Here is a 56,924-nt window from a genome sequence, read left to right as displayed (position 1 = left end):
TGGAAGTAAGGCTACTTGAGCAATTTACCATGCCCCCAGGCTGGATTCAAAACCTACAAATGAAAAGGGCCTGCTCTTGAAAGTTAATCATCCAGAATTCTACAGCTTTATCTCCTTAGTTGTGCCACAAGCAATTAGTGCAGCTTATGCAGTGCTTCTGCTACAAACCTGAAGTAGGCAACATTTTTATTTAAAAATGTTTTATTTTTGGCAGGGCTGGGTCTTCATTGCTATGTGGGCTTTTATCTAGTTGCAGTGAGCCAGGGCATTTCTATTTTTAAAATGAGTCAAAACTGGCTCAGAGATCAAAGGTCATGCCTAAAGACAAATAACTGTGAAAAGGGAGTGCCAATACATTATTAGTGTTAGCCAAGAAAGGGCTAGTTAGTAACGCTTTACCATTAACAGCGCTAACCGTGTATTAACCACTTCCACAAATCTGGACACCTGTCATCCATACCAGCCCGAGGGCTAAAAGTGTCTGTAAACTTGACTTACCTGTGTGTGTTTCAAAAGCACCTAGTATTTGACAGAGATGTTTTGCAGCTGATATGGGGTGATCAAGAGCCCCAAACCAGCCCCAAAACAGATGAAACCTGGTGGTGTCCAAAGCTACCTTTTCTTCAGCACCTTGCCAAGATCCCTGCCCAAGGGGGGCTATCTATACACTACTAGGCACAATTCCTGCTGTGTGCAAAGAAGCATGGAAGACTCATGCCCAGGCTGCCCCCCAAAATCTCTGCCCCTTTCCTAGCCTGACCTGTCTGCCTCCTATCTTTTGAATTCCCTTACTCCCCTCCTTGCAGGGAGGTGTCTTTAGAGCACGTGCTCTCTCTTCTCCATTCCTTCATCAGTGAATAAAGTTTCTGCTCTGCTATACCAAACTTGATTTCTACTGGCATTTGCAACTTCAAGCAAAGGATCCATTGAGGAGTTACCAACCTGCTGGGGACCAATAACACACCCATTGATTGGCTCCTTAAAGCTTCATAACAGCCATACCAGAAAGATGTTGTAATTCCTTACACATTGACGAAGACCTGAGGTTCAGAGAAGGTTCAGAATTGCCCTAAGTGAAACTAGGATTCAAGCTCTGGACAGCTGATCCAAAGTCTGTATTCTCAGCTGCTACCAATGTAGTGCACTCCACCTTTTCTAAATACTGTCTAAACCACAATGTCCAAGTTACTTCTTTTAATCAAACGGACCCATAGGAGCAATTTTCCAATGGGCAGTGTAACCCAAATGACATACAGACACCTGTAACAATACAAACTTCAGCTGACAACTTTTGAGAGAGAAAAAAATGTTTCATAAAGGCCCTTTTTATCCTGCTTATCATCTGGTACTGAATACAGCAAGACACCAACCCACCCATTATGAAGCTTCAGTCCAAGGCCCCTCACCAGAATCTGCCTCCTGCCTGAATACCTAGTCCACATAAGAACCACAGAGACCAGCCACACTACAGAGCAGCCTTAGTCCAGGCTGCTCTTGGGTCTCAGGCCTTAGCCTTTGCAGACGTTCTTCAGTAAACTGAACTGTGCTAAATGCCAGAGGCCCGACTCGTTACTGGCATGAAGTCTCCTTAACATCATCTTTAAGGAACTCTATAGGAAGGGAAAGGACGCTCTAGGAGAGCAGAGGGAAAGAAGTACATTTTGCAGTTAAGAATCACCAGGAAGTCTCCACAATAAATCTTTCAACCATGAAATCATTATATGCTTTTATTTATAGACTCTGGGAGCCAGGACCCAAGCACAGCCTGGTGCTCTTGGATAGAGAATAAAGCAGCTATTGTCCAGACTCTGAGGTTACTGAGGTACCCTCCCCCACTGGTCTGGAATGATCTACACTGCTCAGAAAAGCAACAGGAGGAATGGCGGATTGGCCAGCCAAAGGAGGAGGCAGGAAAAGAAAGTCCCCTTAAGTCCTGAGGGCAATGGCATCAGATGAGAGGGGGGTCCTGGGCAGGTCTCCCCGACTCCTATGCAACAGCTCTGTCTCTGTACCCCTGTGTCCCTGCTGCTGGGCCTCTACCATCACACCCCTTCCCACTAGCCGCTTAAGTGCCCCTCCTGGCGTGCATGAGCAAGTCCCGCTGCAGCCCGGCCTCCAGGCTCGCAGTCAGTCGGGCTGTGGGCGGGTCGGTCAGCAGAGTCAATTTGTTGAAAACACCTCGGCCAAAGTAGTCAGCAATCACAGAGAAGCTGTCGTTGGAGCACTTGAGCTGAGGAAAGAGAAAAGGTCGGAGTCAGAACTCAGAGGCGGAGGAAAAAAAAAAAAACAGTAGCCCTCCAGCACTCCCCGCCTCCCAGTGGGTGGGGCAGTCATGTGGCCACGCCTCCCTCCCCACCTGATGCTGAAACTGATCGTGGAGATCTCGCTTCTGTTCCTGGGCCCGGATCATATCCATGACCTTGCGGTTTTCAGGGAGGCAGGTGGGGCAGTCAGCGTCACTTTCCGAGTAACTCTCAAAGCAGTGTTGGTGGAAGGAGTGGCCGCAGAGAAAGTGGACTGAGGGCAGCTCCAAGGCACTGTTACAGATGCTGCACTTGGTCTTCTGGAAAATCTTTGGACTACAGGCAAGGGAGACCAGAAGAGTGGCAAAGAATGAGGGCAGGGCCAGGAGCCATGTGGAAAGAGGAGACAGCTCGACGAAACAAGAAGAGAGACGTCTCCATTAAGGAACGACAAGGACTCCCTTGAAGGTCCAGTGGTTAAGAATCTGCTTGCTAATGCAGGGGATACGGGTTCAATCCATAGTCTGGGGCAACTTACCCTGTGCCCTCCAATTACTGAGCCCATGCTCTAGAGCCCACAAGCCGCCAACTACAGAAGCCCACACACCCTAAAGTCCATTCTCATCAACAAGAGATGCCACCACAATGAGAGGCTCAAGCACTGCAACTGGAATAGCCCCTGCTCACCACAACTAGAGAAAGTCTGTGTGCAGCAACAAAGACCCAGAGCAGCCATGAATGAATGATGAATAGGAACTATGAGGCCCTGTTCTTCCTACCACCTAAAGGAGGTCACAGGAGGACCCCATGCTGGGCCTTCAGGGAGTCTCAGCATGCTCCCAGCATGTCCATCCAATCCATGAGGGGACTGCTATCTCTCTTTCAATTTCCCCTACTGCCACTAAATTGTCTTTCAGGTCTTAATCGCATGTGACCCTTTCCCTTTCAATGAGACCTTTCCTGGCCACTTTATCAATTACAACACACCTAAACCCCTCACCCTATTCCTCTTCCTCAATTTTCTCCTTAGAACTTAGCACCATGGAACACACTACAATAGTTTGCTTATTTAACACGTTTACTGTCTGTCTCTACCTCCACAACATAAGCTCTGTGAAGGCAGGGATTTTTCTATGTGTTAAGAATGGGGCTTAAGACAAAACGGACTCAGTAAATATTGATGGAATGAAGAAACTGGACAGGACTTAGTGACTAAAGAACAATAACAAATATTTTATAAAGCTAATGGCAAAGTTAAGGGTTAATATCTACTATAAATACTTGTAAACTATCCACTTTTTTGTCAACGTTTTTTACTTCCAAGGGCTTCCCACCACAACTTAGACGTGTGTTTAGGAAAGGTAAAATACAGGCATATCTAGAGAGAAAAGTACCTGCTACAAGATAACAAAACCCAATAAATCATCTTCTATGTAATAAATCATTCTTTGGAATTCCCCCATTAAAACAGATCTTCAAGAATGAAATGTTGAAACTCACTCCATATAACCTTTGTGTGTAAAAAATGACACCCTGTGAAGAACAAGCTTATCCCTGGATACCTCTACACTCCTGGATGCCAAGTACCTTGCCTTCAGCTCCTGGATCTCCTGGCGGATGCGGGTGGTCTCCTCTCGGTAGCGCCGCACTCGGAGCTCATCCTGGGCGATCTGCTGGCTCTGTTTCTGCAGTTTTTGGACCAGGTAGTCCCGGATGACAGACAGGGTGGCCGTGGAGTTATGGGCCAGGGTCTGCACCACTGAGGTGGGAGGAAGCAAAACCATGAAGCATGCAGCTTTCTGGACAGAGCTGAAGAACCCCTGCCCCAGAGCCCGACCGCCAGCAGCCTGCACCCACCTAGCCACCCAGCCCACCCCGCAGAGTACCTAGAAGGGGCGGCATGAGGTTCTTGCTCTCGATGTGCTTGAGCACAGCCGCCACGTACTCCTTGCAGTCCTCCTCCTTGCGGGCAAAGTAGCTGAGCGCCTGCTCCCACAGGGAGGTCTCCTGCTCCCCGTGGCGCTCGCACACGGCCACCACCTGCCGGTACTGCTCGTGCTGCATGTGGTAGTGCATGATCTGCTGGAACCTGCGCCAGGCGGGGTGTGCGTCAGCAGCCGGCCCTCCCTCGGGCGAGTGGCTCAGCTCTGCCCCCTCCCCTGAGGACCCCCTGACTCTTACAGTTTGCCCTGCTCATAGAGGTAAAGGACTCCATCCTGGAAGTCGTGCATCTGGCAGAGGACCAGGGCCTTGTCAAAGACATCACAGAAGCGGCCACTCTTCAGTAGGGAGATGGCCTCTGCGTGAAGCTTCTCTTTGACCTAGAAGAGGAGGGTGGAGCTGCCGGACTTTAGGGGAAAAGTGACCCCTCAGCAAGTCAACTACTCTTCCCCTCACTCCAATTTCCTCTTTTTTCTCTCCAGTATTTATTTAGGCTGTGCTGGCTCTTAGTTGCCAGGGAAGGCATGTGGGATCTAGTTCCCTGACTAGGGTTTGAACCCAGGCCCCCCACATTGGGAGTGAAGAGTCTTAGCCTGCCTAAAACTCTGGTTTTAGACCAGCAGTGAAAGTCACTCAGTGGTGTCTGACTCCTTGCAAGAAAGTCTTCAATTTCCTTTTCATGGGGAACCATTTAGCCCCTCAGGGTGAGGTGTTATTGATCTAAAGCGAGCAGCAAGTGGCAACCAGGGAAGAAATGGAAGTGCTGTCTTTTTCTCAACACCTCTGGTGGCTCTGCCAGGCCTCACCTGCGGATCCTCCTCGTGGGCCCAGTTCTGGAGTCGCAGCTCAAGCAGCGTGTCATAGATGCCCTGCGGGGAGTCAGGCTGCACCTCACTCATGTGCTCTAGGAACGCTTTCAGCTCTCGAGGGTTGTTGGCAAAGATGGGGATGAACTCCTCCGAGTTGGCCTACGATGGCAAGGGATGAGAGAGGAGGCCAAGTGAGTGGGCCTACCCATGCCCCTGAGATGACCCCCATATGTTCAAAAGCCATTCTCCCCGAGGCCTCACCCTGCAGCCTGGAGCCTCCCTATCACCTCGGCCTTCAAGGCTAGGCCGATAGTCGGTACAGAGTCCCTTCAGCAGCTGGGTCGTCTGCTCTGGTATATGGTGCATGAGGATCTTGCCATAGCGTTTCATGTTGCTCTCAGCCTGCTCAAAAGGCAGCTTGCCAATATACCGGAGGGCTTCCTGATAATTCTGTGGGGACAGAAAGGGCAGCAGAATTGCATGCTCCTGCCTCACCCATCAAAACACACTTTATTTTTATTACTATTTTCTTTTTGGGGCTCCCTGCGTGGATTCTCCACTTGTGGTGCATGTGAGCTCAGTGGCCCCACAGCATGTGGGATCTTAGTTCCCTGACCAAGGACTGAACCCATGTTCACTGCATTGGAAGGCACACTCTTTAACCACTGGACCCCCAGGGAAGTCCCAGGAGACACTTTCACCATCCCAGGGATATACCAGAAAAAGAACACGACCTGCCTGAGTCAGGAAGCTCACCTACCTTGATGTCCTCTAGCTGGATCTTCAAGTACCACTCATGATGAGCATGGTTCTCAGCCAAATAGAGGGCGTGAGAGTAGTAGCCAGCCTGCCGGAGGACCTTGATGGCTGTCTCCACATCAAAGTGGACTTCACTCTCACTCTTTGTCTGTCAGGAAGACACAAGACAAAACCATTCACAGAGAGGTTGTGGCTGGAAAGGAAATATGCATCTCATTCTAAGACCAGATTCTTAAGGTAATAGTAAGGTGGATTTTTTTTTTTTTTTTTTGGCCACACCAAGTAGCATGTGGAAACTTAGTTGTCCCACACCAGGGAGCGAACCCATGCCGCCTGCAGTGGAAGCAAAGTCTTAATCACTGGACTGCCAGGGAAGTCCCCAAAATGATGCTTTTAAAACATAGTTATCCTGCCTCTCCGTAAGTGTTCCTCTGCCTCTACTGTTAGAGGGATGCCTCTGGGGACACTGGGCTTCCTGGGGCTTAGATACCAAGAGAAGTTCTGGCATCAAGAAACAAAAGTGGGGGAATTCCCTGGAGGTCTGGTGGTTAGGACTCTACGCCTTCACTGTTGGGGGCCCAGGTTCAATCCCTGGTGGGGGAATGAAGATCCCACAAGCCGTACAGTACAGCAAAAAAAAAAAAAAAAAGAGGAGAGACAGGACAGAACTCACAGAAAAGACTATTTCTCTTCCTTGCCTACAGACCAGAGGACCAGAGGATTCTGGTCCCTAAATACAGGCAGCTCTTCCCTCTCCCTGCAGTCCTGGTGAAGCCCCTCAAGGAACCCTCTGCCAGCACCACCCTGCACCTTGATGAATTCCTCCAGCTTGGAGCTGTCCTTGAGCTTGGTGTAGCAGTTGAGCAGCAGGGTGGTGTGGTCGGCGTTAGCCAAGGACTGCCGATGTAGGGTCTGCAGGTAGGCTGTCAGGTTATGGATGCGCTGGGCATCGAGGAACTTGCGGATCACGTACGATGGCTCCAACTTTCCAATGGTTCTAGGGAGACACAGGTGTCAAACAGCATCAGGATCATCATACTTCTCAAACTTTCACGTGCGTAGGAATCACTTGCAGGTCTCAAAATGCAAATTCTGTTTCAGCAGGTCTGGGGTGAGGCATGAGACCCTGCAATTCTCACAAAATCCCAGGTAGTATCGATGCTACTAGACTGGGGACCACATGAGCAGCAAAGCTCCAGAACACTGGTTTTTAGACTTGACTGAAAACAGGAATTGTAGAGAGGTTGGCAAAGAACCTAGACAGGGTCTTAGAACTCTTCACTAGGTCAAAAAACTAATTAGTACCAAGGAAAAAAACTGTGGAAACAAGAGATGAATACCCTTTCCCCTTTAAAGAATTTGATCAAAATGAGTATTAACAAAGGCCAAGCTAACATTTAAAATAACAGGTACTTTTCAGCTCAACTTCCTTGAGAGCTTTCCTGATAGCTCAGACAGTAAAGAATCCACCTGCAATGCAGGAGATCTGGTTTCAGTCTCTGGGTCGCAAGGACCTCCTGGAGAAGGCTACCCACTTCAGTATTCTTGCCTGAAGAATTCCACGGACAGAGGAGCCTGGTGGGCTCCAGTCCATGGGGTCGAAAAGAATCAAACACAATTAGTGACTAGCACTTACACGTATCATCAGCTCAACTGCACACTGGTCATGTAGCATCTGACCCTAAATACTCCCTTTCCAATAAGGTATACTGTCTCCTCATTTGAGGCATCGCAATTTATGTAGGAAAAAGGACAATTCATGATGGAGTCCACCGCCCACCCCAGTCTCCAAGTGCAGGTTTCAGTCTAGCTGGCTCTCTGTTCCCGCATCCACAGGTATATCCTAAAGCGCCTCCAGACTGACCGGATATACTGCTGGACAGCACCATCATGGTTGCCCTTGCTGTAGAGATGGTCCCCATACTGCATGAAGATCTGGGCCAACCCATCGCTGTCCAGATGCTGGCTCTTGGCCAGGTTAATTGCCATCTCAAACAGGTTCTTCTTAAACAGCATCTGGAAAGGAATAGAGATTAGAAAACTGGAAGAAGCAGGCCTGAGAAGACACCTTCCCAGAATGCATCCACAACACACAAGCCAGACGGTTATGAAGTTCCAATCAGCCTAGATCTTAGGGTGAGACCCCCAGACACCCCCAAGACTAACATCAGCTCACCTCACTAAGTTCTCTGCAGTCAGGCAGAGTGGACCCCCACCCACTGCTTCCCTCTAAGGCCACATCCCAGGCCAATGACCATGGAATCTTACCCTAAAGAGGCTAAGTAAGGCTATGACCCAAAGGGAAGGAAACACCCTGGCCAAGGCGACTTGGGGAGTCTGTTCCTAGAGCCGTGTCTGGGTGCCCATAGCCAGCTCTGGGAACCTGGTGGCCTTGCCTCCAGTTTGGTCTGTGTGTCCTTCTCCTGCAGTGCGTGGACCCGCCCATCCCGCGTCAGCACGTACAGGGAGCCCCACTCAGCAAGCACATCCACTACATCCTCAAAGACAGCGCTATAGGCTATGAACTTGTTGCACAGGTCATAGATGTTGAGAATCTGTTTGTCAGAGCTCTGGGAGTCCCGGCTGGTAAACTCTGACCTGTGTGGGAAAGAAAAAGCACCAGATATTTATCTGTACCACCTCAGTCTCAGCTCCCCTCTATTTCCTTTCCCCTGACAACTCTGGTGCTACCTATTCCTCCCAGAACAAGTCACTGCTAGCAGCTCATCCTGCGATACGCAGCATGGTGCTGGCAGTTGTGGGAAGAGTATGTGTAGACCTGGAGTCACCTTTAAGGATCCTATAATTAATACAGGCAACAGACTGAAAACTGAAGTACATTCCAACACCTAAGATTTAACAAATAATTAGTGCCTGGTATATGTAGTCCACTAGGCTTAGTACTGAATGAAAACTAATATCTGACAAGGATCACCTGCATCACGCTGAAGATTCTGTCCCACTTTCTGATGACTCAGAAAAAAAAAAAAAACACCCCGTGTTGCATCTCCCAGCACTTTCCAATCTCTCCACTACTCAATCCCTTATTCCTCTACCCAATTCAATTCGCCCAAGTAATTAAAAAACCCAATGCCAGGTCCCAAATTCCCTGGAGCATTCTAGTGCAAAAGGACTGCTCAGCAAATGTCTGCAGCAAAAGCACACTTTTCAGCCGAAAAAAAAAATGTTATAACCGAGTCTAGGTGTAAACACGTCTACAAAAAGTACAAAGTAGGAAGTTGACAGGATGTAGGCATTAGGAATTTGAAATCAGGTTAATTCTAAGGAACAAGCCCAGCCCACTCCCTTTTGCTTCTCCATAGAATCCTTACTTGGGAGAAACCTTCCGGTCACGGGAGACAATGACAAGATAGCCTCTAAACCAGTGAGCGATGAGTTTATGGCCTTCAAAGGCAAAGCAGGGCCCACGTTCATCAGGCTGGTACAGATAGACACATTCATCCCCTGCCACTATGAACTGCAGGTCCTGAGAAGGGTCGCTGAGGGCTGAGCAGCGCAGGCCACAGCCATGGGTGTCCAATTCCACACGAGGATAGTCCTTTCCAGAAACTATGTAGGACTGTGAGAAGTAAGACAGGGGTTAACCGGCTCCCTCTGAGGAGGTGGCATCTAAATGTTCCCAAAGGTATCCCCACCTCCATACTGGCTCTCTTAATTCTTAGCACCTTAAGACTTTACCTGGATGCTTGCCTTCTCCATTAAATGGGCCATTACCATCAGCCATCTACTAAATATATAAGCAGAACCCACATTTTCTTCCTCTGTATACACTATCACTACTTACTACAGATATTCGGCAAGTAAGAGAATTTTACTGCTTTATCAGAAAACTCTGGCTGAAAAGAAAACAAAACTATTGGTGTGAGTAAACTGTTATCTTAGAAGCACAAGAACCAAAGAAGTAACTTGTCCAGTGTCACTTAACAAGCCTATTAGAAGAAAAACTTATGTCTTCTGCTACAAGCCCAAGAGTTCTCTTCCTAGCTCTAACTCTTCCCAGTCTCCTAAGTAAAGAAATAAAATATTAAGTTAGGCAAATGACTCAAGGCTGTATGATTAAAAATATAAGAACCTCTTTTGTCAGTTCCTTACCCTAGCCCCCTGAGCAATAAAAGAGCCTTTCCTACTTGCCCCAACAGTCATACCAGGAGGCGCTGGTCATACCTGAACATTCTCAGTTGTCACAACAAACAAGTGAGTGGTCTTTCCCGCTTGGCGAAAGGCCAGTCCAGTAACAGGATAGCTGCCCTTGTGCAAAATCTGGGTCTTGCTATGTCGGTCCCGAGTGATGTCCCCTTTGTTCAGTGTAACACTGCCATCTGTGAAACCTGCAGGAGAGCAGGGAACAGTATTTTATTGAGGCTGAAAAGGCACGGAAGCAGAAAAAGACCTTCAGAGGCACTTTTTAGAAGTGACCATCTTTCTCCTCATACCCAACTTCTCCAGTGGTTACCATGAGGATTAGGACTCACGGACTCATTTTCAAAGAGCAAAACTAAATGCTATCCCATCCCAAACTTTAAAATCTCAAAAGGCCTCACTTCAGTACAAAACGGTCTCCTGAAAATGAGCTGTAGAAGCAACTCTGAAGAAAATCTATAAAGAATCATCGGGTGTTAGCTTTGCCTTCTTTCTTCTTACCAATGGCCATAAAGTTGAGATTTTCATGGACAGTCAAACAAGATACAACAGTCGGTTCTGTCCCCGGGATGGCAGGGAAGATTCGAGTGCAGAGTGGATTACCACCATCTCTCTTCTCCAGGTTCCAGATCTTTACCTGGGGACAGATCTCAGATGTGTGAATGATAGTCACTCTCCAGCAAATACTCATTCCCAGGCCTGTGGGTCTTTCCTGTTTCTTTTCTAGGACTCACCAGGGGGTTGATGCCCTCTTCGTCCTCACCAACAGAGGCCAGAATATTGTGCTGCTTCAGCTGGTACAGGTGTGTCACCCGTAGTTTGTAGGCCTGGAAACCCGTAAGCTGTAGGGAGCGGGGCAAGAACCAGATCTGGCCTTCCATATGTGCAGAGCAGTCAAGGAGCCTCCTTTCCAAGGGGAGATTCTTACATTTAGGCCAGAATGCAAATAACTACCCCCAGGGCTTCCCTGGTGGCTCAGATGGTGAAGAATCCACCTGCAATTCGGGAGACCTGGGTTCGATCTCTGGGTTGGGAAGATCCCCTGGAGGAGGGCATGGCAACCCACTCCAGCATACTTGCCTGGAGAATCCCCATGGACAGAGGAGCCTGGCGGGCTACAGTAAATGGGGTCCCAAAGAGTCGGACATGACTAAGCACAGCACAGCACCCCAGTGGCTCAGCTAGTAAACAACCCACCTGCCAATGCAGGAGACACAAGAGATAGGGGTTTAAACCCTGGGTCAGGAAGGTGCCCTGGAGAAGGAAATGGCAACCCGCTCCAGTATTCTTGCCTGGGAAATTCCATGGACAGAGAAGCCTGCACTGGCTACAGCTCATGGAGTTGCAAAGAACTGGGCATGACTAAGCACACATGCACAATAAAAAACAAAATCTATACAAGTGTTTAAATTTTTCAAGGGTTTTTCCATATATCATCTCTGGAAACTCCCCATTTTAAAAACAGTAGAAAGGCCAGAGTTCAGGGGCAGCACCCACAATATGGGCTGGGGAGATAATGACACCTTACATATTCATCTTTTAAAATCAACTTGCATCTGTTCTTTTGATCGACCTTAAAAACAAAAACCTTGCCCAACTGTTATTTTACGCCCCTTTTGCAGATAAGGAAATTGAAGTCCAGAGAGGTTAAACGACTTGCCCAGGATATTCGCTCATTTGGCAACAAGTTAAAGAGAACGGATTTCCTCCTTTCTTCCCTCAGACCACAGAAGGAACACCGAGCGCCCATCTAAAGGAAACTGGCCCGTAACACGAACCCTTCTGACGGACAGATTTCATCTCAGCTGGATCTCTTCAGGGATTCGAGGAGGGAAGGAACAGCTCCAGAAGAAGGATATCTCCAAAGACTAGGCTCCCTCGGCCTGAGTCGCAGACTGTGATGCCAGGAGGGAGGCAAAGGAACTTGGAAGCAGCGGGTCCAGAGGCAGGCGCGGCCCCGGGAGCAGCCCCATCATTGCCCTGTGGCTCCTTCACCAGCTCCTTGTCGAAGAAAACGAAGCGCCGCCACTGCAGATAGGTCGCCATCTTGGCCGAAGGTCCCCTCCTCCGGGGAAGAGGTCACATGACAGGAGCCGGCGTATCACATGACCCGTTGACGTCCTGGAGTCTGGTGCACCTGCGCTCTCCTCTCGAAGTGACGGTTTCCCGCTGCTTGGACAGTAGGCGCGGCCGCTTGAGGCAGGGTTCACCACCCGCAGCTCACTCCGCAGTTTTCGGTTTTGCCGGCTCTGTAAGTGCCTTGACTGAAATGCTTCTTAAGAGCTAGACCTTCACCTCTCTGGGCATCAGTTTCCTCTTTAATTAAATTGGCTGGCAGTGGGGGATCAAGATGAGGGATGACACGCGGTTTGTGAATTGTAACCCCCTGTGCCTAGCTAGGTGAATTACCTTCTGCATCACAGGACTGTTTTGAGGCCTAAGTGAGTGGGTGTATATGAAACTGGTTTTTCGGCTGTAGGAAAGGAGAAGTAACATTAGAGGTTTGTGTCTGCCACCAGGTACAGATTGTAACTATAGTCAGTGTGTTTTTGTGTCCCTCTGTCAGAGGCATGGCGTTTATTGGGCACCTAAAACATGTCTCTTAAGGAGGCTGGGAAATATTTCTGGGGCACAAATTCCAAGAACCTGGCCTTTCTCTCCTTGCCATAATGACAGGGTGTAAGCAGAGTATAGCAAAGAGCCTTGAAGTCGTGGCACTGACCGCTGTGTGATATTACAGGTGACAAGGGTCAAAGACACTTCATGGTACCTACGGGTCCCAACTTGGGCTAAACCAGCTGTCTGTGTGGAAAACTGCAAGTGTACTTACTGTTTTTGCGCCACTAGAAGCTACAAATGGGAGTGACACAGTCATTTGAGACAGTATGCAATATGAAAAAGTGGCCATATGATTAGTATTTGTGGAGTTTATTTTTGCATTCCTGTCCCCCACAGCCTATTTTCAGAACATGTTAGGCTTTATTCCCTCCCCGGATTCTCAGCAAGCAGGGCCTGTGTGTTGCTTACCAAGAACCAGGTCTAACAGCCTAGTAGATGCTCCAAGTGGATTGAAGCAATGGATGCAGATGCTTTTCCTCTTACCCTCTCCTTGATCTAGTTGATGGAAAAAGTTATGTCTATTTGTCTAAAGAAATAAATGAGGGTAGGGCACACAGATTTCCTGATTTATAGCCCAGATTTCTTTCTTCTTTGTCACGCAGGTATTAGTACCATTTTGAATCTCAGTCTCTGAGCAGAAGCACAAATAGGGTCTAGATGGGACCCGATTTCACCTTTGAGTTATGTCCTATGTCCGATTTCACCTATGAGTTATTAAGGCTATGGATAATACTTGTTAAAGGAAGCAAAGTGAACGCAAAGAGAGATGTGAGCAGCAGAATGACATCTTTGTTGTTGATGCGTTTGCTCCCCCTACTGTCCAGTGGTAGAGGCTCTGATGTCGAAGCCACTGGATCTTCTGTTGGTGAGGGTACATAAGCAGAGACAGGCCCTCCAGAGGACCCATGCACCTCTTCAGACTTGCTGCCTTCCTTCCTTCCCTCTTTTTGACAAATATGTCTTTAGTATTCCTGAAATTGTACTAAATGCCCAGCATATATACATGAAATAGACATGGTGCCTGCTCTTCAGGGAGCTTGACCACCATGATAGGAAACAGACATAAAAAGGCCTGACAGTAATGAGCTTTTAATTTCTTTTTTCTTAAATTGAAGTAAGTTCATTTAAAAATAAATAAATACATTGAAGTAAGTTGACTTACATTGTTTCAGGTGTACATCAAGGTGATTCAGTCACACATATATATACACATATATATATATATATATACACACACATACACACACATATAAATATTCTTTTTCAGATTATTTTCCATTATAGGTTATTACAAGGTATTGAGTATGGTTCCCTGTGCTATACAGTAGGTTCTTGCTGTTTATCTATTTTATATAGTAGTGTGTATCTGTTAACTCCAAATTCCCAATTTATCCCTCCCTTCCTTTGCTGTTTGGTACAATCCCAAAGAAAGGCAATGCCAAAGAATGCTCAAACTACCGCACAATTGCATTCATCTCACACGCTAGTAAAGTAATGCTCAAAATTCTCCAAGCCAGGCTTCAGCAATATGTGAACCGTGAACTTCCTGATGTTCAAGCTGGTTTTAGAAAAGGCAGAGGAACCAGAGATCAAATTGCCAACATCCACTGTATCATAGAAAAAGCAAGAGAGTTCCAGAAAAACATCTATTTCTGCTTTATTGACTATGCCAAAGCCTTTGACTGTGTGGATCACAATAAACTGTGGAAAATTCTGAAAGAGATGGGAATACCAGACCACCTGATCTGCCTCTTGAGAAATCTGTATGCAGGTCAGGAAGCAACAGTTAGAACTGGACATGGAACAACAGACTGGTTCCAAATAGGAAAAGGAGTATGTCAAGGCTGTATATTGTCACCCTGTTGATTTAACTTATATGCAGAGTACATCATGAGAAACGCTGGACTGGAAGAAGCACAAGCTGGAATCAAGATTGCCTGGAGAAATATCAATAACCTCAGATATGCAGATGACACCACCCTTATGGCGGAAAGTGAAGAGGAACTCAAAAGCCTCTTGATGAAAGTGAAAGTGGAGAGTGAAAAAGTTGGCTTAAAGCTCAGCATTCAGAAAATGAAGATTATGGCATCCAGTCCCACCACTTCATGGGAAATAGATGGGGAAGCAGTGAAAGCAGTGTCCGACTTTATTTTTCTGGGCTCCAAAATCACTACAGATGGTGACTACAGCCATGAAATTAAAAGACGCTTACTCCTCGGAAGGAAAGTTATGACCAACCTAGATAGCATATTCAAAAGCAGAGACATTACTTTGCCAACAAAGGTTCGTCTAGTAAAGCCTATAGTTTTTCCTGTGGTCATGTATGGATATGAGAGTTGGACTGTGAAGAAGGCTGAGCACTGAAGAATTGATGTTTTTGAACTGTGGTGTTGGAGAAGACTCTTGAGAGTCCCTTGGACTGCAAGGAGATGCAACCAGTCCATTCTGAAGGACATCAGCCCTGGGATTTCTTTGGAAGGAATGATGCTGAAGCTGAAACTCCAGTACTTTGGCCACCTCGTGCGAAGAGTTGACTCATTGGAAAAGACTCTGATGCTGGGAGGGATTGGGGGCAGGAGGAGAAGGGGACGGCAGAGGATGAGATGGCTGGATGGCATCACTGACTCGATGGACCTGAGTCTCAGTGAACTCCGGGAGTTGGTGATGGACAGGGAGGCCTGGCGTGCTGCAATTCATGGAGTCGCAAAGAGTCGGACACGACTGAGCGACTGATCTGATCTCTGATCTGAACCATAAGTTTGTTTTCTATGTCTGTAGTCTATTCCTGCTTTCTAAATAAGTTCATTTGTTTGTACTTTTTGAGATTTCACATATGTGACGTCATATGATACTTATCTTTAACTTACTTCATTTATCATGATAATCTCTACATCCATCCATGTTTCTGCAAAGGGCATTATTTCATTCTTTTTATTAATTTATTAATTTATATTATTAATATATATTAATATTAATTAATTAATGTGATATATTAATATGTATATCACATCTTTTTATACCACATCTTTATCCATTCATCTGTCAATGGACATTTAGGTTGCTTCCATGTCTTGCTATTGTGAATTGTACTGCTATGAATATTGGGGTACATGTGTCTTTTCAAATTAGAGTTTTCATCTTTTCCAGATACCAGCCCTCAATTTCATGTAGTGAATTATACCTAATGAGGTGCTTTCACTCTTCATTGACTCTTTGTAGCAACCACCTGCAGGAGTATCATTATCTCTGATGAGAAACAGAGTCTCAAAGAGGTTCAGGTGATTCTCCCTGAGCAAAAACATCAAAGTCGTTTGGAAATAAATTCTTCAGTTCCCTAACCCTTAATTAAATAACTTGCTGGGGGTGTGAAGCTAGGCTACACTTGTCAGAACATACACCAGGATTTGTCTTTTAGGTATGCTTGTCTGAATCCAGGCACTTCAGTGTAGTGAGGATGTAAGAAGGCAGACTACACAGAAAGTGATTGTGTGTACAAAGTCACTTCCAGTTCTGAAAAACTCTGAGAACTGGAGTTCTGAAGGGACTAAAGGTAAAGAAGCAACTTGAGTCTTTAGCTTGAAATTAAAGAGATCATGACTCAGAATCAAGAATTACCTAGCAATGCCCTCTCTTTTGCCCTTCAGCAAACTGCTGCCTATCATGTACAACAGTCATATCCTCTACAGCAAAATAGGAAAACTTATTGTTTCAGCTGCAAATTTTTATTTTCTATCATTCCCCCCCCCACCCCGCCCCCACATCTGGCTCTCTGGGTAGAAACTATTTTCTTAACTACTGTAAAGTCTGTTTTTTTTCCTCTTAGCCCCTATAAAGGCTAGCAGCAGTTTCCACTTTAGGAACAAAAAGGTCAACCTAATAAAACTCAGAGGTCTTACAGTATAAGAGAGCGCAGGGCTTTAAGGCAACCATAAAACAGGAGAAAGGAGCAATTAGCTGATTATTGATTGTGAAAATCTGGCCTGCAAGAGGAACCTTCGTCATGAATTTGGTAAAGCACTTAACCAAGCTTTTAGCACTGCAATACTGCATATCTTTTAGTTTTATTTCTCTAGACTGAAAAGAAAAAAAGCTAACTAATGTATATTTAGTGCTTAGGATTCCCTAGCACTGTGTGAAGCACTTTACCCCCTTCTTTAATTTTGACACCAACCCTGTGATGCCGAAAGTTCAGCTTCTCTGTACACAGGTGCTGAATCAAATCTCAGAGTTTGAGTGAAGTGGAAAAGGATAGCTTTATTAGTTTGCCAAGCAAAGGGGGCCACAGTGGGCTAATACCCTCAAAGTTGTATGTCTCCACTTGGACAGTGAGTTTTATAGTAATTGTTCAAAGAGGGCGTGATCAGCTTGTTGACATTCTTCTGATGGGTTCATGGTGATGCAGAGAGAAATTAGCATAATTAACCTTCAGGTCAACTAATCTGAGGTCTACAAGCTTGTGGGCAGTATACCATCATTAACCATGTCAACTTCTGTCACCTGGAAGGGGTTTCAGTATCTGCAAAAATAACTCAAAGATATTGTTGTGTGTATCCATTGATGGGGAAACAGGACCTTGCCCCAAGACTGCTCTTGACTTGTTTGTTTCTCCCTGGTCTCACATCCCATCCCTTCCCTAGTTAACAACTGCTTGAATCTGCCTACTGGAACTCAGGGGAAGTGATGGAGGCTGAATGAAGGCTGTTTCCTACAATCAAAGAAATGGGGACACAAAGCCCTTGTACCCAGGAGCCCCACAGGCACTTTTTGATATGACCTGTGAGGCATGTACCTGCATGCCTCTTTGAAAGATGTTGAAACTGAGGGCTAGGAGAGCTACACAACAGACACTTCTTCTGTAGTTCTAAAAATATTGCTATAAAAGTAGGAAAAAAAACTTACCCTGGTGCTTCTCCTGCCTAAAGTTACAGTAAATAAACCATCTAGTCTTTTGTGTGACACATACAAAATAATTTCTGAAATTATTATTGAAGTGTAACATGCAAACAGATTAAATGTACATACTACAATCCACTCAATTTTCACAAAGCCATTGCAACTACCATCCCCAAAGCCAGCCTTATGCCCTCTCCTTACTGTGAAAGGGTAAGTACCATCCCAACTTCTATGACTAGAATTTAATTTTGCCTGTTTTTAAACTTTATCCAAGTGAAGTCATAAACTGTGTGCTCTCTGGTTTCTGTCTGCTTTCACTGAATACTGTGTGGGATTTATTTAAGCAGTTGAATGTAAGAGACCAGTTGCTCTATAGAATTCCATTGTGTGAATCTACCACTATTTATTTGATCCAACTTTTTTTTTTTTAACAACTTCACATGGCACTCAGGATCTTAGTTCCCCCAAGGGATCGAACTTGTGGCCCCACCAGTGACAGCACCAAGGCCTAACCACTGGACTGCCAGGGAATTCCCTATCTATACAGTTATTGCTGGGCATTGGAGCAGTATTCCATTTTAGTGCATTTTGAATTAAGCTATTACAAAGTCTCAGTGAACAAAGTCTCCTCATGAATATGTTCAAATAGATATATACCTAAGAATGGGGTAACTGGGTGACAACACATTTTAAATTCTGGACCAGGATGTTCACCATAATTGACATTGGCCTCGGCCCGTGACATGGTTATATAATGTATGCATGGTTTATAATGTATGCATGTGCTCTGACTTAGGTGTTCATTTTACTCATGTTCTGTGAGATGGCAACTTTCTCCCTTGGGCTTCTGCATAGTGTAGGGGAGGGGAGGTAGTCCTCAAACGTTATTACAGGTTGTTCTGGAGCAGAACTAGTAGATTCAGCTGTCTTGTGCTGTGCTGTGCTTAATCAGTCAGTCGTACCCGACTCTTTGCGACCCAATGGACTGTAGCCCGCCAGGCTCCTCTGTCCATGGGGATTCTCCAGGCAAGAATACTGGAGTGGGTTGCCATGCCCTCCTCCAGGGGATCTTCCCAACTCAGGGATCGAACCTAGGTCTCCTGCATTGCAGGTGGATGCTTTATGGTCTGAGCCACCAGGGAAGCAGCTGTCCTGTTTCATCTAAGTCAGATGTTCTACATTAAAATTTTCCTACTGTTTTACACCTTGCTCTTGTGAAACTTCAATCTGGTCAGAGAACAAAACAGGTGACTCCCCAGAGCAATTGCACCTGCTGCCCCTCCCGGGGGGGGGGGACAGACACCCAGGTTGAGAAGCACAGCTGCTGCAGACTGTGCTCCCACCAAGGATATTCTGGGAGTGGGAGCTCACATAAGGAGCAGGGCAGACTTTCTTACTCTCCCAGTAAAGCCATCCAGTGATCACAAAAGTCTGTGGAAAATTCTTAAACAGATGGGAATACCAGACCACCTTACCTGCCTTCTGAGAAATCTGTATGCAGGTTAAGAAGCAACAGTTAGAACCAGATATGGAACAATGGATTGGTTCCAAATTGGGAAAGGAGTACGTCAAGGCTGTATATTGTCACTTTGCTTGTTTAACTTATATGCAGAGCACATCATGCGAAATGCTGGGCTGGATGAAGCACAAGATGGAATCAAGGTTGTTGGGAGAAAGAAGTAAAGTGAAAGTTGCTCAGTCATGTCGGACTCTTTGCAACCCCATGATCTACATAGTCCATGGAATTCTCCAGGCTAGAATACTGAAGTGGGCAGCTTTTCCCTTCTCCAGGGTATCTTCCCAACCCAGGGATCGAACCTAGGTCTCCTGCATTGTAGGTCGATTCTTTACCAGCTGAGCTACAAGGGAAGCCCACCCAGAGAGATATCAATAAACTCAGATATGCAGATGACACCACCCTTATGGCAGAAAGCAAAGAACTAAAGAGCCTCTTTATGAGGGTGAAAAAACTGGCTTAAAACTCAGCATTCAAAAAACTTAAGATCATGGCATCGGGTCTCATTACTTCATGGCAAATAGATGGGGAAACAGTGATAAGACTTTATTTTGGGGGGCTCCAAAATCACTGCAGATGGTGACTGCAGCCATGAAATTAAAAGACGCTTACTCCTTGGAAGGAAAGTTATGGCCAACCTAGATAGCATACTAAAAAACAGAGACATTACTCTGCCAACAAAGGTCCGTCTAGTCAAAGCTACGGTTCTTCTGATAGATATGAGAGTTGGACTATAAAAGAAAGCTGACCGCTGAAGAATTGATGCTTTTGAACTGTGGTGTTGGAGAAGACTCTTGAGAGTCCCTTGGACTGCAAAGAGATCCAACCAGTCAATCCTATGGGAAGTTTGTTCTGAATATTCACTGGAAAGACTGATGCTCCAGCTGAAGCTCCAACACTTTGGCCACATGATGCGAAGAACTGACTCATTGGAAAAGACCCTGATGCTGGGAAACTTTGAAGACAGGAGAAGGGGACAACAGAGGATGAGATGGATGGCATCACCGACTCAATGGACATGAGTTTGAGCAAGCTCCGGGAATTGGTGATGGACAGAGAAGCCTGGCGTGCTGCAGTCCATGGGATTGCAAAGAGTTGGACACGACTGAGCAACTGAACTGAAAATCATTTAATAGGTTTTTAACAAGTGTGCAAAACTGTAAACATACTTGTTTCCCAACAGATTGACCTTTGAAGGAAACGTCATCCCCATCTCTGGAATCCCAACACCTAGCACAATGCTTGCATGCAGCATAGGGCCAATAAATGTTAAAGTGCATATTCTGTTTGAAAGAATCTACCCTACTGAATTGGAGAAGGAAATGGCAGCCCATTCCAGTACTGTTGCCTGGAAAATCCCATGGACGGAGGAGCCTGGTAGGCTGCAGTCCATGGGGTCACAAAGAGTCAGACACAACTGAGCGACTTCACTTTCACCCCACTGAATAGGTGGTCAAAAGTAGAGTCAGTTATTGAGAAACAAAATCTTGGGGACTTTGCTGGTGGCCCAGTGGTTAGGAATCTGCCTTCCAGTGCAGGGGACACAGGTTCAGTCCCTGGTTGGGGAACTAAATCCCACGTGCCACTGGGCAACTAAGCCTGCGCACCACAATGGGCTTAGAAAATAAGCAAAATCTTTCTCTGTGGCATTGAAATGACAACTTCTATGTTCATCAGTATGATTAAACAACTCCCATGCTATGGAATGTTCAATAGCAGTAAACAAGGTGAATCTGTACGCTGGTATGGAAAATACACCATGATTTATTTTAACCCAAGGAAAAAAAAAAGCAAGTTGCAAACAAGCTAATTGTATAACATTTTACCATTTAAAAAAGACAGCAGCTACATGTTTCAAGATGCATACATGTATGTAAATAGAGGAAAAGGCCTAGAATGTTACACATCTAATAACAGCAGATAACTCTAGAGATTGTGGATATTATCAAAGAGATTTAACTTTATCTGGCATATTAGAACTTTTTACAAGATTACATTTGTATATTATTTGTGTAATTAAACTGTGTTAGTTTCAAGCGAATTTCTATTTCTACCAATTTCTCTACTACCTGAAGACTGAACTATTCTTAAAAGGAAGGAAAACAGACCTCTCCTTGATACTGCCAGTAGGTTGATCTTCTAAGCATAGACACCAGACTCAAATCTGAACCCAGCTGGATCTGTTTACTTTAACCTTTGCGTTTCGTCACTTAGTCACTAAAAGGATGCTGTCTACAACTGTACAAATATATAATGACCTGGCTAGGGGAACCTGCCCCCCTGCCTGAATGTTAAAGTGCCTTTATTCAGTTCCTACTGATACATCTGACCCTGCCCACCTGTGAATGGTTACAGGAAAGAAAAAATTAACACATCCCTTCCCTGATGCCTATTTTGCAGGATTTATGGCCTTTTTACTTTACTTCCACACCACCTCCTCCTCTCTGTTCTATAAAAGAAACTGACATTCAGACCCCAATCAGATGGTACTCTAGGATGCAAGCCTGCCATCTTCTTGGTAGCCAGGTTTTCCGAATAAAGCCTAGTGTTTGCCTGAATCAGTTTGTCGTCCAACTATTGGCTAGTAGACAAAGCTTGGATTCTGTAACAGCCCTAAGCATTATAAAAAACTGTAGGGAAAGGACCAGATAAGATTTCCTGGGCTATCATAGCCAGGGCCTTCACAAGAACCTTCTGTAAAGGGAGGCTAGGCAACGATTTCATGAGAGGAAGCAGTGATACCATATTTAAGAAAAGTGCGCTGATGTCAGTAAAACTGGAAAAAGAAAGTGTGCTCTCACGACCATGCAGATTTCTATGGGCTTGTGAAGTACAGAGAGGGGAGTTAAGAGCACCAGAAACCTTTCCGAGGTGCTTTAATTCAGAAAGTAAACAGGCATAATGGAAGAGAAACAGGAGGTGGTGCATCTGTGCTTAACCAATTAGAGCCTCACAAAAGCGGCTTTTGTGTCAGGGATTTGCAGTTCGGCATGTTCTTTCTCAAACTGGAGTAAAGAGTCCAGGCCAACTTCTGCCACTAATACAAGCGTTATCTCCGACTCATCAGCGAACATCTCTCTTGGTGGCTTTAGTTTCCGCAAAGAAAGAAAGCGGGGGTTGAGGTGGACTAAGAAGTCATTCTCTGATTTCCAGCCAAAGCCTAGGGCAGTTCAATACCGACCAGCAAGCTAGCACCTCTTCCGCGTGGCTGCCTCGGGGATGCGAGGATGCCTGCTCCTCGGACGGGGATCCCAGATGACCAGAAGAGGCCCGAGTGCTGGGCCGCCCGTTTGCCGACTCGCTCCAGGCACCGAATCAGACCTTCAGCGCCGCGGCCGGAAAGGTCCCGTGAGCGCACCGGGATGGACGCTGGGCCGCGCGTGACGTGGACCAATCGGAGGCGGGCATCGGCGGTTTTCCTCCAACTGATGGACTGGCCTCTCCTTCGCCTTCGCGGCGGCGGCCGGAGACGGAGGAGGGGGTGGGCTTAGAACGTGGCCCAATGGGGACGCGCGCCGCGGCGGTGGGGGGCGGGGCCAGGCCCGCGGCGCAGGGCCGGGCAGCGGAGGCTCCAATGAGCGCACGCCGCGTCCGGGGCCGGCTGGTGCGCGAGACGCCGCGGAGAGGTTGGTGGCTAATGTAACAGTTTGCAAGCAGAGGGGAGTTGTGGAGGGCGCGGATTTGGGGGGCGCGCTGCTGGCCTCGTGGGTTTGTTCGGAGCTGCGTTTGTCCCAGAGCTGGGGCCACGGGAGCGGAGGCAAGAGGTAGCAGGGGTGGGGATGGTGATGGGAACCGGCCACCCCTAAGAGGAGGCAACGTGCTAGCTCCGGGGGCGGGTCAGTAGCGGGAGTGAGGGCCGCGCGGACGCCGGTACGCTTGGCCCCGCAGCTCGGTCCCTGGGGTGCTCTCATGCCTTAGAGGTGGGCTGGGACCCGTTTCCGGGAGTAGGAGCCGCCGCCTTTGGCCGGTAAGGCTTAGGTGAATTCGGAATACTGGCTGCCTTCTCGGCGCGGAACCTTATCGTTCCAGGCACAGTGGCTGTGTGTAGAGAGCGGGGCCGGGATGGGATGGAGAAGGGGAGCGGGCGGGACAACCCGAAGGGATGCTGAGGACGAGACGTGCCCTTCTTCCATCCCTGCCTCCTCCAGCGTCACCCTCTCTCGGTTCCCGTTCAGGCCCGGCCAGGCTTTCCCCGCCAGTGGGGGAGCTCCAGGTGTAGGGAGGTAGTCTAGTCCTGAGCGGGGATCCCTGGTGGCACCCCAGGTGTGTGACAGCAGGGACAGTGCTGGGGTGCGCCCGTCGAGCTGCCTGTACAGTGGGCGGAAGGCCTTGGTCTCCTTCCTCCTGGCCTGTTACCATCACTGTTTCGGGATGTGGTGGCCAAAGGCTTGGATCCCCGGTGGTTCACCTGGGCCTTCCCATGGTCACTTCTGAAGATGGTGAGAGTGCTTGGTTCTCATTAGAAGGGAAGGGGGGGGATGTACCCTGTCCTGCCGTGGATGAGGATGGAGTAGGTATGAATTTTAAAGCTTCTGTGTTCTGGATGAGGTTCTGCCTCCTTCACTCAGGGCATCCAGTTACAAGTGTTGTTTTTCTCCTCTCCTAGGGACACAATGGCAGCCACAGTCAGAAGGCAGAGGCCGAGGAGGCTAGCCTGTTGGGCCTTGATGACTGTGCTCTTGGCAGACCTGTTGGCACTGAGTGGTATGTACCCCAGCAGAGGCGTCAAAAGAAATGAGTGAATGATGGATGATATGTGGCGGGCAGGGGTAATGAGACTGGTGAATGGGAAACCTTTCCGCTCTTAGGTTGCCAGACCCAGAAGTTTTTGTTTTGTCTGCTGCTGTCTTACCTTCTCCATGGAAAGCGGTAGAAGGTGGGGAAAGAGGGGCTAATTGACAGATCTGTTTCCCCTTCAGACACACTGGCAGTGATGTCTGTGGACCTGGGCAGCGAGTCTATGAAGGTGGCCATCGTCAAACCTGGAGTACCCATGGAGATTGTCTTGAACAAGTGAGGGCGGCCCCAGGGTCGGGTGGGGAAAAGAGGGTCCGCACCCCAGGCCCAAGTGTGTTCTTGGTAGTGGCCTCAACACACTTTGTGTCTGCATGATTGTGGGGTGTTGTATGTACGTGGGGGTGTTAAGGCTCCTGAGAACACGCCGTGCCATAGGCACATGGCCCCAGTGTGTCTTTTCCTCAGGGAGTCCCGGAGGAAAACCCCAGTGACTGTGACCCTGAAAGAAAATGAACGATTCTTTGGCGACAGTGCAGCCAGCATGGTGAGCTCACAGCCCACCCCTTCCCAAAGCAGTGGGCAGAGGAGAGGCGATGGCAGACTCCAGAGTCTGCTCCCTGATCGATCTCCAAGGTAGGTAGGTGAAGGCAGGTTTGGGAGTCTTAACACTCTGCTCTTTCTTTACCTCTTCTCAGGCCATCAAGAACCCAAAGGCAACGCTGCGTTACTTCCAGCACCTCCTGGGGAAGCAGGAGAATAACCCCCATGTAGCCCTTTACAAAGCTCGTTTCCCTGAGCATGAGCTGGGCTTCGACCCGCAGAGGCAGACTGTGTACTTCCAAATCAGCCCGTGAGTGCCCTGCTGGGGAAGGTGGGCTCACGGGGCCTGGTGGGATCCCCGTCAACATGTGTTCACCACTGTCCTTGTGTGGATGCCGGGCTTTCCTCGCCGCTAACCATCTCCCCTCCCCCAGGCAGCTGCAGTTCTCGCCAGAGGAGGTCCTCAGCATGCTTCTCAACTACTCCCGGTCTCTGGCTGAAGATTTTGCAGGTGGGTGGCCAAGGTGGGGCCAGTGGAAGCCACCTTCCCTGGAGACTCAAATGAAGGCAGGTCTGAGTCCCCAGGAACATTTAGTAACATCTGATGACATTTTTGGTTGTCACAACTGGGGAGCTGCAGCCACTGCCATCTACTGAGTAGAAGCCACGGGTGCTGCCAGACGTCCTAGACTGCACACCTCTGCCGCCCAAAACAAAGAATTATCTGGCCCAGGGACTTTCCTGGTGGTTTAGTGGTTAAGACCCTGAGCTTCCACTGCAGGCGCACAGATTCAATCCCTGGTTGGGGAATGAAGATCCCATGTGCCATGTGGCGTGGCCAAGAAAAAAAAAAAAGTACTATCTAGCCCAGAATGTCAGCTGTGCTGAAACTGAGAAACCCCCATCTAAGGTGTGGAGCTGGTGGGAACCCTGTTCTGTTTTCCTCTGTAGAGCAGCCCATCAAGGATGCAGTGATCACTGTGCCAGCCTTCTTCAACCAGGCTGAGCGCCGAGCTGTGCTGCAGGCTGCGCGAATGGCTGGCCTCAAGGTGCTGCAGCTCATCAATGACAACACCGCCACAGCCCTCAGCTACGGTGTCTTCCGCAGGAAAGATATCAACAGCACTGCCCAGGTGAGCCGGGGGGGAGCTGCCGACCGGCCTGGCAGGGTGGCTGAGTCTGATGATGGAAGTCACTTGGCTTGTTTTGCATCTTATTTGCATGCTGGCTCTTGACAAATGCGGCAACAGCCCCCTCTCAGCTCCTTTTGCTGAGCTGTTTGGCTTTCATTCGAGTCGGTGCAGCCCTTTGGAGGCAGGCAGGCACCCTGGAGTTGTGTTAGGTTCCTGTGACAGTGGCCTCGATGTCTCTGCAGAATATCATGTTCTATGACATGGGCTCAGGCAGCACTGTGTGCACCATCGTGACCTACCAGACAGTGAAGACTAAGGATGCGGGGATCCAGCCGCAGCTGCAGATCCGGGGTGTGGGGTAAGTGGGTGCTGCGAGGAGGGCTGCTTGCTGAGCTGCCGTTGGGTCCGGGTTTCTTCTTGGAGGGTCAGCTGCCTCTCTTTCCTGCTCCCTGCAGGAATACTCTCCTGGCTAAAGCATCAGTCTTTGTAGGATACCTCTCCCAAAGAGCACGAGGTAGATGGAGATGCGGGGAGACAGTTTGGGAAAGTTGAGGGCAATGAATGTCCCAAGCTGCTTCTGAGGAAATCCATAAGGCCATAGGCCCTATGAGGAGTGTTAGCTTCAACTATTTCTTTGTTCTTGGCATCTTTGCTTTCCTTGTTGCTGATGTTATGTTATTTCATGAACCCATTCTTTTCTGTCCACCTTTACGGCTTCCGTATTAGTCTGAACTGCTGTCACCTCTCACCTGCAGAATAGCATATCTCACTGCTGCCAGTGTGGCCTCCCTCCAGTTCTTTCTCCACATTCAGCTAGAGGGTTCTTTTCAAACCTGTCTGTATCTCATTTCTTTAGAAACCCTTCAGTGGCTCCACACCTTTGTCTTGGCTTATAAAGCCACCTGTATGACAACTCCAGCTTGGCTCTGACCCTGAACTCCAGCCATCTTTGCCCTCCATTGAACTTATACACTCTTGTTCTCTCACACCTCACCCTTTGCCTAGAATGTTCTTTCCTCTCTTCTTCACCTCATTAACTCCAGCTCATCTTCAAGTTTCAGCTCCAGCATCACTTCTCCACAGAACTTTCCCAGACATCTCTAAATAGCTGAAATTTCACTTATCTATGTTCTAGTGGCATTATCTGTCTCTCTGTTATAACACAGAGGATTGCTAAAATTTCACAGTGTGGTTAATTGCTCGATTATAAACTGTTTGATAGCAGGGACCCTGTCTTTTTTTTTTCCTTCTTACAATTGTATTTCCAGAGATAAATACATAATTTGATGCATAGTAGTTACAGTTGAATAAATGGCCAGATGGACTATGGCTGAGAGGTGTTAGCCGTGTGGGTGAGAGCCAGGTTCCTGTGTGGATGAAGCGACCCCGTGTGTTCCTCACACTTGTCCCTCTTCCCTTTCCTGCACAGGTTTGACCGTACCCTGGGGGGCCTGGAGATGGAGCTCCGCCTGCGTGAGCACCTGGCCAGGCTTTTCAATGAGCAGCGCAAGGGTCAGAGAGCAAAGGACGTGCGAGAGAACCCTCGTGCCATGGCCAAGCTGCTGCGTGAGGCCAATCGACTGAAGACCGTTCTGAGCGCCAATGCTGATCACATGGCCCAGGTGCTCACACGTGGCTGCTTGAGGGCAAAGATTTCCCGCCCCCCACCAGAGGATGGAGGACCCCACCACCCTGAGCTCGATTTCGGGGTGGCCCATCACTTGTTCCCATGCTTCCTGCCTGCCTCCCAGTATCCTGTCCCCTTGGTATCTGACCCACCAACCCAGAGAGCAGGACCTGGGTGAGTGCTCTGACCTTCCTGTTCCTTTCCCAGATCGAGGGCCTGATGGACGATGTGGATTTCAAGGCAAAGGTGACTCGAGCGGAGTTTGAAGAGTTGTGTGCAGACTTGTTTGAGCGGGTCCCTGGGCCCGTGCAGCAGGCGCTGCAGAGTGCAGAGATGAAACTGGTGAGGCAGGGTCATCGGGGTGGGTGTGGCGGAGAGGCAGACGGGATGGAAAGTGAAGAGGTGGCAGGGAGGAGGGAATAAGTCAGAGAAGAGTCTGTGCTGAGGAGGAGGGTGACCTCGGAGCCGACCCCATCCCCCGCTTTCTCCCCCTACAGGATGAGATTGAGCAGGTGATCCTGGTGGGCGGGGCCACTCGTGTCCCCAAAGTGCAAGAGGTGCTGCTGAAGGCTGTGGGCAAGTGAGTGTGGGGCCTGAGCAGCAGGAGGGCTGAGGGGAGGGGGGCCAGGCCAGGCTGCAGATGGATGGTCCTGAGCCTTGGGATGTTCACAGGGAGGAGCTGGGGAAGAACATCAATGCCGACGAAGCCGCCGCTATGGGGGCTGTGTACCAGGCGGCCGCGCTCAGCAAAGCCTTCAAGGTGAAGCCTTTCGTCGTCCGGGATGCAGTGATCTACCCCATCCTGGTGAGTAAGCCTGTGTGCTGGGTGGAAGGCTCCCCATACCTCTCCCAGGGTCATCTCCACTGTCTGCTCAAGCCTATCCCTCTGTCTTCCTGCCATCGGCATTCCCCACCCCAGACCCTGCTGTGCTTCTCCACCGGGCCTCCCTTCTCCTGCCATATAGGTGGAGTTCACGAGGGAGGTGGAGGAGGAGACTGGGGTCCGCAGCCTGAAGCACAATAAGCGCGTCCTCTTCTCCCGCATGGGACCCTACCCTCAACGCAAAGTCATCACCTTTAATCGCTACAGCCATGACTTCAACTTCCACATCAACTATGGTGACCTGGGCTTCCTGGGGCCTGAGGATCTTCGGTGAGGGGGTGGGGCCAGATGGGGACTCCAGGGAGGGAGGGATGGGGTCTGCGGGTGACACAGGGGAAGCAGCCTGTGAGCTTGGGCTTGGGTTTGGGCTGAGCTTCTCCTCTGGGAGGTGCTTCCATCTTGAGGGTGTCCTCGGGGAGGGCCCCATGTCTCATACCCAGAGGCTGTGTAGACTAGAGCTTGGAGGCAGGCTTGCAGGCTCCCCTGAATGGGTTTCTCCTCCCCACCCAGGGTATTTGGCTCCCAGAATCTGACCACAGTGAAGCTAAAAGGTGTGGGAGAGAGCTTCAAGAAGTATCCCGACTATGAGTCCAAGGGCATCAAGGCTCACTTCAACCTGGACGAGAGTGGTGTGCTCAGCCTGGACAGGGTGAGAGCAGGAGCCCCCCTGTGCCAGGCGGGGCCCAGGCACCACCAGCCTCTTCAACAGCGGTTCCTTGTAGTGTTCAAACTGGTCAATAAAGTGGGTCTGGGAGTTGGATAAATCTTGAGCTAAACAAGGGATCTGGTGTGGGCCATCTCAGAGCCTGTGAATGCTCACTGACGTAATTTTCAGGGTCTAGGATGGCTGAGAAACCTGCTTATTAACAACAGTTCATGGGATTTGTATCTTTTAGAACATACTGTGGACAACCATGGCCCATTCTGTTGAGTGGAGGAGTGTGAGGGTGAGGAGGGGGAAGCTCCAGTCCCCTCTCAAAGGGCTTGTAATCAACCAGGGGTGGAGGAGACTCCATCCAGAAGCCCTTGGAGGAGGCAGGGGAGAAGACAGGCTAGCACAGCTGGAAGTCACATGATTGTGCCTAAACAGTGACCCGCCAGGCAGGATGTTTGTGGAGAAAAGGTGGGTTAGCATGTGCTTGTCTTCACCTCGGATCCATGTTGTCAGGTGGAGTCTGTGTTTGAGACGCTGGTGGAGGACAGCCCAGAAGAGGAATCTACTCTGACCAGTAAGATGAGTGTGTGCACGTGTGTGAGAGAGTGTCCTTGTGTGCCTTCCAGGGAGGTGGGCAGGCCTTCCCCTTAGGGTTGGGGGTGGAGTCACTTCTGTGGCGCTCTTTAAGTCTTTGGGTTTTCCTCTTTCTAGAACTTGGCAACACCATCTCCAGCCTGTTTGGAGGTGGCAGCACACCAGATACTAAAGAAAATGGTACTGACACAGTCCAGGTAAGGCCAGGGTGGAGCCAGGGGAGCGTGGAGGACGGTACATGGGACCAGGCGGCAGCAGCAGAGACTGGGGGTTGGGGTGTTGATCCCAGCTTCTCAGGATATGATAGGCCCCGCCTCCTCTTAGCCTGTGGAGAAGGGAATGGCAACCCACTCTAGTATTCTTGCCTGAAGAATTACATGGACAGAGGAGCCTGGTTTCTACAGTCCATGGGGTCGCAAAGAGTTGGACACGACTGAAACTTTCTTTCTTTCTTTCCCCTTAGCCCGAGCTGGGTTCACCAAACCCTTATCTGGACTCTAAGCCATCCCAAGGCTCACCGTCACCTCCAGACACTTTTCCTTTGTCCAGCTAGACTGCCTCAGTCCAGATGCCCATTGCCCATTTCCACACAGTGGTCCTCTGTCTCCCTCAAGCTATGTCATAGGCAGTGAGCCCTTCAAAGCAGAGCCAGTCCTGATCCATGGGCCCTGCTGGTGACTCCTCAGAGGGTGTGTCTGTTTGTTTCCAGGAGGAGGAGGAAGGGCCTGCTGAGGGGAGCAAGGACGAGCCTGGAGAGCAAGCAGAGCTCAAGGAGGAAGCTGAGGCCCCAGCGGAGGACACCTCTTCGCCCCCACCCCCTGAGGCTAAGGGGGCTGCAGCCCCTGAAGGAGAAAAGGCCGCAGAGAAAGACGGCGGGGACAAGCCTGAGGCCCAGGTGAGCTCTCGGCAGAGTGAAGTCGGCCTGGACCCCGAGGCTGACGGGACAGGCACCTGCCGTGCTTCCTGTCCCCAGAGCCATCCCCACCTGTGGAGGACAGGAGGGCTGGTCATGCTTTCCCTCACACCCTCGTCTCTTCCCCACAGAAGCCAAGTGAGAAGAGGGAGGCGGGGTCTGAGGGTGCCCCTCCCGCCCCAGAGGAAGAAAAGAAGCAGAAACCAGCCCGGAAGCAGAGGATGGTGGAGGAGATCGGAGTGGAGCTGGTCGTCCTGGACCTGCCTGACTTGCCCGAGGACCAGCTGGCCCGCTCGGCCCAGAAGTGAGTAAAGGCTGCAAGCGTGCGGAGGGTGGGCGCAGGCTATGGAGCAGCACCCCTCACTCGTGCTGCCCCTCGGCCACAGACTCCAGGACCTGACACTCCGGGACCTGCAGAAGCAGGAACGGGAGAAAGCAGCCAACAGCTTGGAAGCCTTCATCTTTGAGACCCAGGTTGGTGGGCTGGGACACAGGCCTGCCTCAGGACAAGGGACAGGGTGGGGGAGGAGGGTTCTGCCCCAAGAGCCTTGCCCCAAGGGCCTGCTGCACACTCGCGCTCTGGTGCACCTCCCCAGGACAAGCTGTACCAGCCCGAGTACCAGGAAGTGTCGACCGAGGAGCAGCGTGAGGACATCTCTGGGAAGCTCAGTGCCACGTCCACTTGGCTGGAGGATGAGGGCTTTGGGGCCACCACAGCGGTGAGAGGGCTCCCAGGACGTGGTGGGCAGGATGGGGAAAGGAAAGAGAGCTGGGGTGTGAGGTCATAAAGAAGGATGCAAGGCTGTCGTCCCCTAACCCCTCTGCCCTCTCCCACCCCCACGTCCATCAGATGTTGAAGGAGAAGTTGGCTGAACTACGGAAGCTGTGCCACGGGCTGTTTTTTCGGGTGGAAGAGCGCAAGAAGTGGCCCGAACGGCTGTCTGCCCTGGATAATCTCCTCAATCATTCCAGCATGTTCCTCAAGTGAGCAGCCCCTCTGCTCTTCTTCCCCACTCAGTCCTACCCCTGTCCCTCATGGGCTGACTGTCTCCTCTCTGACTGCAGGGGGGCCCGGCTCATCCCAGAGATGGACCAGATCTTCACTGAAGTGGAGATGACAACGTTAGAGAAAATCATCAATGAGACCTGGGTAATCCCCATATAAATACTTAATTGGAGACTTACCTGGCAAGGTGGGCCATCCTTGGCAGCAGGGGAGATGCGGAGAAATGGAGACTCAGCAGTCATTGCCTCCTGGCTTGGCAGCTCATTGGAAAGGCAAAAGATGGCTGCATTTGGGATCACATCTGATCAGTCCCAGACCAGGGTCATAGGCATGAGTCGTCGATTAGAGGGGTAGTGGAGCCCATCCCTGCAGGATCAGAGAGAGCTGCTCTGAGGAGCTGGGGCTTGAACTGCATGCAGAAATTGGGGCAGGGTTTGGGGAGCTCAGAATGACCTGTCGTGAGATGCAGAAGCTGTTCTGGATGTGGGGGCTGTTTTTTGAACCAGAGCACCAAAGCGGTTGAAATAAGGAGAAAAATAAGAGGTTCAACTGTGGTTAGTCCATAGAAATAGGATGGAAACCAGAAATAGGCAGTTTGGCACTCCCTTGTGGAGAGCCTCAAATGCCATCCTGAGGTATCTGTTTGCTTCGGGGGCTGACAGTGACGGGCAGTGATTTGAGGTCTGAGGGGAAGAGCCAGAGGTTGGTTGGGATGTGTTTCATCCGGGACAGAGGCATCTGCTGGCTCCAAGCCTGTCCTGACCTCGCCCACAGGCCTGGAAGAACACAACCGTGGCCGAGCAGGCCAAGCTTCCCGCCACAGAGAAGCCCGTGTTGCTCTCGAAAGACATCGAGGCCAAGATGGCGGCCCTGGACCGCGAGGTGCAGTATCTGCTCAATAAGGCCAAGTTCGCCAAGCCCCGGCCCCGGCCCCGGGACAAGAACGGGACCCGGGCAGAGGCTCCCCTCAATGCCAGCACCAGTGACCAGAGTGAGAAGGTCATCCCTCCACCAGGTGAGGCCAGGGGACTGGTTCAGGCATCACTGGGCAGGAGGAAGCTTTCTCTTCCCTCCGGGGACTACCTTTTCCTCCTGGTTTCCCTCCAGGCCAGACTGAAGACACGAAGCCCATCCCAGAACCTGAGAAAGAGACTGGTGAGCTGGGGAAGCGGATGGGGAACATGGACATCACTTAGCCCCGAGGGGTCAGCAGACTAGCAGGACAGCCTCTCTCTGGACAGCCCTGGAGCTTTGAATGGCCTTTACATCTTGTAGATGGTTATTTCCAAAAACAGAATAGACCAAGTGTGGCCCATAGATCCTAAAATACTGACATTTACTGTCTGGCTCTTGTTGGGAAAAGTTTGCTAACCCCTGCGTTAGCCCCTTCCTCCTCCTTGCAGACACTAACCTGTTCTTTCCACAAAGCAGGACCTGAAGCAGCAGACTCTGAGCCTCTGGAATTAGGGGGTCCCGCAGCAGGTGAGGTTGGAGGTGGCGGGCTGTGCTGGAGGGCAGTGCCTTCCCTGAGCTGGGCCTATTCCCTCTGTCTCACCTTCCTCCATCCTGTTCTCTTCCCCCAATTCCTCCCAGAATCTGAACAGAAGGAACATCCGGAACAGCCGACAGGACAGAAGCGAACTTTGAAGAATGATGAACTATAACCTCCCAGTTCCCCACTCGTCCCTGCCCCCTTCTCTCACCACCTCTATTTATTAAGCACCAAGGACTGGGGGAGGGTTGGTTCCCCGCCTCCCCAGAGGCTTCAGTTCCTCTTCTCTCACCTGCGACTGGAGGTGCGGAGAAGGGGAAGGAAGGGACGGCTTACTGGTTCCTTCTGGAATAGTTCTGTGGTTCAAACTGAAATCGTTTTGTTCCCCAACCCCACCTGCTGATTCCCTACCATCCAGGTCCTAGTTTGGGAAAAATCACTATTCTGTCTTCATTCTTCGCCTGTGGGTAGGTGAGAGTGCGGCCATCAGTGGTTGGCTGACAGGCCTGGTAGTGGGAAGGGTGTCCTGGGTTGTTAGAGGGTCTCCAGGCTCTTCTGGTTGTCCTTCCCTCCCTTTTCCACCATGAGATCTATGCCACACAGGCCAGTGTCTGCAGAACCTTGCTTTCCAGGTTTGGTTTCTGAGCTCCTGTCTGTACTTTTGCCTCCTCCAAGGTTTTTTCCCCTAAAAATCCCCATTCTCATGCCTCCCCACTGTGGGTCTCCTTGCCTTTCTCTTGCAAGTTGGACAGTCCTCTGCCTCTTGGCCAGACCCCATCCATTTGGACTGCCTAAGTCACTCGAGATCGACCCCCACCCACACGTACAACCCCAGTGGCCAGAGTAGGCAGGGAGAAAGTGAAGAGAATCCAGCTGCCTCTCGAGGGAGTGAGATGTGTGAGAGCACGGTAGCTCCCCACCTGTGGACTCTGGGCCAGGAAAGGCGTGTGAGTAGCTGGCGCAGGGTGCCAGCATTCTGCAAGCAGCTGCTGAAATCTGCCTCTTCCCAGTTGCCTGGTACTCCATGGCCCTTGGACTTCTGCCCCCCTTCTCTCCCTGTTGTTCTGCCCTCTCAGACAGAGCCTTTCCCTCACTCCCTGGCCCCCTGGGCTGACCAAAATGTGCTTTCTACTGTGAGCCCCTTGTCCCAAGACCCTGGGGGCAGGAGAGACTGGCATGAATGTAGAACTGCCATCTCGCTGTCTTGGAGGCAGGCCTTGTGGGCAAAGGAAGAGGGTACAGGCTGGCCTTTCTGTAGTGCATTGCTCTGCTGTGATGGGGGCCCTTGACCCACCACGTGGATGTCGGGCAGCCCACCCCCCAGGGTCCTATCTGTAGCAGGAGCCAGGGCTGCCACCCCCACTCCCAGGGCATAGGGGAGCCTGGTTGTATCTGTCTCTTGTCTTTTTTTTCTTTTTCTCTTTTTTTTTTTTGCCACATTGGCAGAAATGTGCCCTAAGGTTCCTATCCTGTCCTATATGTTTGAATTGTTTCACTAGCAGTTGAGGCTGGTTGGACAGATTTGAGTCAAATTGTACTTTGCTCCATTGTTAATTGAGAAACTGTTTCAATAAAATATTCTTTTCTATAGTTTTTGTGCTGTGATTTTTTTTTTTTTAATGTGTTTATTTCTAGGACTTCCCTGGTAGTCCAGTGGTTAAGATTCTGTGCTTCCCGCGCAGGGGGCACGGGTTCAGTGTCTAGTTGGGCAAGTTCCACATGCCACATGGGATGGCCAAAAGAAAGTATGTTTATTCCTTGAATATAAATAATGCATGTTTATTATGGCAAATTTAGAAGGTAAAACTTGAATAACAAAATTACCTATAATACTACCACCAAAACATCGGTAACATTTTGAACTTAGTTGAGATTCATGCATGTAATTTTTCTTCATGAAAACAAAATTGTTTTATTTTTCCTCTGACATCATTTGGACCAGGTATTTTTAGATAATATTTGAGGTATTTTTAGATAATAATCATTTTTAACGTAAGTCTCATTTTACAAATAAATAGCAGCAAAGAGGTTGAGAGGTCCAAGGAATCAGAGGTATTGAGAGGCTCAGCTAAGTTTGAATGTTATCCTGACACAGGAACGTGTTGCTACTGTTTCATCATATGTAGAACAGTTCATTTGGTGGTTCATTGGTTGTGATGAAGCCATGTTTCACCAAAGGAAAGTCACTGTAGTAAATTATTTACGTGTCTAAGCAGTTGAATAAGAAATGACCATGAAGCTTGTGTTTTTCTATAACACTTGAACAAGTCAGACAAGTTTTGAGCCTGAAGCTGCTTTTTTTTCCCCAACAGACTTTGTAAGGGCGGTTAGGTTCACAGCAAAATTAAGCAGAAAGTACACAGAGTTCCCATATACCCTCTGGCCCCATACATGCACAGCCAACCCCAGTATCAACATCCCACACCGGAGCAGGTGGTTTGTTACAATCTATGAACTGTTGTAACTATTACGATCTGTGATCTATCACGTAGCATACAGAGTACTCACCGTCCTAAAAATCCTCTGCCCTGCAGATTCATCCCTCCCTCCCCTTTATAACTCCTGGCAACCACAGACCTTTTTACTGTTTCCATCGTTTTGCCCTTTCCAAAATGTCACGTAGCTGGGAGTCCTGCAGTATGCAGTGCTGTTTTCAGGTTGGTTCCTTTCACTTAGTAATATGCATTTAAGGTTCCTCATTGTCTTTTTGTGGCTCGATAGTGTCTTTTTAGCACTGACTAGTATTGCATTGTCCAGATGTATCATAATTTAACCATTCACCTACTAACGGACATCTGGGTTGCTTTTTCAAATTGTAGCAATTATGAATAAAGCTGCTTTAAACATCTATGTTCAGGTTTTAAGTTTTCTATTCATTTGAGTATGTAATTATGTATATATTTAAAGTTAACATCATAACCATGTTATTAGAAATTTTTAATATATTCTTTTTTTTTAATACTTTTATTTACTTATTTTTGGCTGCACTGGGTTTTGGTTGCTCTGTGTGGACTTTGTGGCGCTGCAGCAAGCGGGGCCTACTCTGCTGCAGTGCGCACGCTTCCCCTTGCGGCGGCTTCTCTCATGGAGCACAGGCTCTCGTACGTGGGTTTCAGTAGTCGCTGTACGTGGGCTCAGTAGTTGTCGCAAACAGGCTTAGTTGCTCTGCGGCATGTGAAATCTTGGACCAGGGATGAAACGTGTCCCTCTCGTTGCCAGGTGGATTCTTATCCTCTGTGCCACCAGGCAAGTCCAGTTCTCAGTTTTTAAATAGCCATTTTTCTACAGGGTTGATTTTTTTCCTCTAGTTTCCATCATCAGGTGGGCATCAATAACAACTTTGCAGTCCACTGACTAGATATACTATGGTCTATGTAATCTTTTCCTCTATTATTGCATACCTAGGGTGCTTCTGCTTTTCAGGATTATAGACAACAGGATTCAGACATAAGGTTGTATTCATGATCTCTTAGGTTACATTAAAAGGCAGGAATATTTAAGGAAATTATCAGGAGTTTTGCCAGGGGGCAGTTGGTAATGTCTGAAGGTACTTTGGGCTGTTGTAACTGGGGAGAGGAGCGAGGATTTCTAATGAAAAGATGTCAAGGATGCTGCTAAAACATCCTGCAATGCACAGAACAGGCCCCCGGTACAAAGAATTATCAGCCCTGGGAATTCTCTGGTGGTCCAGTGGTAAAGAATCCACCGTGCAATGCAGGGGACACATCCCTGGTCAGGGAACTAAAATCTCACAGACCTCAGAGCAACTAAGCCTGTGCACCGCAGGTACAGAGTCTGTGCCCTTTGTGGAAAGACCCCCAAGTGCTGAAACTAAGACCAGATGCAGCCAAATAACTAAACAGAAAAGAAAGAATTACCCAGCTCTAAAAGTCAATAGGGGCTTCCCAGGTAGCTCAGTGGTAAAGAATCAGCTTGCCAATGCAGAAGACGCAGGTTCAATCCCTGGATTGGGAAGATCCCCTGGAGGAGAAGATGGCAATCCACTCCAGTATTCTTGCCTGGAGAATCCCATGGACAGAGGAGCCTAGTGGGCTATAGTCCATGGGTTCGCAAAAAGTGAGACATGTCTGAGTAACTGAGCGCACATGCAGGCAAATGTCAATAGTGCTGACATTGACAGCCCTGATGTAGATTCTCATAGTATTTGCTTTCAATTCTTTTCTAATGTGTGTGGGAAGCAGCACTGTTCACTGATTAAGAAAATGGGTTCTTGGAACTGGGCTCCTAGCGATTCCTGAGACAAATCTTTTGGGTTGGGTATTTCTTACCTTTTTAAAGGAAGATCAGACCCAAGCTTGAATGATTTCTAAAACCAATACCGCATTCAGTTCAGTTCAGTTCAGTTGCTGAGTCGTGTCCGGCTTTTTGCGACTCTATGAACCACAGCACGCCAGGCCTCCCTGTCCATAACCAACCCCTGGAGTCCACCCAAACCCATGTCCATCGAGTCGATGATGCCATCCAACCATCTTATCCTCTGTCGTCCCCTTCTCCTCCTGCCCTCAATCTTTCCCAGCATCAGGGTCTTTTCCAATGAGTCAGCTCTTCCCATCAGGTGGCCAAAGTATTGCAGTTTCAGCCTCAACATCAGTCCTTCCAATGAACACCCAGGATTGGTCTCCTTTAGGATGGACTGGTTGGATTTCCTTGCAGTCCAAGGGACTCTCAAGAGTCTTCTCCAACACCACAGTTCAAAAGCATCAACTCTTCGGCGCTTAGCTTTCTTCACAGTCCAACTCTCACATCCATACATGACTACTGGAAAAACCATAGCCTTGACTAGACAGACCTTTGTTGGCAAAGTAATGTCCCTGCTTTTTAATATGCTGTCTAGGTTGGTCATAACTTTCATTCCAAGGAGTCAGATCAGATCAGTCGCTCAGCCGTGTCCGACTCTTTGCAACCCCATGAATCGCAGCACACCAGGCCTCCCTGTCCATCACCAACTCCCGGAGTTCACCCAGACTCACATCCATCGAGTCAGTGATGCCATCCAGCCATCTCATCCTCTGTTGTCCCCTTCTCCTCCTGCCCCCAATGCCTCCCAGCATCAGAGTCTTTTCCAATGAGTGAACTCTTCGTATGAGGTGGCCAAAGTACTGGAGTTTCAGCTTTAGCATCATTGCTTCCAAAGAAATCCCAGGGCTGATCTCCTTCAGAATGGACTGGTTGGATCTCCTTGCAGTCCAAGGGACTCTTAAGAGTCTTCTCCAACATCACAGTTCCAAAGCATCAATTCTTTGGTGCTCAGCTTTCTTCACAGTCCAACTCTCACATCCATACATGACCACGGGAAAAACTATACCCTTGACTAGACGAACCTTTGTTGGCAAAATAATGTCTCTGCTTTTGAATATGCTATCTAGGTTGGTCATAACTTTCCTTCCAAGGAGTAAGCGTCTTTTAATTTCATGGCTGCAGTCACCATCTGTAGTGATTTTGGAGCCCAGAAAAATAAAGTCTGACACTGCTTCCACTGCTTCCCCATCTATTTCCCATGAAGTGGTGGGACCGGATGCCATGATCTTCGTTTTCTGAATGTTGAGCTTTAAGCCAACTTTTTCACTCTCCTCTTTCACTTTCATCAAGAGGCTTTTGAGTTCCTCTTCACTTTCTGCCATAAGGGTGGTGTCATCTGCATATCTGAGGTTATTGATATTTCTCCCAGCAATCTTGATTCCAGCTTGTTTCTTCCAGCCCAGCGTTTCTCATGATGTACTCTGCATAGAAGTTAAATAAACAGGGTGACAATATACAGCCTTGACATACTCCTTTTCCTATTTGGAACCAGTCTGTTGTTCCATGTCCAGTTCTAACTGTTGCTTCCTGACCTGCATACAGATTTCTCAAGAGGCAGGTCAGGTGGTCTGGTATTCCCATCTCTTTAAGAATTTTCCACAGTTTATTGTGATCCACACAGTCAAAGGCTTTGGCATAGTCAATAAAGCAGAAATAGATGTTTTTCTGGAACTCTCTTGCTTTTTCGATGATCCAGCAGATGTTGGCAATTTGATCTCTGGTTCCTCTGCCTTTTCTAAAACCAGCTTGAACATCAGGAAGTTCACGGTTCACATATTGCTGAAGCCTGCCTTGGACAATTTTGAGCATTACTTTCCTAGCGTGTGAGATGAGTGCAATTGTGCTGTAGTTTGAGCATTCTTTGGCATTGCCTTTCTTTGGGATTGGAATGAAAACTGACCTTTTCCAGTCCTGTGCCACTGCTGAGTTTTCCATATTTACTGGCATATTGAATGCAGCACTTTCACAGCATCATCTTTTAGGATTTGAAATAGCTCAACTGGAATTCCATCACCTCCACTAGCTTTGTTTGTAGTGACGCTTTCTAAGGCCCACTTGACTTCACATTCCAGGATGTCTGGTTCTAGGTCAGTGATCACACCATCGTGATTATCTGGGTCGTGAAGATCTTTTTTGTACAGTTCTTCTGTGTATTCTTGCCACCTCTTCTTACTATCTTCTGCTTCTGTTAGGTCCATACCATTTCTGTCCTTTATCGAGCCCATCTTTGCATGAAATGTTCCCTTGGTATCTCTAATTTTCTTGAAGAGATCTCTAGTCTTTCGCATTCTATTGTTTTCCTCTAGTTCTTTGCATTGATCTCTGAGGAAGGCTTTCTTATCTCTCCTTGCTGTTCTTTGGAATTCTGCATTCAAATGGGTATATCTTTCCTTTTCTCCTTTGCTTTTCACTTCTCTTATTTTCACAGCTGTTTGTAAGGCCTCCTCAGACAGCCATTTTACTTTTTTGCATTTCTTTTTCTTGGGGATGGTCTTGATTCCCGTCTCCTGTACAATGTCACGAACCTCCATTCATAGTTCATCAGGCACTCTGTCTATCAGATCTAGTCCCTTAAATCTATTTCTCACTTCCACTGTATAGTCATAAGGGATTTGATTTAGGTCATACCTGAATGGTCTAGTGGTTTTCTCCACTTTCTTCAATTTCAGTCTGAATTTGGCAAACACCGCATTAATACTATAATTTTGCCAACCTGATAGATGAAAAGTGGCATCAATTTTATTTCATGATTGAGGTTGAGCATCTAATTGAAGAACCATTTATATTCCTCTTCTTAGTGACATTTGTTCTCTAACATTTGTGCATTTTCCCACTAGGTTGTTGGTCTTAATGATTTTTAAGAATTCTCTATGTATTAAAAATCAATCCCTTGTCCACCACTTGTAAATGTAATGACTTCCCTGGTGATCCAGTGGCTAAGACTGCCCTTCCAATGCAGGGGTCCTGGCTTTGATCCCTGGTCAGGAAACTAGATCCCACATGCCACAGCTAGAGATCCTGGGTGCTGCAACTAAGAGCCGGTGCAGCCAAATAAATAAATACAGAAATGTTTTTTTAAAACCTACAATAATTAAACCTGTACATTACTGGCATATAAGAAACATTATTATTAGCCAGTTACTAAGAATTCTGAAACAAAAATACAGGTGAAAACAACATGGGGATGGTAAGCAGAGGAATTAAGAAGAAGGAATTTGTTTTGTTAAGAGGATGATATCAATTTTGAACAGCTTAAGGCGCTGATGGAAAAATCAGCATGACTATGGATCTTAATAATTGATGATATGCTTACAAAAGACTCACTTTAAAGAGACAAACAGGTTGAAAATGAAAATACAGAAAATTATATTTCATGCAAATAGTAACCAAAAGAGAGCTGGATTATTTTATTATTATTTATTATTATTATTAAATACCAATTTAAACTTTAAAACAGACATTAAAGGGGACTTCCCTGGTGGTCCAGTACAAAGAATCTGCCTTGCAGTGCAGGGGATGTGAGTTCCATCCCTGATCCAGAAAGAGCCTGTGTGCCAGCAGAGAAACTAAGCCCGTGTGCCACAACTGGAGAGACCCTGTACGACCATGAGAGACCGCACATAATGCAGAGGAGATGCCCTGTGCCCCAACTAAGACCAGATGCAGCCAAATAAATAAATAGTAAAAATAAAATTAAACAAAAATAGACATTACAGGACTTCCCTGCTGGTCCAGTGGCTAAGACTCTGTGCCCCTAATGCAGTGGGTCCAAGGTCGGGGAACTATATCCTACATGCTGCAAATAAGAGCTGGTGCAGCCAAATAAATAAATACACATTAAAAAATAAAACAGTGAATTTTGTGCTATATGAACTATATCTGAATTTTTAAAATATGTGTAATTAGTGTTATTATTTTTTAAATTTGCTCTATGTTAGCAGCCATATTATAAAAGGGGTATAAAGAGAGAAAATTTTGTAGGGCAAAGTAGTGACTTATTTCTATTTTTTCTTGATCAGTATCTTCAGAGTATTCTGTTTTTAGTTTTTCAAAGAGTCTAGCTTTAAGACATTGTATTATAGTTTGTTTTTTGTTTCATTAATTTCTGCTGTTATTGCTGATTCCTTTTATTTTCTTTGGATTTATTTTATTTAAAAACAATCTTAGGGCTTCCCTGATGGCTCAGTAGTAAAGAATCCACCTGCCAATGCAGGAGACATGAGTTTGATTCTTTACCCTCTAAGCCACTAGGGGAGGTCCTTAATTTCTTTTTTGGAGCCCATCCAGCAGTCAGGCAGATCTGCCTCTGCTTCACAGTAGTTGGTCAGAACAGAGCAGTGGCTTTCCTTCCAGCCTCTGACCATCCTGTAACCTACTCTCCAGTCACCACCTCCAGGATTATCTTCTCGGCCACCCCCTACCTCTAGGACCAGCCAACAGGGTTTTGTGTGGTGGCTCCTTACTGTCATCAACCATGAGCTCCCAGATTTGTCAGACTTATTCCACTAACATGGAAACTGCAGCCCACTATACAGTCGACCAGCGTCTGGGAGTCTCTGGCCTTCTACACTTACCTCTCTGGGCTTCTACTTCAACTGCAACAACGTGGCTCTGGAGGGTGTGGGCTGCTTCTTTCTGCCAGTTGGTCAAGAACTGTGAGGGCTCCAAGCATCTTTAGAAGACCAAAACCAGTTCACCTGCTCCACCCTCTTCCAGGACTCAGAGAAGCTGGCCCAGTAGGGGTGAGGCGGGACCTGGAGGCTATGGAAACCACCATGGCCCTGGAGAAGACCCTGAACCAGGCTCTTCTGCATTTGCGTGCCCTGGGTTCTGCCCACACATACCTGGACGACAGCTTCCTAGAGGTGAGACAGGCTGGGACTCAGGACTGGGACCCTTGAGTGCAGTGCTTGCACCCGGACAACTGAATATATCTCTGCAGCAACAGAAAACAAGGAAACTATAAGGGGCTAAAAGCAACTCCATACATGCACAGCTGGGCAAATCAGGAACAAGACACGAAAAGATCAAAACCCAACTGCCACTTCTGAGATGTCAGGCCCTGCACATAGCGTAACCAAGGGGTTGGGCAGATCACCCAAGCCACCCCTCCACCTTTACCCAGGGGACCCATCCCTCCCCTCCCCCATATTTTTTTTTAATGGCCAAATGGCAAATGCATTGGATCTTGGTTTCAGATTTTTTCTTTTAATTTTATTTATTTATTTATTTTTGGCTGTGTTGGATCTTCATCGCTTCTCAGAATTTTCTCTAGTTGTGGTGTGCAGGTTCTCACTGCAGTGGCTTCTCTTGTTTTGGAGTACCAGATCTAGGGCACTCGGGTTTCAGTAGCTGCAGCACGTGGGCTCAATAGTTGTGGTGCATGAGCCTAGTTGCTCAGCAGCATGTGGGATCGTCCCAGACCAGGGATCGAACCCGTGTCTCCTTCACCGACAGGTGGATTCTTTACCACTGAGCCACCAGGGAAGCCCTCCCCTCCCCCATTTAAGGGATCAGCTTATACCTCCTGCCCGCCTCCGCCCCCCCACCCCAACCCGGACCCCACCGCAGGGAGTGAGCAAGGGTACTGGTTACTTGTTCTCACTCCCTCCTGCTGTAGTCCCAGTAAAGCCTTGCTGAATTTTTTTCCTGGCCTTTTATCAATTTCTACTGATTAAAGAGTTCACGAACTCTGGTCTGTAACAGAGAAAGAGGTGAAAGTCATCAGGAAGACGGTGACCACATGACTAATCTCAGTAAGGCTGGCTGACAGCCCCCGGGCTGAGATGGGCAGAGAATCCTTTCCAAAGGTCCTATGAGTAGCCCCCCAAAGCTCAGTAGCCTTTGAGGGGCCCCTCTGCATCTCCCTGGTATAAGGGCTTCTGCCTGAACCTCTCCCTGCAACCTCCAGACAGGTTTTTAACCACACTGCTGCTGCTGCTGCTGCTAAGTTGCTTCAGTCGTGTCCGACTCTGTGCGACCCTGTGCGACCCCATAGACGGCAGCTCACCAGGCTCCCTCGTCCCTGGGATTCTCCAGGCAAGAACACTGGAGTGGGTTGCCATTTCCTTCTCCAATGCATGAAAGTGAAAAGTGAAAGGGAAGTCACTCAGTCATGTCCGACTCTTAGCGACCCCATAGACTGCAGCCCACCAGGCGCCTCTGTCCATGGGATTTCCCAGGCAAGAGTACTGGAGTGGGGTGCCATTGCCTTCTCCGTTTAACCACACTGGAGCCCACCAAATGGAAACAATAAAGCTTTTTGAAGAAAATAAAACCTCTTTCCAGATAATTATTGTTAGTGTATAGAAACTGGCTTTGAGTATTAATTTCGTATCCTGCAACTTTACAGAATTCATTGAGATAACAGATTTGAGGTTTTTTGGGTTTTTTGGTGGAGTCTTTAGAGTTTTCTTTATATAAAATCATGTCACTTGAAAACAGATAATTTTAAGGGTAGGGGAAGATCGTAATGCAGTGATCTCAGGACCATTTTACCTTCTTTTCTTTTTCTATTTTTTTAAGCATGTATTTCACTCTCACATGTGAGACAGACTGAGTAAAAATATGTGATGTAAACATCAGGTTTTTATTTCTTTCTACATGCCAAAGACAAGTAGAAAATAACACAAATTATCCTTTCGAGCCAATAAAATTCCTATGAAAATAATGATAAGTTCAGCTGTCAAAGCTAAAATAAATTGTCTCTAAATATAGTAGCAACCCAAATGTGGTGAGGCCAAGAAATATCACAGCCACAAAACTAAGGTTAACTGAGGAAATGGCTTGCTCCTTTGCCTTCTTAGAAATGATCCAAAAAACTGATAAGAACAGATACTACTCTTGATCTTAGTCGAAAGACTTTACAGTAACATATGTAAAATAGATAGCCAGTGGGAATTTGCTGTATGACTCGGGAAACTGGAACCTGGGCTCTGTGACAACCTAGAGGGGTGGGGTGGGGTGGGAGGTGCGAGGGAGGCTCAAAAGGTAGGAGACATATGTACACCTATGGCTGATCCACGTTGATGTATAGCAGAAACCAACACAATATTGTAAGTATCCTTCAACTAAAAATAAATAAATAAAAGAGATTTTAAAATAAGTTAAATCTGGAACAGAAAAAAAAAGCACTCGCCATACCAGGATATCCTTACCTTCTGCAGAGAGAGCTAGAGCAAAGTGCTGGGGGTTGGACAGTGCCATGCACTGCACAGACAGGAGTTCTACTAGAGGACAGCCAGGCTGCCCTTCTGCAGCCGCCCCAACCCACGCCAGCTGCCCCGCTCCTGCCAAGATTTAGCGCTGAGCCCAGTGATTGGAAACCCACCCCCAGTGTCCCACAGAGCAGGGCTGGAGGTCCAGGTGTGCCCAGTGCTCCGTTCAGGCATTTTCTAAACTGCTGTCAGAGAAAGTGCTAGCAAGGACACGGGGAGTAGGAGGGGGAGTTGCCCCCCAAATAAAAAGTAAAAACCCATCGAGGGACTCCAAAAAGCTGTTATGTATGTGGATTATCTCTTTCTGTATTTGTCATATTACAAGATTAAAACAGAGACAATTTAATGACTATTTACTTATGAATACATTTTAAATAACAGTAGGGCTTTCCTGGTGGTCCGGAGATTAGGAACCCGCCTTGCAGGGGACACGGGTTCCATTCCTGGTCCAGGAGGATCCCACATGTTGCAGGGCAACTAAGCCCGGGCACCACAAGTGCTGAAGTCGGTGTGCTCTAGAGCCAGGGCTCCCCCACAAGATAAGCCGCCACAGTGAGAAGCCTAGGCACCAGGCACCGCAACTGGAGAGCTGGCCCCGCTAGCCACAACCAGAGAAAGCCCATGAGCCCCAGTGACGACCCAGCACAGTCAATAATACGTAAATATTATTAAACAATAAATGTTATATAAATTTAAATAAATGTTAAAATAACACTAGTAAACCTACTACCACAGGTCAATGTAAATAACATGTTCTTATGAAAAACAATTATATTTTCAGAATTGTGAGGGAATTCCCTGGTGAACCAGTGGTTAGAAAATTGTGCTTTCACTGCTGAGGACCCGAGGTTCAACTCGTAGTTGGGAAACTAAAAAAAAAAGGAAGAAAGAATTTTGAGAACAGCAGGGTTGTATTGCACCATGTTTGTGAATCTCTTTGATGTGTGGTTTGAAACAAGACCACTGCATCCTCACACCCGCTTCAGCATTCAGCTGCCACTCCTGCTATTTTGGTTGAAATATAGGAAGAACCTTCAGCCTCATACAGATATGCAGTTGGAAAAGGAGAAGTTGTTTAATAATAGCCTTTTCAGACAGTTGTGAATATTCTTTTTTTTGGTCTACACTAAATTAGACAAGTGGGAGTTTCTTAAAGATTAGTTGCAATGTGGAATCAGAAACCAACTCAGGAACTTTTCATACCTTATCCAGTTAAAAACCTACTGACCTATTTTGCACTTTGAAGGGACTTTTTTTTACCCCTGCATGATTTTTTTTTTAAATATCATGCATTGGTAATTTGGAAAGTGTTGGTTCACTGAATTACACAGATCTTCAAATGTTAGCGCATTTCATGACACTTTTTTTCATACCAAAAAATGATTCTGATACTACACCACCGACCTTATCAGAAACATGCTAAGATGGTGGGAAGTTGTCAAGCTCAAACTTTATTGTTGGCCACAAACACAATCAGTTGTTTTCCTTGAAGTGATGATAGCTTACAGTGAACAACGTCAGATTCGTGATCTCCTGGAGAAGATTTAGCTTTGGGACTAAGGACCAGGCTTGATCACTCAAGAGCTTTTGTGTAGCAAAGTTTTATTAAAGTATAAAAAGGGAGAAAGCTTCTGACATAGACATCAGAAGGGGAACAGAGGTTGCTCCCCTGCTAGTCTTTAGCAAGGGAATTATACATTTTTTAAATTAGTTATTACAATAAATCAAAAGAATGTCTCAAGGTTGTAAAAATTTTACTAGACCCACTCCCACGATTTACATTTTAGGATAACAGAATTAGAATTTAAAAATAGAAAGATCCTATCAGACCCACTCCCATAATGTACATTCTAAAATATCAGGATTCAGTTCAGTTCAGTTCAGTCGCTCAGTTGTGTCCAACTCTTTGCGACCCCATGAATCACAGCATGCCAGGCCTCCCTGTCCATCACCAACTCCAGGAGTTCACCCAAACTCACGTCCATCGAGTCGGTGATGCCATCTAGCCATCTCATCTTCTGTCGTCCCCTTCTCCTCCTGCCCCCAATCCCTCCCAGCATCACAGTCTTTTCCAATGAGTCAACTCTTCGCATGAAGTGGCCAAAGTAACAGAGTTTCAGCTTTAGCATCATTCCTTCCAAAGAAATCCCAGGGCTGATCTCCTTCAGAATGGACTGGTTGGATCTCCTTGCAGTCCAAGGGACTCTCAAGAGTCTTCTCCAACACCACAGTTCAAAAGCATCAATTCTTTGGCGCTCAGCTTTCTTCACAGTCCAACTCTCACATCCATACATGACCACAGGAAAAACCATAGCCTTGACTAGACGGACCTTTGTTGGCAAAGTAATGTCTCTGCTTTTGAATATGCTATCTAGGTTGGTCATAACTTTCCTTCCAAGGAGTAAGCATCTTTTAATTTCATGGCTGCAATCACCATCTGCAGTGATTTTGGAGCCCAAAAAAATAAAGTTTGACACTGTTTCCGCTGTTTTCAACAGCGGAAACAGTGGAAAATATCAGGCTTAGTCAGAAGCTTTTCAGGAAGGAGAAACTGTCCTCAAGCAGAATACATTGCTGTTATATAATACAGCAATAATACTCTAGTACAGTTTAAACTGAGTTTTTTGTTGTGTAATCAGTTCTGGGCTTAAAGAAAAAAAGTGTTTTTTGTGACTAAGACTAAGGAATGTAGAGGGAAAAAAAAAAGAGTTTGTCCTTTCCTCCTCCTTGAGAACCCCAGACTCCCCTCTTCTCAGGGACCCCAGGACTTCTTATCAACCTGCCTAAGAATTGACTCTCTCAGTGACAGGGTTACTTTGTTCATTTTTGAGAAAATGTCTGCCAAATGCCTGAAGTCTAGATAACCATAGCTCCTCTCTCGCTTGTTCTTTCAGGTAAAAAGCATGTTTCTTTAAATAAGAGGCTAATTCAGCTCACATCTCAAACAACTGCAAAGAAATGCACCAAGGAAATGCATCCTTGGACAACCATGGTACTTCCAGAGCCAGCAGAAGTGTTTTAGGCATACTTCACGTTTCATCACACAAAACATTAAAAAGATGTGTATTCAGGAGTTCAAAATTAATAAAATTAATGAGTTTCCCTGCTTCATCAAGGACAGTCTGAAGTGAAACTGACTTTTGTCTCTTTTCTTTTTTTTAACTTTGTGCAGTGGTGAGAAAACAATGATTACTAGTGTGGTTTGATGTCACTGCCTGATTCATGCCAAGGGGGCAGCAGCTTAATTTTCCATTGCTTTTGTACCATCAATGCAGATATTAATATGGTAAAAAAGGGCAAATTACATCTCATTATTATTATAAAGATAGTTTTGACCTCCCTACCCCAAAAGACCTTGAAGTGTCCAAAGGTAATACTTTAAAAAACACTGTCTTAGTCCAACCAGGATTTGAGCTGATTTGACAGGACTTTAATTTTTAATTTATTTTTATTAAATTAATAATTTAATTTTTAATTTGGCCATGGCAGGTGGCTTGCAGGATATCAGCTTCCGTGACCAGGACTGAACCTTGGCCATAGCCGTGAAAGCCCGGAATCCTAACCACTGGGCCACCAGGGAACCCCCAGTTATACTGTTGTCTTTGTGAAGGTTGTGGTATTTCATGTTGACCCTTGTTCCCAGAATGCAATCCATCAGATGCCCCAGGTTAATGCCTGGGCAGGTTTTCAGGCTGCTTTCTCCTTGATGGCCTTGAACTTCAATTCTTGTCCCCCAGGTCCTCGACTTTCAAGAGCAGGAATGAGCTTCCCTCCCTCTCCACAGTTTCTCTTGGATTGCAAAAGCCTTTGTTAGACAAACAGCACCAAATGTTGGGTTCACTTCTTTGGGCTTCTCTTCACTCTGGGATCTTGACCTCTGTGGCAGATCGATTAGAAGAAATGACTCTAGTTCTTCACCTACAACTTTTCGTTTATTTATTTGGCTGCACCGGGTATTTAGTTGTGGCATATGGGATCTTCGTTGCTTCACGTGGCATCTTTGGTCTCGGTGCACGGACTCTCTAGTGGTGGCACAGGGGCTCCAGAGCAGGCGGGTTCAGTAGCTTCGAGGCATGTGGGATCTTAGTTCTCTGACCAGGGGATCAAACTCTGGTCCCCTGCCCTTCGAGGCGGATTCTTAACCACTGGAGCACTAAGGAAGTCCCTATCTACAACTTTCGCAATGTGATTTTGCAACTCCTTTCATCAAGAGGTGCAGACTTTCAGGCATCTGAATGTCTCCAAAGAATAGCAAGAAGAGATAAGAAAGCGTTCTTCAGCGATCAATGCAAAGAAATAGAGGAAAACAACAGAATGGGAAAGACTAGAGATCTCTTCAAGAAAATTGGAGATACCAAGGGAACATTTCATGCAAAGATGGGCTCGATAAAGGACAGAAATGGTATGGACCTAACAGAAGCAGAAGATATTAAGAAGAGATGGCAAGAATACACAGAAGAACTGTACAAAAAAGATCTTCACGACCCAGATAATCACGATGGTGTGATCGCTGACCTAGAGCCAGACATCCTGGAATGTGAAGTCAAGTGGGCCTTAGAAAGCATCACTACAAACAAAGCTAGTGGAGGTGATGGAATTCCAGTTGAGCTCTTTCAAATCCTGAAAGATGATGCTGTGAAAGTGCTACACTCAATATGCCAGCACATTTGGAAAACTCAGCAGTGGCACAGGACTGGAAAAGGTCAGTTTTCATTCCAATCCCAAAGAAAGGCAATGCCAAAGAATGCTCAAACTACCGCACAATTGCACTCATCTCACATGCTAGTAAAGTAATGCTCAAAATTCTCCAAGCCAGGCTTCAGCAATATGTGAACCGTGAACTTCCTGATGTTCAAGCTGGTTTTAGAAAAGGCAGAGGAACCAGAGATCAAATTGCCAACATCTGCTGGATCATCGAAAAAGCAAGAGAGTTCCAGAAAAACATCTATTTCTGCTTTATTGACTATGTCAAAGCCTTTGACTGTGTGGATCACAATAAACTGTGGGAAATTCTTAAAGAGATGGGAATATCAGAGCACCTGACCTGCCTCTTGAGAAATGTGTATGCAGGTCAGGAAGCAACAGTTAGAACTGGACATGGAACAACAGACTGGTTCCAAATAGGAAAAGGAGTATGTCAAGCCTGTATATTGTCACCCTGCTTATTTAACTTATATGCAGAGTACATCATGAGAAATGCTGGACTGGAAGAAGCAGAAGCTGGAATCAAGATTGCTGGGAGAAATATAAATAACCTCAGATATGCAGATGACACCACCCTTATGGCAGAAAGTGAAGAGGAACTCAAAAGCCTCTTGATGAAAGTGAAAGTGGAGAGTGAAAAAGTTGGCGTAAAGCTCAACATTCAGAAAACGAAGATCATGGTATCCGGTCCCATCATTTCCTGGGAAATAGATGGGGAAGCAGTGGAAACAGTGTCAGACTTTATTTTTGGGGGCTCGAAAATCACTGCAGATGGTGACTACAGCCATGAAATTAAAAGACGCTTACTCCTCGGAAGGAAAGTTATGACCAACCTAGATAGCATATTCAAAAGCAGAGACATTACTTTGCCAACAAAGGTCCATCTAGTCAAGGCTATAGTTTTTCCTGTGGTCATGTATGGATGTGAGAGTTGGACTGTGAAGAAGGCTGAGTGCCAAAGAATTGATGCTTTTGAAGAAGATGCTTGGAGAAGACTCTTGAGAGTCCCTTGGACTGCAAGGAGATCCAACCAGTCCATTCTGAAGGAGATCAGCCCTGGGATTTCTTTGGAAGGAATGATGCTAAAGCTGAAACTCCAGTGCTTTGGCCACCTCATGGGAAGAGTTGAGTCATTGGAAAAGACTGTGATGCTGGGAGGGATTGAGGGCAGGAGGAGAAGGGGACGGCAGAGGATGAGATGGCTGGATGGCATCACTAACTTGATGGACGTAAGTCTGGGTGAACTCCGGGAGTTGGTGATGGACCGGGAGGCCTGGAGTGCTGCAGTTCATGGGGTCGCAAAGAGTTGGACACGATTGAGCGACTGAACTGAACTGAACTGAACTATTGTCTGCTTTGGCCAACAGAAGATGACAGAAACTATATTGTGCCATTTCTGGAACTAAGCCTCCTTAAGAGGCTGGCATGCTTCAGTTCAGCCTCAGACCCCTGCTGCAAGAATTGCCATGAGAACAAACCAAAGCTACTTTGCTGGGATATGCAAGACCACGTGGAATAGAAAGAGACTGTCTCACCTGAGTCCACCTTAAATCAACCAGACACCAGCCAAGTCACCTCCTGACATGTCCGCTGAGCCTGACCTGGATCAGCAGAACTGTCCAGATGTCCAATTACCCCATGGACTTGTGAGCCATAATAAAATTATTATTGTTTTAAACAACTAAGTTTTGGGGTGATTTTGTTCTATAATAATAGCTAACTGCAAAAGCTAATTGATACCTTGCCCCTTTGGTAGCTCTCTGACACCTTCAAACACCTATTAATATTTTATATTTTGACCAGCTTTTCTACTTGTTATTGGTGGGAAGATTGGTCTGAAATAAGCTAGTCTGACATTACTCAAAGCAAAACATCCTTGATGACTTCTTGCTTTTCCTCATACTTTCATGAGTCTGCTTTATCTTTTTTAGAATATTTAATATGTTGATTTTAGCTTCTTGGCCCACCAGTCTGCCTTGTCTCTTATGTGCGTGCTAAGTTGCTTCAGTCATGTCGGCTCTTTGTGATCCCGTGGACTGTAGCCCACCAGGCTCCTCTGTCCATGGGATTCTCCAGACAATAATACTGGAATGGGTTGTCTCTTATAGGCTGTTCAATTTGTTTTATCTTATTTATGTTTTAAGTCTTTATTGAATTTGTTACAATATTGCTTCTGTTTTATGGTTTTTTTTTTGGCCGGGAGGCATGTGGGATCTTGGCTCCCCAACCAGGGATCCAACCCACACCCGTCCGTTCCACCCGTGTTGGAAAGGAAAGTCTTAACCACTGGTCCACCAAGAAAGTTCCTCAATTTACTTTATCTATGTTTTTGTATTGATTTATTTATTTTTGGCTGTGCTAGGTCTTCATTGCTGCACAGGCTTTTCTCTAGTTTCAGTAAGGGGGTGCTACTCCCTGGTTGCAGTGTGTGGGCTTCTCATTGTGCTGCTTCTTGTTGCAGAGCACAGGCTCCAGAGCACAGGCTCAACAATCGTGGCACACGGGCTTAGTTGCTCCACAGCATGTGGGGTCTTCCTAGATCAGGGATTGAACTTGCGTCTCCTGCTTTGACAGGCAGATTCTTTATCACTGAGCCACCAGGGAGGCCCTGTTTTACCTAAATTAAAAGAAAATAATTTATTCTTATAGTGGTTTCTTCCCTAGACTTTGCCCCCTTGAACTCATATTCCCCTAGGGACATTTGCTCCTTTGGTGAGTGACTTGTGAGAAAGGGCAAGCATTCTGGTTGCCAGCACAGGCCCCTCCCGGTGAAGCAGGCTTGTATTTGGAGGAGGGTATGAGATGTGCAGGAGGGACGTTAAAATTATCCAGGGCAGTACAACTGCCTTTTGATGAGTTCTTTTCCTCACTTAGAATCATTTTGTTATTCAGATTTTGAGGTGGTGAATTAAATGCTGCTGCTGCTGGAGAAGGCAATGGCACCCCACTCCAGTACTCTTGCTTGGCAAATCCCATGGATGGAGGAGCCTGGTAGGTTGCAGTCCATGGGGTCGCTAAGAGTCAGACACGACGGAGCAACTGCACTTTCATTTTTCACTTTCATGCATTGGAGAAAGAAATGGCGACCCACTCCAGTGTTCTTGCCTGGAGAATCCCAGGGACGGGGGAGCCTGGTGGGCTGCCGTCTCTGGGATCGCACAGAGTCGGACACGACTGACATGACTTAGCAGCAGCAGCAGCTCCCCCATCCGACTCCTAGCGACCCCATGGACTGCAGCCTACCAGGCTCCTCCGTCCATGGGATTTGCCAGGCAAGAGTACTGGAGTGGCTAGGATCCAGCTAGTCTGCCTGTTGCTAAGTCACTAAGTTGTGTCTGACTCTTGCAGCCCCATGGACTGTAGCTCGGCCAGGTTCCTCTGTCCATAGGATTTCCCAGGCAAGAATACTGGAGTGGGTTGTCATTTCCTTCTCCATAAGATCTTTCTGAGCCAGGAATCAAACTCCATATCTACTGATTTGCAGGTGGATTCTTTTAACACTGAGCCAGCAGGGAAGCCCTATCTGCCTGTACCCATAGATAGGGGATCTCAATGGACTGGCCCAGGTAATGCTGAGGGAAAGAGTTGCAGATCTGAAAACTCTGTCCTACTTTACCTCCTATCCACAGTTCATGGTTCCTGTCACTCTGGGCTGCCTTCTACCACCCTCCATCCCTACTCCAAACACACACAGGATCTTATTATCCATTTTTCCTGGAATGCCTCCATGTTTCGATATTAATTTGACAGATCCACCAGCTGCCCTCCTATTTCTGAGTCTGGGCTTGGGTTGGTCCTGGCAGCCAACAGCTATTGATATTTACATCTTATCATAAATATCTTTATTATTATTATGTTTCAATATTGTCAAATCGATTGTGCTTTTATTTGGTGATTTCTTCACACTATCTCACCCAGAAACCAATTTATCGGTTTCATTTTCTTCAATATGTGTGTTAGTCACTTAGTCGTGTCTGACTCTTTATGATCCCATGGACTGTAGCCTACCAGGCTCCTCTGTCCATGGGATTCTCCAGGCAAGAATACTGGAGTGGATTGCCATTTCCTTCTCCAGAGATCTTCCTGACCCAGGGATTGAAACAGGGTCTCCTGCATTGCAGGCAGATTCTTTTCCCTCTGAGCTATAGGGAAGTCCATTTCTTCAATGGCACTGTTTATCTGGGGTTTATTCTGTGTGGGGTTTGCAACAGATATCTAAATGGATTTTTTTCCTAAATAACTAAACAATAATCTTACACCATTAATTAATTAATTACCTCCCCCCAATTGATTTATCATGGTTTAAATTATACATGTGAAGGCTGCTAGTACATCTTGTTCCTTTTTACTGTCTGGCTAGTGACTTCCTTGGTGGTCCAGTGGTTAAGAATCTGCCTTCCAATGCAGGGGATGCTGGTTCAAACCCTGGTGGAGGAACTAAGATCCCACATGCCGTGGGTGGCTAAGCCAGAGTGCCACAACTACTGAGTCCACAAGTAGGAGAAGCCCGTGTACTGCACTGAAGATCGCTGCATACCACAACTAGGTATACCACTGCATACCACAACTGTTTTAATTTGGCACAGCCAAATTTAAAAAAAAAAAAAAAAAGGCCCAGCTATGCTCTACACCACATAATTACCATATCCTTATAATTGCTAATGTTTGGCAGTGAAAATTCTCCTCTTTACTCTTTTTAATTTGTCGAGTTTCTTACTTTGATTTTTTTATTCTCCCAGATGATCTCTAAAATAATTTTGCCCAGTTTCCAAGAAGTTTTACTGGGCATTTTGATTGGATTGAAATCACTTTTAAAACCTCAAATGAAGGGGATTCTCTGATTGTGTAGCACTTGGGACTTAGTACTTTCACTACCTGCATTCAATCCCTGGTCAGGGAACTAAGATCTTGCAAGCAGCATAACCAAAAAAAAAGGAAACAAAGAAAAAACTCCAAATGAATATAGAAAGGATTGATGTTTTTGCTGTATCAAAATCATAGGTTATTTTTCAGGCATGTAGGATGATTTGCACTTATTCACACTAGGTTTTATTATCTAGAGTTGGACTGTGAAGAAAGCTGAGCACCAAAGAATTGATGCTTTTGAACTGTGGTGCTGGAGAAGACTCTTGAGAGTCCCTTGGACTGCAAGGAGATCCAACCAGTCCATCCTAAAGGAGATCAGTCCTGGGTGTTCTTTGGAAGGAATGATGCTAAAGCTGAAACTCCAGTGCTTTGGCCACCTCATGGGAAGAGTTGAGTCATTGGAAAAGACTCTGATGCTGGGAGGGATTGGGGGCAGGAGGAGAAGGGGACGACAGAGGATGAGATGGCTGGATGGCATCACTGACTCGATGGACGTGAGTCTGAGTGAACTCCGGGAGTTGGTGATGGACAGGGAGGCCTGGCATGCTGCGATTCATGGGGTCGCAGGGAGTCGGACACAACTGAGCAACTGAACTGAACTGAACTGAAAACCTGCTTACTTTGGGGGGACGTCATCTTCTTATTTCCTTTCCTGACTTTTCTTGGGCTTCTCTTGTTGCAGAGCATGGGCTCTAGAGTACACAGGCTCAGTAGTTGTGGCACTTGGGCTGAGTTGGCATGCATAATCTTAGTTGCCTTATCAGAAATCCAACCCACATCCCCTGCATTAGCAAGAAGGATGCTTAACTACTGGACCACCGGGGAATCCCCACAAGCTGGTTCTTAGTTTTTTCTGTTTCATTCAACTCAGCTCAGAAGTCTTAACTCTATAGAACATGTTTATGTTTTAATAGGAAAAAAAAATCAAGATATAAAAGTATTTAGATGGTGTGAGCAACTGTTTATCTAGCAATTTACAGATTATGACAGTAGTGCTTTGTATCAAATACTGTCTGGGCACTGTGGTGAAGGGGCCATCGTCCATACTCAGGGAATGTATGTAGTTGGGGAGGCTAACAAGTAAATGGGCAATTTCAACTCAATAGGGAAAATTATAGGGTTATATTTATATATGCTAAGGTATACATATGTATGTATATAGAAAAGAGTAAAAATAGAAACACTCAATTTTACATGACTATCATCAGCTAGTGTTTAAAACTTCTTTTTGGTGTCTTCCAAATTTGCTCTAAAGATAATGCATAACATGAAAAAAATTGAAAAGTTAAAAAGAAATGGGGCTCCCTCTGGCCAAATGTGGGACAATTTGAGCATTAATAAAAATAATGGTGGACTTCCCTGGTGGCTCAGCAGTAAAGAATCCACCTACAGTGCGGGAGTCATAGGAAACATGGGTTCGATCCCTGGGTTGGGAAGATCCCCTGCAGGAGGGCATGGCCCCACTCCAGTGTTCTTGCCTGGAGAATCCCATGGACAGAGGAGCCTGGTGGGCTACAGTCCATGGGGTCCCAAAGAGTCAGATACGACTGAAGTGACTTGGCACCACATGGCATGACATAGATAATGGTAGCATGGAATATAATACAGCAAATACAAAAACCTGGGAATCCACATTGATCCTAATCTTTTCAGGGTTGGAGGGGGACAAGGTCTTTACAGGAGACTGCTGCTGCTGCTGCTAAGTCGCTTCAGTCGTGTCCGACTCTGTGCGACCCCATAGGCTCCCCTGTCCCTGGGATTCTCCAGGCAAGAACACTGGAGTGGGTACTAATTCATAAATACAAAAAGAATGATAGAATGAGAAAACCTCCAACTTGCAACCACCCGTGTTAATAAATGATTCAGGCAAGATTCATCAATGGATGCTGAAACCACTGGGTGACAAATTGCTGAAACAGGAGGATACATCTGTAGTATCAAAGTATGGTCCCATAGATGACTAATTACAAGGAGGAAAAGCTTCTTACAGCATAGAAATCAGGTGGGTGTCATTTTAACTATAAATGATCAAATTTATCACATGCCTCCTGATGTGTGGTCCACTGAGGACACATCACCATCTATACAGCACTTCTGCCAAAATTATTTAACATGATCTGTATTGCAAAAACAAGCAGACAAATTCATATGAGGGACATTCTTGCAAAACAACTACCCTAGACTTTTGAAAAATATTAAAGTCATGAAAATTTCTTTTTCTTTTTTTAAAAAACATGTTTATTATATCTCCTTTTAGAAGTGGCATCTACATCCTCAACCTAAACTCAAATGGACTGAAACAGATAATAAAGTGTTTTGAAACATTGATTTTGCATGCTTGCTTAGTCTGACTCGTTGTGATCCCATGGCCTGCAGCCCACTAGGCTTCTCTGTCCATGGAATTTTCCAAGCAAGAATACTGGAGTGGGTTGCCATTTCCTACTCCATCTTTCTTTCTTTCTCTTCCTTTTCTTTCTTTAATGGGAAACTGATTTCTTTTTATTTAGGCCTTAGGAAGAAAATTAAATTTGGTCACTAATATTACTTTTTTAAATATCTAGTTTGGGGAGGTCTAGTGATTAGGATTCCAGGCTGTCACTGCCGTGGCCTCGGTTCAATCCCTGTTAGAGGAACTAAGATCCCACAAGCTCCGCAGCACAGCCAAAAAGAAAAAGAAAAAAAAAAAAGCTAGTTTTACATAGATAGGACCAAAGTATCAGAGAAATAATTTCTTCTGTAAAAATTGGCCAAATTTTATAAAACATCTAATGTATAATACAATTCAAATTATATAAAGCCTGCTTGGGATCATATCATTCTGAACATATGACAGTTGCAATGCCATTCTATTAGCTGTGAAAATACTTGCTCTCCTGTGGCTTTGGTTCAAAAGACTAGAGTTGAATCTGCAAGAATAAACTGAGTATCTATGGATGAAGAATGTCGTTTCAGTAAACAAAGGATGTTGAAGTCATCAACCCCTCAGCCACTGCAGCCAACCCCACCTGTGCACCCTGAGAGAATTTTTTTGTTGTTCAGTTGCTCAGTTGTGTCCAACTCTTTGCAACCCCATGGACTGCAGCACGCCAAGCTTCCCTGTCCTTCATTATTTCCTGGAGTTTGCTTCAACTCATGTCCACTGAATCAGTGATGCCATCCAACCACATTATCCTCTGTCAACCCTTCTCCTTCTGCCTTCAATCTTTCCAAGCATCAGAGTCTTATCCAATGAGTCTGCTCTTTGCATCAGGTGGCCAAAGTATTGGAGCTTCAGCTTCAGCATCAGTCCTTCCAAT

General features: G+C 46.9%; 2 protein-coding genes across 7 annotated transcripts; one reads left to right on the top strand and one right to left on the bottom strand.

Annotated features, from left to right (window-relative positions):
- Positions 1-1,711: 1,711 nt before the first annotated feature.
- On the bottom strand, positions 1,712-11,996 carry VPS11 (VPS11 core subunit of CORVET and HOPS complexes). 2 transcript variants are annotated; one of them, XM_019975136.2, is made up of 16 exons: positions 11,773-11,996; positions 10,648-10,796; positions 10,415-10,562; positions 9,938-10,101; positions 9,085-9,332; positions 8,149-8,350; positions 7,617-7,768; positions 6,563-6,749; positions 5,754-5,900; positions 5,255-5,443; positions 4,991-5,152; positions 4,425-4,564; positions 4,130-4,332; positions 3,831-4,002; positions 2,357-2,579; positions 1,712-2,230 (listed from the first exon to the last, which is right to left on the bottom strand). In XM_019975136.2, exons 1-16 carry the CDS (start codon positions 11,957-11,959, stop codon positions 2,066-2,068), a joined length of 2,838 nt encoding a protein of 945 aa, XP_019830695.2. In that variant the 5' UTR covers positions 11,960-11,996; the 3' UTR covers positions 1,712-2,065. The 2 variants fall into 2 exon arrangements, with proteins under 2 accessions (XP_019830695.2, XP_019830696.2); XM_019975137.2 differs by having other exon boundaries at positions 10,415-10,550.
- A 32-nt stretch (positions 11,997-12,028) lies between these two features.
- On the top strand, positions 12,029-34,111 carry HYOU1 (hypoxia up-regulated 1). Of its 5 annotated transcripts, none has more exons than XM_019975131.2 (26): positions 12,029-12,164; positions 23,548-23,645; positions 23,861-23,954; positions 24,144-24,222; positions 24,374-24,528; positions 24,653-24,729; positions 25,170-25,351; positions 25,594-25,709; positions 26,781-26,973; positions 27,186-27,320; positions 27,476-27,558; positions 27,651-27,783; positions 27,944-28,131; positions 28,372-28,510; positions 29,030-29,090; positions 29,228-29,307; positions 29,820-30,005; positions 30,155-30,327; positions 30,410-30,497; positions 30,620-30,742; positions 30,874-31,007; positions 31,089-31,173; positions 31,804-32,044; positions 32,137-32,184; positions 32,458-32,511; positions 32,623-34,111. In XM_019975131.2, exons 2-26 carry the CDS (start codon positions 23,555-23,557, stop codon positions 32,691-32,693), a joined length of 3,009 nt encoding a protein of 1,002 aa, XP_019830690.2. In that variant the 5' UTR covers positions 12,029-12,164; positions 23,548-23,554; the 3' UTR covers positions 32,694-34,111. The 5 variants fall into 5 exon arrangements, with proteins under 5 accessions (XP_019830690.2, XP_019830689.2, XP_019830693.2 ...); XM_019975130.2 differs by lacking the exon at positions 12,029-12,164 and adding an exon at positions 22,479-22,567; XM_019975134.2 differs by lacking the exon at positions 12,029-12,164 and adding an exon at positions 22,574-22,705 and having other exon boundaries at positions 32,461-32,511.
- Positions 34,112-56,924: the final 22,813 nt, after the last annotated feature.

Source organism: Bos indicus, chromosome 15 (assembly GCF_029378745.1).
Source record: "Bos indicus isolate NIAB-ARS_2022 breed Sahiwal x Tharparkar chromosome 15, NIAB-ARS_B.indTharparkar_mat_pri_1.0, whole genome shotgun sequence".
Taxonomy (NCBI): Eukaryota; Metazoa; Chordata; class Mammalia; order Artiodactyla; family Bovidae; genus Bos; species Bos indicus.
The sequence above is the reverse complement of the archived record's forward strand: the minus strand, read 5'-3'. Positions and strand labels throughout refer to the sequence as shown.

What these genes read in the sequence shown, in the direction of transcription:
- VPS11 (XM_019975136.2), bottom strand. Translation starts at nt 11,959, where the DNA reads ATGGCGACCTATCTGCAGTGGCGGCGCTTCGTTTTCTTCGACAAGGAG. An exon ending in GACCGGAAGGTTTCTCCCAA is followed by an intron (nt 8,351 to 9,084) that starts GTAAGGATTCTA and finishes TTTCCCACACAG; the next exon opens with GTCAGAGTTTACCAGCCGGG. An exon ending in CTCTATGAGCAGGGCAAACT is followed by an intron (nt 4,333 to 4,424) that starts GTAAGAGTCAGG and finishes CGCCTGGCGCAG; the next exon opens with GTTCCAGCAGATCATGCACT.
- HYOU1 (XM_019975131.2), top strand. Translation starts at nt 23,555, where the DNA reads ATGGCAGCCACAGTCAGAAGGCAGAGGCCGAGGAGGCTAGCCTGTTGG. An exon ending in GTGTACTTCCAAATCAGCCC is followed by an intron (nt 24,529 to 24,652) that starts GTGAGTGCCCTG and finishes CCCCTCCCCCAG; the next exon opens with GCAGCTGCAGTTCTCGCCAG. An exon ending in CTGGCCCGCTCGGCCCAGAA is followed by an intron (nt 30,328 to 30,409) that starts GTGAGTAAAGGC and finishes CCTCGGCCACAG; the next exon opens with ACTCCAGGACCTGACACTCC.